The 65690-nt window shown below is 45.5% G+C and overlaps 8 protein-coding genes across 10 annotated transcripts; 4 read left to right on the forward strand and 4 right to left on the reverse strand.

Moving 5' to 3' along the window:
• Positions 1–3968: 3968 nt before the first annotated feature.
• LOC127765566 (50S ribosomal protein L10, chloroplastic-like) lies at positions 3969–4796 on the reverse strand. The gene has a single exon (XM_052290486.1). The coding sequence runs from the start codon at positions 4748–4750 to the stop codon at positions 4088–4090; it is 663 nt and encodes a 220-aa protein (XP_052146446.1). The 5' UTR covers positions 4751–4796; the 3' UTR covers positions 3969–4087.
• A 1215-nt stretch (positions 4797–6011) lies between these two features.
• LOC127767321 (uncharacterized protein YKR070W) lies at positions 6012–10975 on the reverse strand. The gene is made up of 11 exons (XM_052292611.1): positions 10573–10975; positions 10078–10113; positions 9096–9169; positions 8866–8906; positions 8670–8741; positions 8387–8588; positions 8079–8174; positions 7743–7810; positions 7464–7665; positions 7058–7141; positions 6012–6420 (listed from the first exon to the last, which is right to left on the reverse strand). The coding sequence occupies exons 1-11, from the start codon at positions 10805–10807 to the stop codon at positions 6361–6363; spliced, it is 1170 nt and encodes a 389-aa protein (XP_052148571.1). The 5' UTR covers positions 10808–10975; the 3' UTR covers positions 6012–6360.
• Positions 10976–11044: 69 nt separating this feature from the next.
• On the forward strand, positions 11045–21285 carry LOC127765198 (uncharacterized). Its single transcript, XM_052290044.1, has 13 exons — positions 11045–11310; positions 11392–11542; positions 11635–11680; positions 12061–12120; positions 12606–12642; positions 13355–13434; positions 13512–13603; positions 13700–13760; positions 13896–13947; positions 16517–17419; positions 17963–18112; positions 18227–18281; positions 19320–21285. Exons 1-13 carry the CDS (start codon positions 11142–11144, stop codon positions 20872–20874), a joined length of 3411 nt encoding a protein of 1136 aa, XP_052146004.1. The 5' UTR covers positions 11045–11141; the 3' UTR covers positions 20875–21285.
• LOC127767320 (cysteine-rich repeat secretory protein 38-like) lies at positions 16093–18676 on the forward strand. 2 transcript variants are annotated; one of them, XM_052292610.1, is made up of 3 exons: positions 16093–17419; positions 18053–18112; positions 18227–18676. In XM_052292610.1, the coding sequence occupies exons 1-3, from the start codon at positions 16435–16437 to the stop codon at positions 18307–18309; spliced, it is 1128 nt and encodes a 375-aa protein (XP_052148570.1). In that variant the 5' UTR covers positions 16093–16434; the 3' UTR covers positions 18310–18676. The 2 variants fall into 2 exon arrangements, with proteins under 2 accessions (XP_052148570.1, XP_052148569.1); XM_052292609.1 differs by having other exon boundaries at positions 16096–17419; positions 17963–18112.
• A 56-nt stretch (positions 21286–21341) lies between the features above and the next one.
• Positions 21342–36247, reverse strand: LOC127767319 (pentatricopeptide repeat-containing protein At5g02830, chloroplastic). Its single transcript, XM_052292608.1, has 12 exons — positions 35665–36247; positions 34421–34508; positions 33979–34183; positions 33203–33310; positions 32786–32950; positions 32149–32703; positions 31459–31524; positions 31283–31363; positions 23080–23177; positions 22531–22732; positions 22202–22262; positions 21342–22119 (listed from the first exon to the last, which is right to left on the reverse strand). Exons 1-12 carry the CDS (start codon positions 36182–36184, stop codon positions 21809–21811), a joined length of 2460 nt encoding a protein of 819 aa, XP_052148568.1. The 5' UTR covers positions 36185–36247; the 3' UTR covers positions 21342–21808.
• A 480-nt stretch (positions 36248–36727) lies between these two features.
• LOC127769070 (uncharacterized) lies at positions 36728–39793 on the forward strand. Its single transcript, XM_052294775.1, has 2 exons — positions 36728–37060; positions 39364–39793. Exons 1-2 carry the CDS (start codon positions 36952–36954, stop codon positions 39630–39632), a joined length of 378 nt encoding a protein of 125 aa, XP_052150735.1. The 5' UTR covers positions 36728–36951; the 3' UTR covers positions 39633–39793.
• Positions 39794–56882: 17089 nt separating this feature from the next.
• On the forward strand, positions 56883–60203 carry LOC127767452 (L-ascorbate peroxidase 1, cytosolic). The gene is made up of 9 exons (XM_052292797.1): positions 56883–57086; positions 57182–57356; positions 57451–57516; positions 58853–58901; positions 59235–59320; positions 59407–59486; positions 59582–59684; positions 59801–59859; positions 59946–60203. Exons 1-9 carry the CDS (start codon positions 56968–56970, stop codon positions 59959–59961), a joined length of 753 nt encoding a protein of 250 aa, XP_052148757.1. The 5' UTR covers positions 56883–56967; the 3' UTR covers positions 59962–60203.
• A 1041-nt stretch (positions 60204–61244) lies between these two features.
• On the reverse strand, positions 61245–63977 carry LOC127767449 (mitogen-activated protein kinase 5). 2 transcript variants are annotated; one of them, XM_052292794.1, is made up of 6 exons: positions 63588–63970; positions 63144–63273; positions 62892–63029; positions 62429–62761; positions 62161–62344; positions 61245–61630 (listed from the first exon to the last, which is right to left on the reverse strand). In XM_052292794.1, the coding sequence occupies exons 1-6, from the start codon at positions 63737–63739 to the stop codon at positions 61458–61460; spliced, it is 1110 nt and encodes a 369-aa protein (XP_052148754.1). In that variant the 5' UTR covers positions 63740–63970; the 3' UTR covers positions 61245–61457. The 2 variants fall into 2 exon arrangements, with proteins under 2 accessions (XP_052148754.1, XP_052148753.1); XM_052292793.1 differs by having other exon boundaries at positions 62161–62761; positions 63588–63977.
• Positions 63978–65690: the final 1713 nt, after the last annotated feature.

Below are 65690 nucleotides of genomic sequence, written 5' to 3' on the forward strand. Positions count from 1 at the left end.
TCCAATAACCAAGATACACGCTGAAATCTGCGATCTTGATAATTGGAGTAATTAGAGTATTACTAATTCGTTATGAGCACTAGGATTACCCGGTAATTTTTGGAGCTATAATTAGCCACTGAATCAAGCGATCGAGAGACAAAATTAAAGCAGGTGAATGAAATGAAATGTAAGTAGGGCACATGCAGATGCAGGGAACGGAGGGACCGATCGAATGCTACTCGTGCTTTTGTGGAGAGCGAGATGGTATCAGGATCAAACCACAAGGCTGCTGGCGACGGGCTCCAGCTTTCGCTTATCCCCCCCGGACGGCTGGCTGTGGCCGAGACGGCCTGCTTTTTTTTTTGGGCGACTCCCGCGTCTGAACCGCCTTTGCATCTTTCACCCCCACCCTCCGCGCGCTTTCCTTGTGTGGCCGCGGTCCGAGCCTTTTGCCGCCGTGCGCGCTCGCCGTGCCACGCGTATTAGTGTAGTCGTATTAGCGAGGGCGTCGTGTCGCGTCGCGCGCGCTCGCTTGCTCGATCGCGCGTAATAATTTTTTTTTAGAGAAACCGAAACTTTATATAACTGATCCAGCTAAATCGCTGGTCACCAGTCGTTCCATCCCAGGCGGGCAGCCTGTCCAGGAGGAAGCGTCCTGAAAGGTTACAACCCAAAGCAGCTAATTCATGCGCTACCTTATTACAGTTTCGTGGGCAGTAACTAACAGAGAAAGAATGAAAACAGCTAGCCCACATGCTTGATCTCAAGGATTACTCCACCCATCACTGATAAGTTGAAAGAGTTGCTCTGGAGTGCATTGCACAGCATCAGGGAATCTGTTTCCAGTTCAACTCGCGCCATACCCTTCTCCTTTGCCGTTTTGATAGCCACAGCACTGGCAAAAAGTTCAGCATGGAAGGCATCAATCAGATGATCTGCTGCTCCTGCTCCCGGCTGAACAACGACTCCAATCGCGCGTAATAATTTGGTTGATCGCTTCGGCGAGATGATGAGCTGTAGCCCTAGCTGATTCGCACCGGCCCGGCGCTTCACGTGGCCGCGGGGCCATCCTGAGGCGGTGGTTTCCTCGTTGCGGCGGGAGGGAGAGCGCTGGAGAGGAAGACGAATTGTGTATCACACCTTTGCCTAAAGGGGACTTAGGGCGCGTTTTTAATTGCTAACTCGATTTTAGAGGATTATAAGGTCGTTTTGACGTGGAATTTGATCTAGAGCTATAGTGCTGCATCCGATCGTTGGCCTCAAGGAAATAATAATAATAATAAATCTAGGCTGCTTCTTCTCTGGACAGATGAAGCTATGCTTGGCCTGACATCCGTATCTATCTATTTCAGTATGGTTCGGTCTTTGGAGTCCATTTTTTCGTCTGATATGCACCAGTCGACTGTCTCAGTGTCCTCTATTCGATTTTTCTGTCTCATTGTTCGATTTCTCCCTACACTGAAGCTGCTCTTAGTTCTTATTTTTCGTTAGCACACTTTTTAAACGGTTAAATAATGTATTTACCGTGAAAACTTTATATAAAAAATGTTTTGAAAAACCAAAAAAATATTTTTATGTTTTTAATAATTAATACCAATTAATCATATGCTAATTATATTTCTCGTTTCGCGTGCCACTAATCCGGTAAAACCATAATAAAAAAGATGCACCCTTAGCTTTCTGTGTATTTAGGATTAGTACTAATTAGTGCACGTGTGCTATTAAGGCACACTTTCATATAAAAAGTTTTCAAATAAAAATCTACATTTGGAAGTTCCATATAATTTGAGCTAAAAGTCGTATGATTTTGAATTGAAGTTGAAAGTTTTATATGAGAATGCTACTAAGAAGGAGAAAAATATGTACACTGAAAATGTACGTGCGCTAATTAGCGATCCCCTTTGGTCCTTTTCTGAGAGCGGCGCTTATGTTGTTACTGATGATACATTAGTGGTACACGGAAGATGATCTCTGGCTTACTTTCCTCTGTTTTTGAGATACTGACATATAGACCCGCTGGATAGAGGGTTCACATGTCAAAGAAAAGTAAGTTACAGAGTCTCAATCCGGTGGTACACTGGTACGCGCTTGGAGATTGTCCAACGAGACAAACGGACCGTCCGATCAAGCGAGCAGCTGTGATCGAAGCCGTCTGCTCACCTTGCCAGCGGCCAAACGGGCATATTGAAGGAGCAGAGATATCGAACACGTTTAAGAAAAGGGAAAAAAAGTAGGACTATTGAGTTCGTGAAACACCAACGAGTAGGAAGAACCTGGACCAGGAAGTGTCATGTGCTCATGCTAGGTCGCCGGTGCCATCACACAAAGCAGCTGTGCAAGAATCTGCTCCTTTTCAAGAGTGTTTGGCAACTTGCTAACATTCCTTCATCAGTCAAGTGGTAAACCCCGCATCGAAGTTAGGTGAAAAAACAGGTGTGAGCTTTCGAAGCCAATCAGGCGCTCACATGGTGGTGCCCAGCTTTATCAACACAAGAACAGAATCAGGCTTACATTATCTTACATATAATAGTAATATTCACATAAAGTAAATTTAGACCTAATTAAGGAACGTAAAATGCATCACCAAATTCGAAAGGACCAACACAGCAACAGTTCGCTCATGAAGGGAAAACCTGTTTAGGTTTATCTGTTTGGAGATACAGCACTGCAGGAATAAAGTAGTGCATGCAAGGCATTAATATGTTTGGACCCACAAAGTAAAGAAAATATTCATCAGTGTCACTGAGATGAAATGATGTGTTGAATACAACTCTGATGTTAGTTAGATGTCAAAAGAATTGCACCATTTTTTTAGACCTCAAGCAAATGCACATTTGCACCATGGAAATCCCCTCCAGTTATATAATGAGGCTGTAGCAGTGTATTTACTTTTACACATCAATCAGGACTAAATTTACTGTACAAGAAGGTTTGTTATTATACATCATGGAATAACTATGATTTCAAATTGTGTCTAAGCATGCCATTGCAAACAAATTTCAAATTAATGTAAAAGCTTAAAGACAAACAAGATCATGTTGCTGAGTTCCATCGAAGAATTCAGAGATTGAGGAAAGCACTTATCCAGATGATACTTTATTTCACAACCGCTTGGTGGCAGTGCACGTATTCCACTTTAGCTTGCAATAGATCCTAAGCAGCCAAATCACAATATGTTGCTAGAGACATATGTATCTTTTATAACCAAACAACACGATCTTCAGGAATGGACCAAAGAAATGGTTTCCCATACCAAAGCAATTTCACATCCGTAAGACTGCAACTTGGTCCTAACAAGCTTTCCTCTATATTCTCAAGAGCCTCTCACATCCTTATCCATTGGGCGAATGATATTGGCATATTGACATGCCTGGTAGTCACTCCTGCAAGACTACAACTATCACTCAAGTACAATAACCTAGGACAATACCATGACTGTCAGAAGAAATCAGTATCAAACAAATAAGTGACCATGTGATCATCAATTTTTGCCAATTCTATTCTTGATCCACTGCGCGTTCAGACAGAAATGATACAAATTAGGTATGTGGTGAGCTGGTGACCAACAGTAAGTTTCAGAAGCTAATTCAGAAGAATTTCCAACTCTAATTAGTGTTATTCTGTTACTAAAAGATGAATTAATCATTTAATTTTGTTCACTTCAAGGAGGTTTGCTCTTAACAAAAAGAGCACAGTTAAGTTCATGATTTTAAAACATCTCATCATACTGCTTTGAACAACTTTGTTGTAAACCTGGATACACTGATTGATGGTACAACTACACAAGCACTAGTAGTTATTGACCATTCTAATTGTGCATTGCCATTGCCCCTCAACCTACTAAACTTTGATCTCTGTAGTCTCTACAGGTAAAATTAAATTATCAAAACACTAGTTGTGGAACAAGCATTCCCTCTAAGTACGCAACGTAATCCTAATAACATCAGAACTCGGTAATCTTATGTAATCAGACCAGTAGGCATGCGTTGTAAGAGGTAAAACTTTTGTGATTCAATTCAAACGTGAGGCAGTAAAAGTACAGGAATTCTACAAGAAATGAGTGAGATGAGAGAAACGAAGCCACAAAACCATCTCTCAACAGCCATCAGGCGGCGCCGACCTCCTGCTCGAGCTTGCGCACGTACGCCGAGAGCACGGAGACGACGTCCCTGGCCGGCGCCTGCAGCGTGGTGACGACGGAGGTCGCGGGCCCCTGCAGCGCGCCGAGCAGCTTGGCGTACACCTCGGCGCGGCTGGGCATTGTCTCGAGCGCCTTGAAGTCCCCGGGGGCGTAGAACTTGCCCTCGAACACCGCGCCGACGAAGTCGTTGGTCTCCTCGAGGCGCTCCTCCTTCTGGAAGGCGCGGTAGGGCTTGAGCGCGGCGGGGACCTCCTCGGTGTGGACGAACAGCCACGCGTTCATCCCCTTCATGCACGGCTTGAGCGCCTCCCACGGCGTGCCCTCGATGGCCTTCCCCACCAGCGTGTTCTTCGCCACCAGCAGCCGGCAGGTCTCCGGGAGGGTGTCGCGGATGCCCTGCAGCTGCTTCACCGTGAGGCCCTCGTAGCGGATCCCGGCGAGGAGGTAGCAGCCCTCCAGCTGCTCGCGGACGGCGGCCACCGTGTCCTCCTTGCGGCCTCGGGTGATGGCCGCGCGGATGGTGGAGCGGCGGAGCGGGCGGGGGCGGGGGCGGGGTGCGAGGGTCTGGAACGCCGGGAGGGGCTTCGCGGTGGGGAGGGTGGTGCGGAGGAAGGAGGAGGTCTCCATCTTCGGAGGCCGGGAGCTATGGCGGGCTGGGAGAAAGAGTGGAGTGGGAGAGCTTATCTGTGGGGAAGATGAGGCGGGGGGCTCACTGGATTATGTGGGACCGTATCGTCAGTGCCTGAGAAGATGGTGAACTCAGCTCGGTCAGCTGCACAGAAAGAAGCTTCCGTGGAGATTGACCTTTGCTTGAGGATTTATAGCCGTTCGATCTTGATCCATGAGCGGTTGAAAATAAGATTAAGAGTTCCAAATAAAAAAAAATAGAGGCATAGAGCAAACGCGTATGTGTGGTATTCATAGACGTCAATTTAAACCATACTGAGTGAAGTCGTGTACCAACAACTCCAATCTTCACTGCCTTGTTCAACACAGCATACATCACTATTGTTTTCTTGAGTTCAAAAACTCTTGATATGTACAGTAAAACATAACATACATCGGTGTACTGAATTATTCAACACAATAGATATCACTATATAAGAAAATGACAGCGATTAGGCGCCCGATCAGCGGTAGAAAAATCGGGTGCTCGCCGCCTCCCGCACGCTCCCACCCCTTATGCGTTGTCCCCCCACGTGCCCCACCACACGTGTCGTTACAACAAATCACCCGCACATTAAGGAAATGCTTTATTAAGGAAATCCGTTTCAATATTTTTTGTTCCACCAACAATGTTTTAGCAAGTGTACTCGTGATGTTTCATTATGTATGATCAAATGTTGCAATGATTTGAAACACCCTTTGCTATTTGCTGAAAAATTGTTTTTATATAGGATGAAACAACGCCTGATTTTTTTTGGAAATCGTTGTTTCATATGTTGTAACAAAATGTTTCACGATGTGATTTGGTTGTGTTTCAGCTTTTTTAAAAATATTGAAACATTTTCGATCTACTTAGTGAAACAATGCCTGATTTTTGTAAAAAATCGAGTGCCCGATTTGTAGGTGCATCACACTATATATATATATGGATAATTCAAACTTTTTTTTACAGGTAAGAAAACCATGCGAATCTCTTGTACGACGATCAAAATGGATATAAACATTGCAAGGATGTCAGGTGGCAAGGATATAAACTGCGACGATCAAGCAACAGCAGCTGCTCTGATGCTGTAAACACGGAGTTGTTCCGGATTCAGCATGCTCAACGCAATTTCACAGAAAACCAAACATCCGATGCTTACCATTCTCTCCATAACTCGTGTGCACTTCAAGCCATCCCTAACATGAAATGATGGTTTTGATAATGGAAGTGTATAGTTCATATAATAATGTCATTGGTAGTACTGAAATCCAAGAAATAAGATGCAGGGAAACAAGAACGTCTGGTACAGGGTGAAATTCACTTTTAGCTCTGCTGCAGCTCTGCTGCCCTGAAACCCTGACGATTCTACATATATAATGTCCGGCCTATCTCTCAGCCAGGAAAAAAAAAATACTATAGCGCATCAGCATATTTTCTGATGTCCCAACTTAAACAAGTGGAATGAATCAGAGATGGAACTCCGGCTAACAATTGCTCCAGAATTGCTAGACAAAACAATGGTGTGGCACAAAATGCATGCCAAATAACAATGAAGGGAGCATGGATACTCAGAACAAGTGTCACTCTGTCACTGTATACATTCCTTTTCCAAAATACAGTTAATGGCATCCTCAACAGTATCAACAACCTGCATGACATAGCAAGTGTAAATAAAACAGCATGCAGACTAATAAACATAATGGCATGAGGCCACAACAATGGATTGTCAATGTTTCTGATTAATAAAACTGCAAGCAGTTTAAAACTGCATCGGCAGACAGCAGAAGAAGCTTTTGGTAGATGACAGCCAATCGGTAACAAGGATGTGCCGGGACTACAGTTCAAGACCCACAAAACACCCACAAAAGCGCATGTATTAGATTAACAAAACAATTATTTCTTTGCAAGCATGAGAACAATGTATGGATTGGTACGAACATCATGTTTAATGAAGAAAAAAATTGTGATTTGATAGGGCTAGCAAGATAATAATCAAGCATCAGTGCATCACTCGAACAAAAAAGATATACGATACCCAACCCCCTTGAGAACTAAAGTAACCACTCCTAATCTCCTATAGATTGTGCCAAAGTAGGTAAAAGTAAGGTAAAACTGCAAAAGAATTGAGTTCCAGAGTAAGATGAGCAAATTCCTATGGTTTTTCAGATCTAATCTGATACTATAATCACTTTATACATCCATGTTCTTGACAGACGTGTTGTCATGTATCAGATGGCTTGACAGTTAACATTTATACGGTAAATCACTAATAAGACATAACATACCAAATCAGCAGGATACTGTGGATCATTATCCTTTCCCCTAAATACGCCAGTCCTTGTAAGAACAGGTGACCAAGGGGGTCCAGCCTGCAAAATGTCACTCAATGTCAGAAACTTTTCCAGGAGGAAAGAAGCTACAGTTTCATCGCTTACGATTGTTTAAGTTGTTAGAACTTAGAACTACGCAAAAGCAAAGGACCAAAGTGGATGGCAGTTATTTAACAAGGTATATTACATGATATATTAATCTGTCGGATTCATGCTAATCATTCAATTTCATAAATATATACACGTATTAGAAAAAATCATTGAAGGCCATGCCCAAAACTACACAATTGCATCACCCATCAACTGTTGTATGCAGCGATTTTCTTAGAAAGAAAAACAATCGGTTCTATCATAGGCTAACCTTCAAAGCTCCATTTATATCAACTTTAGGATTATCCCCAACCATGTAGATAGTAGAGAACCGATGTTCTTCTACTTCTTTTGTTGGCAGTGAACTTGGATGCATGCAAATAGCAAGTTTTTCAAGTATGTTTGCCGCATTCTTGAACACAAATGGGTTAGGCTTCCCATATGATATGTACTTCAGCCGATGATCATTAACTCTGCAAATTTAAGTTGGCAGAACATGAATAAATATTCAACATATATATGCCTACAAGTCCAATGTATAAAAACTTACTGATTGAAGATGCTTTCCAGTGCTATCCTGAAAGCACCCATTCCAAGACGTTCAGAAGGAAATGCTGCCTGCCATAGGTGGCCATAAGTTACTATTCGACTAATGGTTATCTTATACATGTATGCACTAAAACTGTACTCCCTCCATCCCAAAAAAAGGTTACCTAGTACTAGGACGTGACACATCCTAGTATATCCAGATTCGTTGTACTAGAATGTGTCATGTTGTAGTACGAGGTTAAGTTTTTTTGGGACGGAGGGAGTATGTCAAAATAAGAGAACTTGTCTGTCTGCAACAAGTTCATATAATCGATTCATTCTTGGTGCATTATATTACCTGATATTCAAGATCATCAGATGCAAAATACAAAGGTGGTTGATCTCCTCTTCCACTTCCAGGAAGTCCACCAGTTGATAAGATGTCACAAAGTACCTTTCAGATTAAGATAAAAAAAAATCTTGACTTACTGAACTCATGTATGCCAGACACTTCAACTAAAGGAGAACCATATGCATGATATGCTTGCTCACAGAATGTTTATAAAAGAGGGTGTTTATAACTCATGCATTTACTATTTTATACAAAGTTAAAAATAGTGGCACAAGAAGATTTCTTTTGAAATAACGGAACATGGAGAGGGTTACCTGTAGGTCTCTTCCCCAATCGACAGGGTCACTTACAACAAAAACTCCTTTAACTCTCTCTTCAAAAACATCATATGATGGGTGCACTTTTTCTGACATCAAGTTTATATTGTCTGGTTGCTGCACTATCCATTTCTTGAAAGGAGCTAAGGGGTCAATGTCTCCAAAATATGATGAATACTCATCTATAGATAGAACTTTTCTGCAAGTAAAAGAGAACGAGTCTTTTAAAATATACACAATATATTTGACCTGCAGCCATAACAGAAACATCAAAGATTACCTAAATCCATAGTCAACCATCACTGCTGCAGGCTCTCCTTTTCCAACAGCGATAATAAGGTCATTTTCAAAGCTGCAGTAACATGAAAAGGTGTGGTTCCATTCAGGTTCTGGCATGTTCATTTCAAAAACAGAGTTACAGAGACAGTCTACAGATAGAACTTTTAAGGCTAATATATACTTTAATGGTAATATACCGGTTCACCAGCTCTTTATAAGGAGAAGAACCATGCACAACCTGCACCATCACAAATTTTCAGTTTGCACAGATAGAAAATTAACACATTTACAGGCTGTGTGGACTTATCTCTATCATATTAAAAAATGGAATTGCATGATTTTATAATTTTTATATTAGTTATCAGTTGAAGGTCCGCTGCCATGCTTGATTGTGCCAAATAATGAGTCAAAAGGATTATAGAATTACCTGTGCTGGAGAGATATTAACTCCTAAAAGCTCACTTAGCTCTTGTGCTCTTTTGTGCTCCGGAACACCACCACCTGAAAAGTGGGAGCATCAGATTGCCATGCTGTACAAACCCTTAGTTGTAGTGACCATGTAACTGATGTGGAAAACTAGCAGTTCAAATAGATTTCAGATATCTCCAAGCATTTAACATTTTAAACCATTAAATCATTCGCTCTGGCACTGCAGTCCAATTGCTAACAAGGTCTTCATGCAAGCCAAGGTAACCACATAGTATAAAACAATAATATATGTTGATCAGTGCAACATACTGAACACAACTAATTTTGCTTCCATTACAGTAAGAGCACCCGCAATGGTAAAGTAGGGTGCTCTCTATAAAACATGTACATCTCAGCAATAGACTAGATTAATAGTAAACCACCTCAATAGTATGTCTACATAGGTATCTATAGCTCTCTCATGCATTGCCTCGTTTTTTTCTATAGACTATCTCTAAGCTAGTAGATAGCTTTGCTCTCTCTCTTCATTTAATATCTTCCAAGTAGGAAAATATGCTGACATGGATCTCTTGTAGATAGCTTATAGATAACTATTGTGGGTGCCCTAAGAAAATAAGGCACATACATTATTTAAGAAAAGATCCTGAGCACAATAGGGAAACAAGCCTACTGCCTGAGTACCTGACTATTGGTCTAAAATAATGGGTTCAACCTATCACTATGTCGAAATTAATATAAGATCATCACAGAAAAAACATGATGTTCATCAGACATACTCCCTCCGTTTCACAATGTAAGTCATTCTAGCATTTCCCACATTCATATTGATATTAATGAATCTAGATAGCATTTCCCACATTCATATTGATATTAATGAATCTAGACATATATATATGTCTAGATTCATTAATATCAATATGAATGTGGGAAATGCTAGAATGATTTACATTGTGAAACGGAGGAAGTAATAAATTACTTACCGTTTGTTAAAAACAGAAACGGAATCTTCAGGGTACCTGAAAAAGAGGAATGAATGGTGATATGTAAGCTTTAAACACCAGATGCTATAGACCCAACTGAGTAACATTTTTTACAGCACGAATATCCATTATGGGTCATTTGATTCAAATACGACACATTGGTTGCATCAGCGGAACAACTCTTATATAATAAATAAAAATGACCCACGATTGAACGCTCTTAAGAAAAAGGAAAAATAATGCCTTGTATAGTAAAAACTTGCATGGTCTACAGCTCTAAGCATCAGATATGACATAATCTGTGAGAGCAATGCACAAAACAAGGCTGATGCTTAGTGCCTTCGACTTGCTCGACAATATTCCCCAAAGACACGAATTCTGTAATCACGTCCTAAAACTCAGCAATACAAGTACAACGAAACGCTCAATCCTGAGTTCTGATGCCTACAAGCTGCTTCATAAAATGCAGTATAGTTTGGGAAGAGTGAGATTTACCATCTTCGGAGTAGAGCCGGCGGATAGCCTGCGGCGAGCCTCCGATAGGGCTGCGGCCACGCAGGATGACACCGTCGATGTCGAAGGCGATGCCGAACGACGGCCTCGCCGGCGCCGTCCCGGAGTGGGACAGGCGGCGGGCGGGATCCGACGGGTGGCGCCGCCGCCGCGCTACCTGCAGCTCCGCCCGCGACCTCGCCGACGCGCGGGCCAGCGCCGCGCGGAAGCCCTTCATTCCGCCGCCTCCTCTCCTCTCTACTCCACTGCTCTCTCCCCTTCGCCTCCGGCGAACGCGAGGCCCAAGTCCAAGCCAACTCCGCCGCCGCCTCCGCTTCCCAGCGGCGACGAGGTGTCCACGAGTGCGCGTGCGGGGCGAGTTCTAGACTATCGCTTCCACCCTCACTGACATGTGGGCCACGCCCCTCGCGCGGGGGGAACCCGCACCCGCACAGCCGCGCGCTTTCGGCTCCAAACCTTTTGCGAGGCTCGAGTTCTCGGCGCGGCCACAGCCGCAGAACCACACCTAGGCCGCTCGAAGACCCACGTAGCTTCCATCCAAGCTTACCGCCATGGCCGCGCGCGCGCCGCTCCCCGTACCGCACGCGGCCGCCACCAGCCCGCGACCGGCTGCGGCGTCGAGCCTCCTCCGCGCGAGGGGCCCGTGCGCCTCCCTCCTCTACCCGCGCCGCCTCCGCTTCTCCGTTGCGCCGGTGGCCGCCGCCAAGCCCGAGGCCGTCGGTAAGCCTCCCGGCCCCGCTCCTCCTTCCTCCCCTCGCGTGCATGGTGCTGAACCGCTGATATGCGCGATGATATTTGCAGGGAGGGCCGGGGAGGCAGCTGCGGCGCCGGTGGAAGGGCTCGCGAAATCCCTGCAGGGGGTGGAGGTGTTCGATCTGAGCGGAAAGGCGGTGCCCGTTGTTGATCTGTGGAAGGACAGGAAGGCCATCGTTGCGTTCGCCCGCCATTTTGGGTGCGATTGCCACTCTGCCGTTTTTTCCCAATTATTTGTCCTGCTTTGGACGATTGAGTGAGTTTGAGACGATTGATGCTGGTTGTTTGCAGATGCGTGCTGTGCCGTAAGAGGGCCGATCTTCTCGCGGCTAAGCAGGTTAGTTTAGTGGCCGATTCCTCCCTGCAAATTTCGAGGAACAAAGGAAATACATCAAATGCTCAAAGTGATGCATTCTTCTAAAAAAAAGGGTTACTCAATCTACCAGGTTCCATTTACAAAAACATAAAATGTTTTCATTTCAGATGCTATGAATTATACCTGCTAAGTTGATGTTTCAGTCTCTTCATGGAATCCATGCAACTGTACCTTGTCTAGTGGTAGTTTGACAATGCATAAAGCTTTTATAATCTAATTAATGTGAAATCATATGAAATCTGTTGCAAATTCATTAGTTTCTGTAGCTTTCGAGCTTTTCATAATATTATGTTGAACTCTTTTTCGTCCATCTAATCTTTAGTTTCACCACTTACATTCAGGATGCAATGGAGGCTGCAGTGGTTGCTCTTGTTTTAATCGGACCAGGTACTGTTGAACAGGTATTGCTCTACGCCTCTATGGCGAAAGCATATCATCGTTTCTTTCTGCGGTTTGATAGAAAAAGTTGGTGATTTTACAAAATATAAGGAAAACATGTGCTTTCCTCTACGCCTGAAGTAAGTATGATTGTGCTATTTAACCTCCATGTATGTATTGTTTGTGACCTATTTCATAGGGAAAATGTAGTTGTGAATAATAGATGATGTGCTGTTTGATTTATGAGCAAGTTTGGTATGCAGTTGTCTTTGTTGGCCTGTTTCTTTTATATTAGTTTGGTTGTCATTCTAATATAGGGTGATCCTGTAGTTACTTTCAAGTTGAATTACTCCTGTGCAAAGCAAGCTTAGGTGTTCCATGAGGTGTGGTACAACCTCTAAATAATAAACATACTTAAAATTGTGATTATTTATGTTTAGTTAGTTATTTAATGGATTCCATTCAAGCATGTCAGTGGTTAATGAAATTTGCTTATTTCTTAATCCAGGCAAAGGCATTTTATGACCAAACCAAATTCAAAGGAGGTAATCTTCTTGAATCATCTCTACTTCAGTCCCTATGACATCTATGTCTACAACAATGAATAACAAGCAAGTATACACATGAAATAAAATGTTAAGAAAAATATTGAATAAATTGTGAGTACCTCATATTTGTGATATTATTGATTGAATTTATTCTACTCCAGTCCTTGTGACTTCTGTCTATATCAATGGATAACATGCAAGTATACACATGAAATAAAATGTTAAGAAAAACATTGACTGTGAGTACCTCATATTTATGATACTATTGATTTTAGTGTATATTCATTCTCTGGTATCCTAAAAGTTGTTCAATTAGGCCTAGAAGTGTATACACTTATTTTGTGCAATTTTATTTTTAAAGTTCAGAGTCATCCATGTTGCATGCAATTGCAAATGAAATCGCATTACATAGTTCCTGAGATATTGGCATGTTTAGTTACGGTTGGATTATCTGTAACTCAAAATTTGTATGTTGCCAAATGCCAGTTGCTATAAGGTAAGGTCAGTCGATGTAACATTTTGTTTCCTAGTGGTTGTTCAGATCGCATTTTCCCACCTTTCTAGAAAATGTAAATTGTCTACATCCCTCAGTTTCCTTGAAGTTTCCTTGAAGTTATTTGAATCTGTTAAATGTGGATTCTGATTGACATTTTGTTGCAACACTGCAACTATTATAGCTTGTATAACCATGTGTGACTATGCAATGCAGAAGTATACGCTGATCCAAGTCACTCATCATATAATGCCCTTGAATTTGCATTTGGGCTGTTCTCAACGTTTACTCCATCGGTAACTCCTACTGGATAAATTTCCCATCTTGTGTAGTTTCTGCTCCTCGACAAATACATAAACAGCTGTATCCACAGGCCGGTTTGAAGATTATACAGTTGTACATGGAAGGATACAGGCAGGATTGGGAACTGTCGTTCGAGAAGACCACCAGAACGAAAGGTGGATGGTAAGTTGCTTGGGTATTTCTTCTGTTTCTCTTTTGAGTATTGACCTGTTGTGGCCAGAATTCAGATCGAGTAATAGAGTTTTTATCTTTTTTTAGGTATCAAGGGGGCCTACTTGTTGCAGGGCCAGGCATCGACACTATTTTGTATATCCACAAGGTTAATTAGCAAGCCGGCCTAGTTTTCCTATTAGTGATTTTAGAATCCTAGTGTTCTTGAATCCTCATTTTTACAGCCTACAATATGATGGTTACAAACCACTGACTGTGGCTTTATGTTTGAACCTTTTAACAGGACAAAGAAGCAGGAGATGACCCTGACATGGATGATGTCTTGAAAGCTTGCTGTTCCTAGATCACTAGTATCCTATATCATTTCTGTTAACCTCCAGACCTTGAAGACACATGTAAATATTTTGCCAAGTTAAAGTATGTTATGTACATCATCAGCCTGTAAAATTCCATGGGCTTCCAGCTCCCACAGCGTTTTGTACACTGCTCACGGTCCTCCGTGCAGCCACGCGCCCACACTGACAAGCTATTTTACAGAAACCTACACCTACAGAATTTTAAATAGACCCTCCCACCACCTGACACATTGTTGTTATTTTTCGAAACAATCTTTGGTTCTTAGGTGAAATACAATACAAGAAGACAAAATTTGTTTTTACGGATAGCTTTGTAAACATAAAAAAACAAAGGATGGTTCCACAAAATAACCTTGTCTTAACCAAGTCCAAACCCTCCCCTCCCCTATTATCCCCATGCCCGCCTGGTGATCAACGCCTGTTTTCCCCCATCCCGGCATTGCCACCATTGTTGTTTTATCCATACCTTCCCTACTCCAAACATTGGTGCCGGTCGTCGCCCTTCCACCCAATCTACTCGCTGTTAGGTAGCACCCCTTGTCCCCTTCCCCCTAAACCCACCGTAAACACACACACATCTAGCTAACGAGCGGGCTACAGAATTTGTTCATCCATGAAGTGTTAGACCCTGTGTTGGTGAAAAAGATCTACCACGAGCTTCCGGTGTTGGCGCCGGCGACACCCCATCCTTGCCTCCTGTTGCCCCTATCCTACTACCATGGTCCTCATCGCACTTGTCATGTTCCTCCCGTGGGTCGGTGAGTGAGTATATTATGTAGAACAAGGTGTTTACAATCGTGACGCATGAGATGCGTACAAGTCCTGGAGACCCGCACATCTTCGTTAGTGACATGTGGATATAGGTGGGATGATGTACCCATCAGTACCATGAGATCAACCAACATAAAACACCAAGCTTAATTTAGCTCCTTTTTTTTTCCAAAATTTTAGCTCCAATTTTTCACCACTAGCTACTTGACGAGACACCCACTGGGCTACCACATGCTGTTTTTCCTTCTTTCTTTCTCTCCTTTTTTTTTTTTGCGATTACTAACTGCATGCTGTTACTTTTCCTCTCCAGATCAGTAGCAGTCTAGCAGAGGCAGTGAACGCATCGCGGGGAGCCTGGGAAGGCACCGGTACATACCCTCGTGCCGGGGGCCGGGGCCCGGGATTCTCAACCGCGTGCAGAACAGCCACTCCGCGTCGGCGTTGTCTCGTCGCCGCGGCAGGCTCCCTCTCTCCATGCCCGCGTACTAGTCCGCGCCTCCGCTAGCGAAAGGCCCACGGCCACGGCGTGACGTACGATCTTCTCACAGCTTTAAGCCGAAACAGAGGAGGCACGACGTCGTGAGTGGGTGGGCAGTTGATAAGTAAGGTGCATGTGGATGCATCAGATCCCATTCTTGCAAGGTTGCCAGGGAGAGAATAATGGGGAGACGACTCTGCATCGCACGTCGAATATCGGACGCCTGATGTTTTTACCTCAATCACACCACCTACGTATGTAGCATGACAAAAAAAATCGTTCCGTCAAACGTTCTAGTTAACTAATGAGTGAAACATCAAATTATATATGGTGAAACAAAAAAATTAGCAACTGAAACATTTAAAAAGTTTATGAAACATGATGAAAATACACGTTGAAACATATCGCTATCACATATGAAACAACTAGTGTTAATGGATTGAAACATATGTTTTTCTTTCATCAAAACATAATCATGCAATATCTTGTTGTGTAAAGATTTAATTACAAAGAATACAACGGTGTGATCAGATCGTAGTTTGGATAATTAGTTTGAAAGAAAAATTGTTTTGAAACTAGCTAAAATGCATGCATGCATGCATGAGGTGGAGAGAGAAGAGAGAGACTAGTAATAGTTAGTATTGTGAATTATGTGAAACACGCTGAAGACACATATTGAAACATATCTCTATCACATATGAAACAAAAAATGTTCATGGATTAAAACATATGATTATTTTTTATCAGAATATAATAATGCGACATCTTATTGTAAAGATTTAATTACAACAAATACAACGGTGTGATCAGATTGTAGATTGGATAAGTAATTTTAGAGAAAATTCGTTTTGAATATCGTTAAAGGTGCATGTTTGGAGATAGAGATACAGGTTGGATAGGTGCATATGAGACTCCCCGTCCGATTTTTCTTGTTGGTTTGGGCGTTCGATGAGAAGCATTTTCCGAAAAATGGCGAGGTGCCTGGGTAGCGAGGAAGAGGAAACACGAGCAGCTACGCGGAAACTTCCCGGCAAGTGACCGGGAAGTAGAAATAGTCCGGTGCAGCTACCGGTCCCCAATCAACTGCTATGTATATCCCAAAGTTCTAATATCTGCAATGCGTATAGAATCGGTGGACGAACCTCGCCATTCCAATTCGGGCAATGGTAGTTTGATGACTGTGCGAGACCGGTCGTAAAGCAGTAGACGATGATAATATGTGTCACTCGATCGATCAGCTGCTCGACTCAGCCCTACAAATACTGCGCAAATCAGTTAGCTTGCCGTGTGTTCGCTCAGTGCTCCACTCCACTTGTGTCATCTCGGCGATGGCGGCCGCAGCAGCACTCAACCGTCTCCTCCCTCTCGTCCTCCTAGCCGCCGTCGTCGGGAGGCACGGGGCCTCCGGGGACGGTGGCTTCCCCATCGTCTTCACCGAGACCAAGTGCACGCCGGCGCCGACGTGGTCCCGCGCGAACGACAGCGCGTACCGCGCCAACGTCCGGGCGCTCCTCGGCGGGCTCCCGTCCGCCGCCGCGCCGACGGGCTTCGCGTCGACCCACCGGTCCGGCGGCGCCGGCCGCGACCGCGCGTTCGCCCGCGGCATCTGCTTCGGCGACCCGCCCCCCGCGCTGTCCCCGCAGTACTGCCTCCGCTGCCTGTCCGTCGCCGCCAAGGAGCTCGCCGACGGCTGCCCCGCCAACCGCCGCGCCGCCGTCTGGACCGACGGCTGCTTCGCGTCGTTCGCCGACACCAGCGCCTTGTCGCCCGACGAGGCGGCCTTCCACTACAAGATCGCGGTCGGGGCCCTCGTGGAGGACGACGAGAGCTCCGCCCGCTTCACCGCCACGCTCGCCGCCCTGGCCGAGCGCCTGGCGCCGCGCGCCGCCGCCAACGCCTCGCGCATGCTGGCCACCGCCACGGTGGACGTTCCTCGCGTGGTCGCCGGCAGCTCGAGGACGGTGCAGGTGCACTCGCTGGCGCAGTGCATGCCAGACCGGCCGGCGGCGAGCTGCGCCCGGTGCGTGCAGGAGTCGGCGCGGGAGCTGGGCAAGTGCTGCTGGAACATGCAGAGTGGTGGCGTGGCCACGGTGATCGGCTACAACTGCCATCTGCGGCTGGATGTGTCCGTTCCGATGACGCCGTCCGTGGCAGAACCTCAATCTATCCCTGCCCCTACCGTGAGCGTGAGAACTACTGGAGGTACCCGTTCTTCTTGGAAGTGGATTTTGATCCTCGAGGAGATATCCCTCATTGTTTACATGTCACTTAAATGGTTATGAAAAAATTAAAAAAAATGAGAAGATGTATTAACATGTGATATATCACTCCATAAACATGCAAGTAAAAAATTCAACTTCTACATCTCGTAACGAAAAAAACAAAATTGACTCTAAATATACGTTAACTAACTGCGGTTCAATTTGTTTTTTCATACGAGATGTAGAAGTTGAATTTGAACTTGCATGTTTGTGGAGTGTTATATCACATGTTAATACACATTCTCTATTTTTTCAAATTTTTTCTTAACCATTTAAGTGACATGCAAAGAACGATTTCCCGTTCTTCTAACTCGTTGTTCGTCATTTGTTCCAAGTTTAGGTTTGTGTTCATAGATACATTTAAATTTGAATCTTCACAGTTTATACAAAATTAGGAGAAACAATGGGAAAAAAAAGAAAAAGAAGTTACAATAATACTCCTATATGACAAGAACCTGTCGATTTTGTTTATCAATGGCTGCAGGCAATTTGACCGCAGCAGACATCGTGAGTGCGACTGCCTTCGTCATAGTGATGATCTTCCTGGTCAATTTATTAGTTTGTTTGATGACAGACGCCTTGAACAATTACTGGATTCGTTCTGCCAAGGAAGAAGAAGCATCACCACCAGCTGGCAAGTTTTCTCTCCTGTTTACTATTATTTTTCCTGTTTAGTCTAGTAACAAATTAACTAATTGCTGGTTGATTGTTTTGATCGTAAAATATGTGTTGCAAATTGACAATGCAGGTCATGTACGAGGAAATGTTGCTGCTGTGAAGGCAGCGCAGATCGTGCCAACTCAGTACGCAGATCAGAGGATTGCTGTCTGAGTTCTATACGCCGGCTAGTGTAGAAGCTTGGCCACTGCATTGGCCATTAATTTCCTGGGTGTTATATATGTGTCATGTGAACCCACTCTACCTAAGTATTTACAGCTAGATATATAGCTTGATCTGGCTAAATTGGCTCAGTGGCCAATTAATTAAGTGTGTACTCTTTATTGTCTCGTCCGAACACAACTACTTGTATGTCCAGTTGAAAACAGTACGTGGCCATCGTGCGTTGCACCAAGGTATATATTGTTGGGTATTTTGTTTTCTCTCCACGCTTGTATATATTGGAGTTATATCACAAGCTAGTGTGTATCTCACCTTGCAAATTTGATGTTATCTGAAGCCACAGAATTTGAAATAACAACAATGCAACTATATGAGGCATTTCATAAGAAAAAGCTGCTCTTATTAAAATTTATTCATTCCCCAAAGAATAATCCACAAATATTACATATATACAGCTGTGCTTTTGATATGTTTTCTGTGAGATATGTATTTGCCAATTATCCCCATATCTCTTTGAGCGTGTGCCATGACGCACATTCGCATGTGCGTGAGCGTGGCACTAATGTGTGTCTGTATGTATATCCGTGTCTTCCGTGTAATTGAGAAAAAAAATAAATCAACTTATTTTTAAAAGGGTCAACACACCATCCCCATATCCATGTTTTTGAAAATCTTTGGTGGACTTTCCTAATGTTTTTTCACAGCGATTTAAGTTTGTAAAATTGTGCCATGTCTTCCCTCAAAAAAAAATCCCTCAAAAAAAAATTGTGCCATGTCAATGAAACGCTGACCGAGTCATCAGATATGGCTTATGTGCCTCATCGCTTGCCAAAGATTTATTATAAACTGTATGATAACAAAATAATTTGTGTATAAAAATTTTATATATAGGTTCTTAGCAACTTAAAAATCTATATAAAATAAAGTACGTTAAAAATGTCTTAAAATTAACTTCGAAATAAAGTTTGAAAATTCAAAATTTAGCTTCTAACACTTTTTAGGTGTACCGATGGGCTCAGAAGTTTCGGCTCACCTCACCACTTCACCAACCCATCTGGCCCGCTCACTACCGGCACAATCCTTCTCTTCCGGACTCTCCCCAACCACGCCGCAGCAACACGCGCCCAGACTCTAGTCGAGTTCAGCACTTCAGCCCCGCCGCCGTCTCCGCCGCTCAAAGCGCCCAAACCAAAATCCCCTAGATTTCCCCACGCCCCCGCCTCCAAATCTCTCGACATGTCGGAGAAGAAGCGCCGCGGCGGGGCAGGCGCGGGGGCCGCGTCGGGCTCCGCCTCCAAGAAGCCGCGGGTCTCCACGGCGGCGTCGTACGCCGAGTCGCTCCGCTCGAAGCTCCGCCCCGACGCCTCCATCCTCGCCACCCTCCGCTCCCTGGCCTCCGCCTGCTCCAAATCCAAGCCCGCGGGGTCGTCGTCGTCCGCCTCGAAGGCGCTCGCGGCCGAGGACGACCCGGCCGCCAGCTACATCGTGGTGGCCGACCAGGACTCCGCCTCCGTCACCTCCCGCATCAACCGCCTCGTGCTCGCCGCGGCGCGCAGCATCCTGTCCGGCCGGGGCTTCTCCTTCGCGGTGCCCTCCCGCGCCGCCTCCAACCAGGTCTACCTCCCGGACCTCGACCGCATCGTGCTCGTCCGCCGCGAGTCCGCCAGGCCCTTCGCCAACGTCGCCACCGCGCGGAAGGCCACCATCACCGCGCGCGTCCTCTCCCTGGTCCACGCCGTCCTCCGCAGGGGGATCCACGTCACCAAGCGTGACCTCTTCTACACCGACGTCAAGCTCTTCGGCGACCAGGCGCAGTCCGACGCCGTCCTCGACGACGTCTCCTGTATGCTCGGCTGCACCCGCTCCTCCCTCCACGTCGTCGCGTCCGAGAAGGGCGTCGTCGTCGGGCGCCTCACCTTCGCCGACGACGGCGACCGGATCGACTGCACGCGCATGGGCGTCGGCGGGAAGGCCATCCCGCCCAACATCGACAGGGTCTCAGGCATCGAGAGCGACGCTCTCTTCATCTTGCTGGTGGAGAAGGACGCCGCGTTCATGCGTCTCGCCGAGGACCGGTTCTACAACCGCTTCCCGTGCATCATCTTGACGGCGAAGGGGCAGCCGGATGTCGCCACACGGCTGTTCTTGCGGCGGCTTAAGGTGGAGCTGAAGCTGCCAGTGCTGGCATTGGTGGACTCCGACCCATATGGGCTGAAGATCTTGTCAGTGTACATGTGTGGTTCCAAGAACATGTCATATGACAGTGCCAACCTGACAACACCGGATATCAAGTGGCTCGGAGTGCGGCCAAGCGATCTGGACAAGTATCGGGTGCCGGAGCAGTGCCGGCTTCCGATGACTGATCACGATATCAAGGTGGGGAAGGAGCTGCTTGAGGAGGACTTTGTGAAGCAGAATGAAGGATGGGTGAAGGAGCTGGAGACGATGTTGCGGACGAGGCAGAAGGCTGAGATACAGGCTCTCAGTTCATTTGGTTTCCAGTATCTCACTGAGGTCTATCTACCTCTCAAGCTGCAGCAACAGGACTGGATTTGAGGACCCTTTCTATGCTAGATGAATAGGTGAATTTTCATGCATTTATTTGACTACTGCGCTGTGCACTAGATTTATTTATTTAAAATAAGGTATTTTTGAGAATCAGTATTCCCATGGGCCATGGCTAGTCGAAGTCAAAAGGTAGCTCCAAAATGTTCAGTCAAAATGCATGGTTAACTAATTTCTATGTTAGGTTAGGTTCTTTATGTTAGGTTCTTTAGGAAGTATTGCACACCCCTGACTGAGAGTTTGTAGGATCAAATTGATAAGGGTGACCAAGATTGCCTCGTAGTACCGTCAGATGTGGAAATCTTCTTCTAGCATTATGTATTTGAACAGCAGCTGCTGTGTGTATTCACTAATTTTTAAGAACATGGAAATGCTTACTTCAGCATGTATTCAGAGCAGGTATAGTGACAGGAAATTCAAATGTTACTGTGATATTACTCATGTATCCTGAGCATGTATTCAAAGCAATGTATTCCAGCATTTATGTGCCAACTCCATGTTTGGATCAATGTAGAATTGGAGCTGTTCACATGTGTAACTGAGCACATCATGGCATGTTTTTAAGAGGCACAACAATACAGCCATGGGCATCTTGGACATTTGTTTTGCAATCAGGTTTCAAATCTTGAGCGAACAAACTTGTTACAAATCTATATTAGGCAATGGTGCTCAAAATCCACACAGTGGAGTATTTCACTGTACTCGGTCAGCATGTTTTCAGTTTCCATGGAATTGCGGGGATTGCAAGTTTCCAGCAATAACCTAATAACTTTAATTCTGATGTTTTACCGTATCTGGATGGCCGTCCACAAATTCCTTCTTGTGAAACCGTGTTGGGTTGATGTCACTGAGTAGCACCAACCAACCTGTATATCTGTATACACTACCTTATCTTAGGATGACTCTGCAAAAGGTTGAGGAACTGTCACTGCACAGTCCTCACAGCTTTCCTCTTCAACCAATGATTCAGAGAGTTGATCGGGATCTTTATCATCCCCTGCGGTCTCCTGGAAAAATGTTTAGAAGCTAGATCTAAATGACTCCTAGAACGAGCTGGAACTGTGGGTTTGGACGAAGCCGGGCGACTTCCAGGTCCAATTAAAACCTCAAGACCCAACTCATCCGTCAGAACAGCAACTATTGCATGCTCGACCTCGACAACACTAGTCTCGGCCTTGGCGCTTGATGCCTTCCCATGACCAGTGATGATTACTACATCATCCTGAACTGCTCGTCCTATTCAAGGTAAGGGAATGTTTAAATGGATTCTATTAGATATTGGTTGTAATGCCCATAAACTGACAGAGCTGAACATTACCTAGTAGATACTTCTCTTTGATCTTCCGGAGAACTGAGAGAACTACAACGCGAGATTCAACCTGTGAAACATATAGTTGAGTTCATGAGTAAGGATGTATCATGTAATGGAGATGGTGTGGTAGAACTCAAGAGTCAAAACATGTCGCTGGGAATGAGATGTTCTCATGCAAAAATCAGCCATCATGCTCATGTGAGATGAGATAAGCAACAGTTTGTAAAGTCTGTGGGTTGGAAATTGCAAATTCTCTTGTAACTAATGTACAAAGGTAAGCAGATCTTTTTATGAGTTCTCTAAAAACAAAAACATCATATCCATAGTCAAATTACCTTTGAAAGCCCACGAACATCGACAGTTTGGTTTTGATCAACATCTTTCTGCAAGAATGTTGTCACTTTCTCAAGAACGAGCTTGAATGATTCTTTCCTCTGATCCAATTGGTAATATTCTCGATTTCCATTACCGCTAGACAAAACTCCTTCACACCATTCCACTATCAAATTCTTGAGGTAATAGTCATTTGCTTGATACCTGTCATGGGTCAACTGCAAATTTAACACGAGGACAAAACATAGAGAGATATACCCTGTGTAGTGATAGTACGAGTCTATCAGCCATTAGGTTGTCACATGTTTTCTACAAAGGAACAATAGGATTAGGAGCATCCAACACCTAGGCATGAGAGTTGCATTTGGATGTATTTATAGCGAAAGAACATCTATGCTCGAACTAGTGTTTTTTTTTTCTTATGTACAAAGTTAACCTTTTATGGAATCTTTGATGAATCACTGTCTTCTCAAACCAATAAGCAATAAGAGGTTTGTTGTTCTTAAAGAAGTGCCAAATAAACAATTTAAAGATGTTATAATCAGAATTACCCAGCCTTTCTCATTTCTTGATAGATTGCCAAACATTGCTGGACTTCCTGTAATGATCCATATTTATTGCGTGCTGTCAAAAGAGTCTTGTATGTGACCTGAAAAAGAAAACCTTGGAACTCAATAAACTGCTTGCCCGAGTAAACTTCGGAAGTGTTATGTCATCTAACAATAAAATATCCATTAAAAAATAAGCAAGTATGTTAGGTGGCTCTAGTAGCACTACTCGGGTCCTGGGTTCGACTTCCTGTGGGAGTGAATTTAGGCTGGGGTTAAAAAAAACCCCATCGTCTGTCCCACGCCAAAGCATAGGTCTAAGGCCTGACCCAGGTTGTTAGTCGTCCTCACACGGGCCACGGCGCCGCTGTGTAAAATGCCCGGGGGCTGTCTTACCCCTGTAGGTCGAGTTTTTTTTTTTTTTTAAAGGCAAGTATGCCATGTGTCATATCATCCGCCACCGTTTGGTCGCTCAAGCGATAGTCGGCGCATAAGCAGAAGCAGAAGAGGATTCTGAAGCAAATCGGCGTCGCAATTGTTGTCGTGTGGCACATTGAGGCACAGATGGGAGGAAAAAAATCAATGATAACATAACTTGATAAATGTCGATCCATGCAAATTGTTTTGTAACAAATACTACGACGAAAAGAGCGTCGTCGAGGAACAGCTAGCCTTGTGCTTGACAATGGCTCCGGCTTCATCCCTCTTCAGCTTGAACACACACTTAAGGGTGATCGCGCGGTGACCACGAGGGAGGTCAGCAAGCTCCCAGGTGCGGTTCTCCTCAACCGCGTCCATCTCCGACTGCATTGCGGCACGCCATGATGCGTGTCCCTCGGCCTCTGCGAAAGATCGAGGCTCACCGTCGTCACAGCAAGGAGCAACTGCGCCTCCAGGTCATGAGGCACTAGTCCCAGCACTGGCTGGTTGCCGAGAAGGTCCTCCATCGTACGGTACCGCAGCAGCTCGCCGTCGTGGTACACGTCGATGTGCTCCTCGTCGTGGGAGAGCGGAGTAGCGAACTCCACCGGGCTGTGCTCGACACGAGCTGGTGTCGGAGTGGACGTGCCCGGAGGGGTGGCTGTTGGTGCTGGAGTGCGCGGGGTCGCCGGCTGTGGTGGTGTCGGTGAAGAACTCGTTGCAGCCGAAGTCGTAGCTCGAGAGTGTGTCGCTGCCGGGGTCGGTGTAGGCTCGGGGACTGGGGTAGGCACGCTTGGTGAAGAGGAGCTGCCTACTCCCCCAGCTCCCTCGAAGTGGACGTACTCGACAGTGAAGTCGTCGTACGTCGGAGTCGAGCCGTCGTCCACCGCCTTGTCCCATGCCCACCCTCGCCCTTCGTCGAACACTACGTCGCGCGCCGTGCGCACACGCTGTGTCTCCGGGTCGAGAATGCGGTAGGCCTTCAAGCCCTCCGCGTAACCGATGAACACCCCTAGGGTGCTCCTGTCGTGGAGCTTGCCGATGTGGTCGAGCTCCCTTGGCGAACGCGAGGCAGCCGAAGACCCGCAGGTGGGAGACCGCCGGCTTGCGCCCATGCCAAGCCTCGTACGGTGTCCTACCGTCGAGGGCCTTGGTAGGCGAGCGGTTGAGGATGTAGACAGCCGCCACCACCGGCTCCCCCCAGAAGACGGCCGGCATCCCCCTCTGCTTGAGGAGAGCCCGAGCCATCACCAGAACCGTCTGGTTGCACTACTCGACGACGCCGTTCTGCTGCGGGCTGTACGGCGCGGAGTAGTGGCGCTGAATGCCCTCATCAACGCAGTACGACGCGAATTCGCCGCCGTTGTCGGTGCGCAGCACGCGCAACTTGCGGCCGCAGCAACCTGCCCGCGCCTGATGGCGTCTGCAGCCTCTCTCTTGCTGCCGAGAACCATCACCCACATGTAGCGAGAGAGGTCGTCGACGAGCAGCGGGAAGTAACGCCGTCCTCCTGGTGTGGCCGGTGTCACTGGGCCACACAAGTCCCCGTGCACGAGCTCGAGCTGCTCCTTAGCTCGGAAGATCGTCTGCTGGGGAAAGGGGAGCCGCCTCTGCTTCGTTAACACGCTGACGTCGCAGAGCTGCTCCACGTGGTCAAGGCACGGCAGGCCTCGCACCATCTCCTTGGCACCGAGCCGCTTCAGGGCCTCGAAGTGGAGGTGCTCGAAGCGCTCGTGCCACTACCATGCCTCGTCATCCCGACGAGCGGCGAGGCAAACCGGTTGTGCCACCAGCACGCTGAGGATGTAGAGTCGATTGGTGCCTCTGGTTACCTTGGCAAGAAGGCGAGGCAAACCGGTTGTGCCACCAGCACGCTGAGGTACTGCATCAACATGGGGGACCCATCGCCTACTTCAGCCGCGCATTCGCTCCACGCCACCACACCATGGCAGCCTACGAGCGGGAGCTGATCGGATTGGTCCAAGCCGTCCGGCATTGGCGGCCGTACCTCTGGGGTCGCCGTTTTGTCGTCAAGACCGATCACTTCAGCCTAAAGTATCTGCTGGACCAGCGGCTCGCCACGCTCCCGTAGCATCACTGGGTCGGCAAGCTGTTGGGCTTTGATTTCGAGGTCGTCTACAAGCCCGGGCGGCAGAACACGGTGGCCGACGCGCTCTCTCGCCGCGACGAGCCGGCGGTTTCCCTCTGTGCGATCACCACGCCGATGTTCGACTGGTTGCGGGAGCTACGCATAGCCAACTCCACGGATCCCGCCTTGGACGCCCTCCGTGACCAGATCCTTTCCGGCGACAAGACGACCCCTTGGGCGCTCATCGACAGCATCGTCACGTTCAAGCAGCGGTTGTACATCCCCCCGGCATCCGCCCTTCTTCAGACGGTCCTGTCAATGGTGCACGACGACAAGCACGAAGGCATACAGAAGACATGCATCGCCTGCGCCGCGAGTTCCATACGCCGGATGACCGCTGTGTGGTGCAGGAATTTGTCAAGGCCTGCGCCGTGTGCCAGCGAAACAAGACGGAGCATCTTCACCCCGCGGGCTTACTCCTGCCACTGCCGGTGCCGTCGGTCGTGTGGTCCGATGTGTCCATGGATTTCATCGAGGGCTTCCCTCGCGTCGAGGGCAAGTCCATGATCCTCACCGTCGTCGACCGGTTCTCCAAGTATGCGCACTTCATCACGCTGTCGCATGCCTTCTACACCGACATTGTACGTCTCCACGGCATCCCGACGTCGATCGTGTCAGACCGGGACTCGGTGTTCACCTCGGCGTTCTGGAAAGCCCTCTTCACAGCCACCGGCATCAAGCTGCACATGTCATCGGTGTTTCACCTCCAATCCGATGGTCAGTCGGAGGCCATCAACAAGGTGATTGCAATGTACCTCCGCTGCCTCGTCGGCGATCGCCCTCGGCAATGGGTTAAGTGGCTTCCGTGGACGGAATATGTGTACAATAATTCCTACCACTCGGCGCTGCGGGAGACACCTTTCCGCGTGGTCTGCGGCCGTGACCCGCCACAACTCCGGGAGTACGAACAAGGGGAGTTGCGTGTGGTCGCCATGGCACGCACACTGCAGGACTGGGCCGCGTTTGATGGAATAAGCCTTGTGGTCTTTGGTCCTTGTGGTCCTTCTCTTGCTTTTAGGTTGTTTTTCCCCTTTTAGGACAACATCCTTTCAATTTTGCTTTTAGCATCTTTTGGTTTTTCTTTTAGCATCCCTAGGACAGCATCTAGCATCTCCTTTATGCTTTATTCAGTTTGGATGCTCTCTAGGACAGCATCGCGTTCAAATTTTAGACTAGTGTGGGCAGCAATTAGCTAGCAGCCATCCAGCCAGCTATGGCTATATATATATGTATCCAACCTCCCTCGGGAAGGTATGGCTTTTGTGTTTTGTGAATGAAGAAAACCAGAAAATTGCCCCATCTCGAGTGCCATCCTCTTCTCAATGAGAGTAACCATTGAAATTCTAACAGCGTTCCTCGACAACATTCGCTACCGGTTGGAGCAGGCTCAGCAACATGCAAAGAGGTTCTACGACCACCACCATCGGGAGCTGCAATTTGCGGTGGGCGACTGGGTTTGGCTCCGTCTCCGTCATCGCGTTCCGGCGTCATTAGCAACTCCGGTGAAGGGCAAGCTCGGGCCACGCTACTATGGACTGGAGATCATCAACAAGGTGGCATATCGCCTCGCTCTGCCAGCCGGGGCGCGTTTGCATGATGTGTTCCACGTCGGCCTTCTCAAGCCGTTCGTGGGCTCGCCGCCGACTACGCCGCCAGCGCTACCTTCGACCCAGCACGGTGCAGTGTTGCCTGCGCCAGCCCAAGTGCTCAAGTCTCGTGTTGCTCGTGGTGTGCGTCAACTGCTCGTCCGTTGGGATGGTTTGTCGGCGTCTGCAACGTCTTGGGAGGATTTGGATGATTTCCGCACTCAGTATACTGTGTTCCAGCTCGAGGACGAGCTGTTTGTCGAGGAGGGGAGAGATGTTATGTGGGGCATTCCATACCGACGTCGAAACCGTGTGCAACAGCCGGAGTATGCGCCATGAGGGAATGGATCAAGTTTGTTAAGATTAGTTTCAGTATTAGCGGATTAAGTTTGTTAGAGGATTAAGTTTGTTAGTCCCTTGTTAGTAACTGTTTGGTTTTCATTGTAAGGCAACATATGCCATTCGGTTTGAGGAATCAAGTAAGCAAGAAGTAATCCCATTTCCAGTTCGTTTGCAACCACGGCTCCGGGGCGGCGAGGCATGCGACCTCGTCTTCCCATCGAGCATAGCTATGCGCTGCGCCGTCTAGGGCCGGTGCCTAACAGTTTCTCCATCTCGTTCCTGTTTTGTTCATACCGCCGATGGATCTCCTCTTCCTGTTGTAGGGTAGGGCACTCTTTTATCAAACTCTTTTTCTGTTCCTGATGTTTCTTGTGTGCCTGATCTGACCATGCAGCATATGTCCGCTGGTCAACTTGCTGATCGTAACTATCGTGTGATTCTTGACCCTAATTTTTGTTATATTCAGGATCGTTGCACGGGTCAGTTGGTTGGTACTGGCCCTCGGCGCCGTGATTCACAGCGTCTCTGCGAGCTTGACTGGATTCATCTTCCTTCCACTGCGTCCGCCAGTCTTGTTGGCTCTGTTTTTGCTGCATCGTCCACCTCGTCCTTCGTTCAGTGGCATCATCGTCTGGGTCATATTTGTGGCTCTCGCTTGTCCACTATGATTCGCCGTGGTCTTTTAGGGCATGTTTCAGGTCATGAGTCTTTACATCAGTGCCAGGGATGTCGGTTAGGCAAGCAGATACAACTTCCCTATCATTCTAGTGAGTCTGTCTCAGTGTCCTTTTGATCTTGTTCATTCAGATCTATGGGGCCCTGCTCCCTTTGTTTCTACAGGGGGCATCGATATTATATAATTTTTATAGATGATTTTTCTCGTCACACATGGATTTACTTTATGAAACATCGTAGTGAGGTTTTATCCATCTATAAGACTTTTACTACTATGATTCGCACTCATTTTGACACATCTATCCATGTCTTTCGTGCTGACTCCGCAGGAGAATATCTTTCGGGAGCTCTATGGCATGTTCTCTATGAGTATGGCACTCTTGCTCAGTTTTCTTGTCCTGGTGCTCATGCTCAGAATGGCGTTGTTGAGCGCAAGCATCGTCATCTTCTTGAGACTGCTCGTGCTCTTTTGCTCGGTTCTTGTGTTCCTCCTCATTTTTGGGCTGAGGCTGTCTTTACTGCCAACTATTTGGTTAATATTCAGCCTTCATCAGCTCTTCATGGAGGGATTCCTTATGAGCATCTATGTAGCAAATTGCCTGATTATTTCGGCCTTCGTCTTTTTGGCTATGTGTGCTATGTGCTTCTTGCACCTCGTGAGCGCACCAAGTTGACCGCTCAGTCTGTTGAGTGTTTTTTTCTAGGATATAGTGCTAAGCATAAGGGAAATCGTTGCTAGGATCCTGTTGGTTGTCGGATGCGGATTTCTCGGGATGTTGTTTTTGACGAATCTCGTCCTTATTATCCTTGTCCTTCTTCAGACACCACTTCTGCATCTTTAGTTGACCCACTCTCCTTCTTGTTTTTACCTGATGCCTCTATTGCCAGTACACGCCCGGTACCTCCTCCGTCGGCACCTTCTGATGTGGTGCCTTCTTCCCAGGCGCCATAACCTTCTCATCTAGTGCCCTCTTCTCTGGTGCCTTCTCCTCGTGAGTCTTCTACATGTCCTTCTTTGGCACCTGACTATTTTGAGAAGCCACCAGTATGACTATTTTACGGTCAACGTGTTCAGCCTTCCACTCCTGATGCGCCTTCCTCTCCTGATGAGCCTGTCTCTCCAAATGTGCCATCTTCTCCGCTTGACGTATCTTCCTCTGAGGATTCTTCGCTGGATCATTTCTCAGACGTTGTGATCGTACTACTCGTCAGCGTCCTGATTTTTATTCTCCTTCTGCCTATTCTACCACGGCTCTTTCAGAACCTACCTCTTATCGTGATGCTATTCTTCATCAGGAGTCGCAGCTTGCTATGGCTGAGGAGATTGCTGCTCTTGAGCGCACTAGCATGTGGGATCTTGTTCCTCTTCCTGCGCATGTTTGTCCTATTACTTGTAAATGGGTCTATAAGGTTAAGACTCAATCTGATGGTTCTCTTGAGCGTTATAAGGCCCGTCTGGTTGCTCGTGGTTTTCAGCAAGAGCATGGTCGTGACTATGACGAGACCTTTGCGCATGTTGCTCATATGACTACTGTTCGCACTCTCTTTGCTGTGGCCTCTATCCGTGAGTGGTCCATCTCTCATCTTGATGTCAAGAATGCCTTTCTTAATGGTGAGTTGCATGAGGAGGTGTATATGCGTCCTCCACCTGGTTATTCTATTCCTGAGGGTATGGTTTGTTGTCTTCGTCGCTCACTTTATGGTCTTAAGCAAGCTCCCCGCGCTTGGTTTCAGCGCTTTGCCTCTGTGATCACTGCTGTTGGTTTTTCCCAGTAATCATGATCCCGCGCTTTTTGTTCACACTTCCGCTCGTGGTCGGACTCTTCTCCTTCTTTATGTTGATGATATGATCATTACGGGAGAAGATTCTGAGTATATAGCCTTTGTGAAGGCGTGTCTCGGTGAGCAGTTTCTGATGTCTGATCTTGGTCCTCTTCGTTACTTTCTTGGGATTGAGATTTTCTCTACGCCTGAGGGTTTCTAGCTGTCCCAAGAAAAGTACATCCATGATCTTCTTGATCGTGCTGCTCTCACTGATCATCGCACAGTTGAGACTCCCATGGAGCTTAATGTTCACCTTTGTGCCACCTATGATGAGCCTCTCTCTGATCCTACTCACTATCATCATATTGTGAGTAGTCTTGTTTATTTTGGTGTCACTCGTCCTGATATCTCCCACTCTGTGCATATCCTGAGTAAATTTGTTTCGGCTCCTACACAGCTTCACTATACTCGCGTGCTTCGTGTTCTGCGTTATCTTCGTGGGACTATAGCTCGTCGTTTGTTCTTTCCACGCTCTAGCTCTTTACAACTCCAGGCATATTGTGATGCTACCTGGGCCAGTGATTCCTCTGATCGTCGATCTCTTTCCGCCTTTTGTGTTTTTCTTGGTGGTTCTCTTATTTCTTGGAAAACTAAGAAGCAAACAACAGTTTCTCATTCGAGTGCAGAGGCTGAGTTGCATGCTATGGCTCTTGTGATAGCGGAGGTTACTTGGTTACGGTGGTTGCTTGAGGATTTTGGTGTTTCTGTTTCTATGCCGACTCCTCTTTTGTCTGATAGTACCGATGCTATCAGCATGGCTCGTGATCCGGTGAAGCATGAACTTAGTAAACATGTTGGTGTTGATACCTTTTATACACGAGCGCAGGTACAGGATGGTGTTGTTGCTCCTCGTTATGTGCCCTCAGAGATTCAGTTGGCTGATTTATTTACAAAGGCACAGACTGGAGCCCGGCATAGGTTTTATCTCTCCAAACTCAGTGTCCTTGATCCACCCTGAGTTTGAGGGGGGTGTTAGATGTATATGTATTCTTGTATTTCCCCATTGTGTAAGGGGCTTTTGTGCATATTTACCCACTCCTGTACCTGTATATATTTGGGCCTAGTGCCCATATAATGAACAGAAGTGCTATTCATAACAGGGTCAACGCTATAATTTTTAAATATTACGAAGCATGACATTTTTCTCATTTGAGAAAAAAAGGAGAGAGAAACATCAAAGTTTCTTTACCATACATTTTAAAAGACTTACCAAATTGGGTTTCAGTTGCTGTGCTTTCATTTCTTCAAACAAGTGCAATGCCAACTTCAAGTCTTTGTTTTCAACGCATGCCTGTAAGAGAAAAATATAGCATAAACTTACTTATCAAACTACAACATTTTTAACCTTAATTCGGTGAACTATGTTAATGTTAATTAACAACCAACCTTAATAGCAACAGTATATGCAGTGACATTAAGTTTCATTCCAACACGTTGCATTCTTCTGAGTGCCTGTGCCCAAACAAAAAGGAAGGTTAATATTATTGTTCAAAATATTACTACACTTAAAGGTAAAATCATCATAGTCCATGTTTAGCAAGCAAGGAATAAGCAACGTATTTTTTTAAGGGAAGCGACGCATTGTATTACCCACATAAAAGAGTGGTTTAATGCTAAGCCAGTTCTTATGATTCATATCTAGCTGCATTGGAGTTCTTTGAGGGCACATTGTAATTGTAGGATAAAACTTGACAACCATTGAAATGCGGCGCTATGGAATTCAATTTTAGACTGATAGGAAGTGATGGAGGCACCATAATATTATGAGCTGTACAGTAAATAGCATGCACTTGATCCATAGGTGGAGATAGGATTATTTGCAAACATACCCAAAAAAAATGAAGACTAGTGTTTAACTGTAAAAATATACTTTAAGGTCTTCCACATTGTCCACAAAATTAACTAATTTTCAATCTACAAGAGGCATAATCAGTTCTGTAGAATGGAAAAGGTCAATGTGGTATTAAAAGAGACCCTATTTTAGTTGCAGCAACCAGAGATATCAGGGAAAATGCCAAATCATCATGTAGTATGCACACAAAATATCAACTTCAAGCTTAGGCCTTTGGAAATTACCTGAATAGCTCCATCCCTGTTTTGAGATGACCCATAAATATCCATCAGAATAGACCAGCTAATAAGGTCAGGGCAAAGGCCATTTCGCCTCATTTCATTCATTACAGATTTTGCGCGTTCTCCATTTGTGCCACAGGCCTTCATTAGAATATTATATGTTGTAACTGTTGGTCTAAATGGAACCACTAACAGAGTACTGCTGTTACTTGTATGTTCTTCACAGTATGAGAAGTTGTCACCAAAACATCCTTTCTGTTCAGGGGATAGAGATATCTTGACTCCATATTCTTTCCAGTCATAGAACAAGCGGAAAGCTCTATCATACTGGCATGACTTAACACAACCAGTAAGGATAATATTGAAGCATGGAGCAGTAGGTTGACAACCATCCCTTGTCATTTCTTCAAGTATCTCTATGGCACGGTCAACTAAACCAGAATTTGCATAGGCGTTGATTAATGATGACCATGTGACTAGGTTAAGACGAACACCAGCTGATTGCATATCCTGTTTGATGTCGGAAGCCAGCTTCCACATTTTTGCATCTGCAAACACCTGGAATTTAAAAGAGAGAAGAATTCTGGAAACCATAAAAAGGCAGCAAAACTTATGGAAAACAATAACTGGAGCTCCATACCTTCATCATTGTACTGTATGTAAAAACATCTAACTTTAAAAGACCGTTCTGTTCCTTTTTCTTAATTTCCTCGTAAATTTCTTGAGCCAACTTATACTCCTTAGCGTTGCAGCATGTCTTCAGAAGAATGTTATATGATGTCAAATCAGGAGGGACGCCAAGATTCTGCATAAATGGAGTAAACAGGAGCATAAGGTCGCTGCACTGTAACCCAAGTTATCCCATTATAAATGAAGATAAAATATGAATGCACGATCAAATGCAGAACACACATGGACAGATAACAACAAGGAAGAACATGAGTTGGAAAATGGATGTGTAGTAGAAAAGGAATGATTATTGCAATGCAACATGTAATCGCTTAAAGCTAAAATGGCCTACCTATGGACAATGAGAAGAAGGTAGAAAATGCATTACTTGCATGTGCTTGTAGACTGAAAAGTTGTAGCTGAAGCTATGGGCATTCACATTCATAAGGCTGTTGAAGACATAGACATTTGGAGTAATCTTATCAGCAAGAAGCCCCTGCACAGAAGTCACAGACATGAGAGAAGGCTGAACCTCCCTACCTGAATTAGTGTAGCATTAGTCTACAAATAATTGGTGAAACAGTAATCTCTCTATTTTATTGGATATAGCCCTGTTAGGTAGTTAGATATTCCTTTTCCCTATTTTTTGTAATTTCTCCTTTTGGTTGTAATTCACAATTAGATGTAAGAGCCAAAAGGAAAAGGCAAGAAAAGAAATACATAGAAGCCATGTCTGACTTGTCTACCACCTCTAAGGAATATCTGATGATTGCCCACCAACAAGGGGCCTGTTCGGACGCCTGGACTGCGGCTGCGCCACAGCCAGCACGAACAGTGCCATAGGCACAAGGCAGCTGCAGCCAGCCAGCCAGCAGCTGCTGTACCCCCTTGTTTAACAGGCCCAAGATTTTGGGAGCACAGATGGTGTACTAATCACTCACTAACATCCTTAAAATAGAGATTATCTAATTGATTTACAAAAGGAGTTTCCAGATTGATAAATCACAATGGGACTAAAAGCAACTGTGATTCATGGTGGTTTGAAATGCTTTCACCTGGATGTTATTTACGGTGGTGTAAAATGTTTCCTCATAGATCTTCCACTTTTTCACTCTTACTTATGAAAGTAGAAACATAAAGTGTGATCTCAAAGAATATCTATACCTCAAATATAATTCGAGCCTGCACAGAAGAACCACAATGACCACATATGTCGATGATACTTCGGCATGCAAACATATTGATACCTCCAAACTGATCCTTGAGTGCTCCAAAGACTGTTAGAGCATGCTTTAACTCCTTTCTTTTCCCAAAAGCTTCCATTGTATTGCACAGCAAAAGTTGGGATTGAGGAAATATACGTGCATACCTATGTCCAAAATATATGCATCAGCAGGTAGCAGTATAGCCAAGAGAAAAGTTATAACTTGTCCCAAGAATTTCAAGGATGAAATCATCAGATAATATTAATGGTTTGCATAGATTTTAAAAGAACTCTTCAGGGGAAAGTGTCCCAGATATTAGAAACAACCTTGATGTGATCATTATTTGGTTAAATCACTAAAAGTCAACACGTGATGAAGAGGTATGTAGCAGGCAGGCTCACCTTATTGCCATATTTGGGTCACGCTTCTTGACAAATATTTTCAATACATCCATCGGATCCACAATGCCTTGAACAAAGAATCCACACTCTGAGCAAATCAAAGAACAAAAGAAAACCTTAAAAATGGTATTTTTCAGGTTCAAACCAAAATAACTACTACAGCACATTAACGTCCTAAACTTGATGTAGGAGGAATCCACAAACAAATTTAACATGAATAGTGTTGAGTATGAATTACTAGCAAGCAAGCTATACAGAAAACAAGATAAAAAAAATACTGTGTGTTGATAACATGTAAGTAAGAGCACTCCACCAGTAACTAATCATACTCACATGGTAGCATTATCGGATACACAACGACAATGCACAAAGCAACCAACGTCAAGAATTAAGGGTCACAGAATGTTTATACTCATGCATACCAGAGAGGTTACGCTACTACTAAGTTCATTACAAGTCCACGGAGCAATTAAAAACAGAGAAAGGTATATCAACACTATACTTAATCATATACATAAAAAATAGAATCATTAGAACTGAAGAAACAGTGAATGGTAACTAGTACTATATCATACTACAAATGACACTGATGGGAAATGTATAGTGCATGGGATTCATCAACAAAGGGAAACACAGTAAGACTTATACTAGTCTAACAGTTATATTCTCCTAGTAAGTAAAGTCATTTGCATTGCAGTGGTAGAAACAAAAAAAAAAACACTGTGTATTGCAGTGGGTAAACATCATGAACAAAAAGTTACTTAATGAGAGCACATGAGTATGTTATAATTAGCTGATCAACCATAAGTCACTGCACAGGACCTAATGCAGCAACTTAGCTAATGGTACAACTAAAATAAAACAAAACCAATCAAATCAAATAGATAAATGAACTGTGGAGTGTGATGTTTACATTTGGACCACAAGTCCACAACCACAACCTAACTACCTAAGTACTTAGATTTACATAGATATAGGAGTACATCATACTACAGTGCATTAGCTAACAAATTAACAGTAGGTTGGAATATGGATCAATGCATCTAGAACTAAATATACTAACTGGAGTTTATAGCGCCCAAACACACTTACAATTTCTAAACACTGATGAGGGTAGATAAGTTATTGGTATTGGTGAGTAGTACAATGGAGAACTAAATCGCGATTAATGGAGCACCAGTCCAAGCTAGGCACATCAATTAACTGAAACATGAACGAATGGAGGTTGGGTGCGACGACATTACGAGCTAGCGCCTCCACGGCCTCGACGAACTCCGTCATGCTGCGCTCAGCCAGCAGTAGCCGGCAGGCGGCCGCGACGGTGTCGTAGGCGTCAGCGTCGAGCATCACGGCGGCGCGGATCCCGACGCGGCCGGCGTCGCGGAGGAACTCGAGCACGTGGGGAAGCCCCTGGTCGCGGAGCGCCGCGGCGACGCCGCGCGAGAGGAGGCGCCGGCTGATGCGCCCCTCGAATCCAGCGTCCCCGGAGGCCGCGCGGAGGCCCTCGGCGGCGAGGAGGAACTCCCGGAGCCGCCCCGCGCCCACGAGGTTGGATGCGACGCGGGAGTAGTACTTGATGGCGGTGGGATCGCGCCCCACGTCGGAGAGGAGCGGGAGGGCGGCCTTGGCTTTGGGGCTCGGGCTGGGTCTGCACCTGGAGGGCGGACTGGATACCCCCGGTCGCAGGAGCGGCCGCCGCCGCCACCGCCGGCGTGGGGAGGGAGGCGGTGGCTGCGGCGAGGTGGAGGTCATGGCCAACGCCATGGCCGCGCGAGTGGGATTGGAGATGGAGGAGACCGTTTGAGTGGCGCGGATACGACTTGCAAGTGTAGGACTCGCGGAGGCGCGTCCTTTTTTCCGGATATTTTTTCGTTCGGATAGGAATCCGACGGTGGGTACAGGTGGGGTTGAAAACGGTCGGAATATGTAACATATCTTCGGAAATGACGTCTGATCGATCAGTAATTAATCATATTTTATAGTTTACTACTATATTCGGTATTATTATTCATATGATGCAGAAATAAATTAAAAAACAAAACCTATAGAAAGCCAATACACTTGTATCAAAACGGTGCTCGGTCGACCGTTTTCACTCTTCGGTGCAGGTGCACACTGGTGCAGCCGTGTTCGTAAACAATTGGACAGGCAGTGTCACGTCGTGGTGCGGTGCGGTGCGGGCGTACGGCCGTCTACCGGAGTCCGGCGCGGCGGTGGTCGATGCGGACTGGATCAGTGGCCCAACCGGGCGGCCCATCCACAATAACCGAAGGCGTGACGGCTCCACCCAAAATCGAGAGCCACACACACACAGTCCAGCGCCGCGGTCGCCTTCGTCCTCTCCTCTCCTCTGCGTCCACGCAACGGGAGGCGATTTTTGCATCGCGAAGCCTTCCCGGCGAGTCGCTCTCCCTCAGAGACCGCACGCCTCTGCCTCTCCCCAGCCACTACCCCTCCCCTCCCCTCTCCTCTCTTCCCCACGCAACCGGGGATAAAAAAAGGGGAGCTTGAACGGGACGAGGCATTCAGGCATGGATACTCTGCTGGGCTCCGGGAGATTCTTGGCGCGGCGGCCCCTGCTCGCGCTCGCCCCTCGCTGCTCGCGAGGATCCCCGGAGAAAGGCGGCGGCAGCGACAAAGGTATTAAAGCGAGTCCATGGTGGTTTACGTTGAATTGCTTGGTGTTTGTTGAAATGCCGATGTGGAGTAGCCTACTTACTAGAGTAAAGCTGCGATTAGCCCTTAGCGGTGGTTCTGTGCGCTTGTGTTTAGGAATACCGTAGTGTTAGCTCGGCTTCACATCAGATTACAATTGTCTGTTTTTACTCGTTCAGATATGATCTGCGTAGTGGATCACTCAAGCCGGGTAATCCAAGCACCCGATTCATTTGATTTGCTGAGACTTGAGCTGGATGTATAGTTCACTGCTTTATGTTGACTTCGAGGCTTCGAGCGCTAGTGATCGCTCTAATTCCTATGTGCACAGTACGCTCACAGGTCACAGCTGGGTTTTGAATAAAGAAAAATGCATGACGAAAACTATGCCGATCATGAATTATGAGTTGTCTATCATATGGGTGGGAAAAGGGAAATGCCGTGCTTTTACAGAGGTCTGATCACCTCTGCATTCAACCTCCTTGTGAAAATTGAGTGAGACAATGTGCGATCCTGTACTTATATCCCGACTTGGTCTGATCTGATAGTAGTCAGTTGCTGCTGCATCATTGCTATTTGGTGTGCGGCAACTTTGTTTTGACTGTGCTTGACACATTTGATTGCCAAATCCCTGCATGTGTAATTTATTTGTTTTTTTTTACGGAAGTGCTCTACCTTATAGTCATTTCATTAATAGAAATGAGGTTTACAGATTACATATTAGGTGTGGGAATTATCAGAGAGGGAAAAAACAAAAAGAAATGGGAGAGGGGAGAACAAACCAAAACAGAAAAAGGGAGAATTTACACATATATGTACATGAAGCTTTCTTCTAGGAAAGCCTTGAGCACCAGGATTGAATTTTTTGTTTATTTGTTTCATTGGTCCTTAGGCTCCAGAGCTGTATGGTGTCTGAGACCTGTTGAATAATGCATTGTAGACTGTCAAACTGTCTTTCGAACACCCGGTTGTTGCGTGCTTTCCATAGAGTACACGCGCAAGCAGCAAACCAAACTGGCTCAATTCCTTTCAATGTTTGATTTCGTTCCATAATTGCCTGGAGGAAGGCTGAGGTAGAATCTGAGCTGTTGGCTAGCTGTAGTAAAGTGTAATTTATTTGTAACTAGGTGTTTCTGCAATCAGGAATTTTACATTTGAGTTTGAGCTATCCTTTCTGCCCTTAATCCACATATAGATCGATGTTTATTCATAATTAACTAGTAAATATTGGGTATTGCCGTATTTGTCTATCCATCTGACTTAGTGGATATTGGGTAATGTGTTGTACATTTCTTTCTAGCAGGTAGATTGGAAGAGCAAATCCTATCATAGATAATGATAATATCCTATTGCTTAAGCCGATCCTGTGAAAAAAAAATGGCTATGTGACTTCAATAGTAGTGTCAAAAGAGAAAGAATGTTATAATTTGATGGTAGGCCACTGTTTTCACACAACCATTTGTTTTCAAAGGGCGCCGTGCACGTTAAGAGATCATCCATTTCTATTGATCAAATTGTATATAAATATGTTTTAATAAATTAAAACTCCAGGATAAACAAAAGGAAAGGAACACTAATTAAACTAGAGGGTCGGTTAGAGCACGTTTCATCCTGTTGGCCCTGTAAAGTTCCTTTGTGTTAGTCCTAAAAGCAAGGCAACCATATTATGAAAACTACGGTTCGCTGATTAGAACAAATCCAAACTGCCGAGCCTCCCAAGTATTCCCATGGAACATTTTGCACATCAGACCTTTGAATTGCTTACAGTAAAACAACTGTATTTTTTATTACCCCAATATACTCTAACATTATTATGGTAGTCCAACACGCTGCATCTTTGGCTGAAGGGGCACTGAAAGAGGATAAGAGCTTTGTTCCAGTAAAGACCAATGATAGTCTTCAAAATGAAAACTTTGTTTTCAAGACTTGTTCAAGTGTTTAGTTCTCTCAATAGTCAATGGTATCCTATCCATTTCTAAAAGAAATAGTCAATGTTATCTAGCAGAACTTTGTGTCTAAGACACCATATAGACTCCAAAGCAACAAAGTCACTTGAACAAGGGCTTTCATGAAGAACCATGTGGATTTATCTTGGGATCCTGTATTGTTGTGCTATCTTTTTGCTTTGTTCTATTTCTTAACTATGTATGGTTTGTATTGAAGTACAACTATTATGCAGTTAACAGGAACTAGTGTACAATTTTGCTTGTCAATTTGTAGGTAAGATTTATTCTAGAAACTATGTGTAGTTTATATTGGTATGTGCTAAGCATGTTCTGACTTGTCAGGTGACACATCATCCACTGACTGGGACAAAGCTTGGTCTACATTTAAGAAGAAAGGGAAGAAGACCCTATTTTCGGAGTTCTCACCAAACAAGTATGTGAGCTGGAACCCACGACGCAGCGAGTATCCATTATCAGAAGAGGTTGATCCAATCAGAAGAACTGAGAGGTCTAACCTAATGTTGTGGACAAGTCCGAAATTTACCTTGGTAATGGCGATTGTCATCGTCTCGACATTGCTAATCTATACAATAGTTGTTCCACCCAAGTAACTGAAGAAGTGACAGGCATGAGTTGAACTGTAAGAGAAACATTCTACTTGCATGTTTGTACTGTACATTTGTTTGTACTAGTATTAGACAACTATAGCGTTTCTATTGGCCTGTTGCTTTAATTGCATGCAGATGGACCATGATAGTGCATCCTTCACTTCTCTTTGTTGGTTTTCTTCACTTTGTGTTTCAATTGGCTCCTCTCTAGAAAATCTTTTTGTTAAGGAACTCCTCACTAGAATTTTATCACAGCCCAGAATTATGGGGAGGGACTAAGTAGAATATTATGTTGATCAGTATTCAGTTAGAATATATAAGCCACGCTACTGATGTGTGTTAGTATCAGAAAAAATCTCAGTTACTGTGTGATCGTTGGATAGTAAGTAGTTGTAAAAATGTTGTATGAATCAATGGTGTGTAGTATTTATTGTTGGGGTTGCTTGGGCAAGTGGGCATGTGCAAAATGTCTAGTGCTGTATGTAATACATACTGATTCAGCCCATAAGAAGCACGTTTTTCATTACAGCCAATTTGAAGTCAAAAAAGCCAGTTCATTAGCTTCGTATAATAGTAATTCCTAGATAAACAGGAATCTTGCTTAGATGTAAAGCTATTTAATTAACCTTCCCGTCCACTGAATAATTAGCGTCTGTCGCTTATATTGGAGGCATAGAAAAGAGTCTGTCAATATCTTATAGTTAAACGATTCGATGGAATGCGAATCTGAATAAACATGGTCAGGGCATCACATGTAATCTTGAAGACTTGGTCGTGACATCTTTATATTCAGCATCCGGGATTAAGTCCGACGATGGATTTGTCATCTTTGTGTATAATAAAAAGGATTTTTTTTCTTTTTTTATAATTGAACAATGCCCAAGTTTTATAGGTTGTGGCACTGTTTGTCCAGTGAATTCATTGTTCAGGGGCTCTCGATGGATTTTGTGTTGTCTGTACTGAACCTTCGGAGAATATTTTGTCCAGCGAATTCATTGTTTACATTTTCAGCAAAAGCCTGTACATTGCATGATTTAGTTACTATCATGATTACTGCAGTAACCTTTTTACTGCTGGTTTTATCAATTACTTTTTCTAGCCTGACATTGCCTTCGATTCCCGACAGTTCTGAACAGAAATTTGTCCATATATATCGAATGCGAAGACTTTTTCTCCCGATGTGAACAGAACAGGCTGGATTGGTCACGAGGTCAGTGTGGAATTCAAGTCAACTGCCACATCTGGACATCTAAAATAGCTTTCTTGTAGCATCTCTTGTCCATGATCTGCTGTATTTTAATTCTCTGATTGTCATTATTGTACAGTATTGTCTTCAGATTCTTCTTCTTTTATAGTGCTCTTTGTAATTGTGTCTGCGCAAATGCGATGCCCGTGCGGCCGTGCCTAACGGAGAGCCTCTCCAGAAATAATTTGAATGCTGATACAGAAACTCGATTTCAATTAGTAATCTCTATTTTCTTCTCCCACGGGCATGAATTCAATCCAGAATTCCAGACAATGATGTACTTTAAAATTGCAATCCAGCTGGAATGTTGAACCCTGAAGTCAGAACCTGGCCAGTTAGTGCCACAACCCAGGCAATATTCAGACAGTGATCCCTTGTACAAACAAGCCAACCCAGGGACACCGTTTTTTAAGATGAATATTGCTAACAAAACCTGCTTGCTGGTGAGCAATACGAGTGTTCTATTAAACTGGGCTAGTGTTCATCGAATGTCATTTGAAGGTAGCGTGTCCAGGAAGCATGCCAGATGATGTCATAAACCTGGGAGACACCACATACAAATCCTTTACCTAGGTGTACATTTTTTTAGTTTCAGATTTGCTCCTCGTAGTCCTATAAATTTTGTAAGTTGACCGCTGGAATTCTAGAAAGACTGGCTCTGAAAGGGGAACGAATCTTGATGGGCTTGGACGCAGATGGCTGTGGGTGGATGTCCCCTTAGGTTATCAGAATCCGCCCCCCTCTGAAAGGTGTAAAACTAACACGAAAAGAGTCGAGAAGAGTTCAAACTCTTCAAAATTCACCCGAAAGCTAGGCGCCTTGGTTCCCAAGGAAGCTTGCCTCCCACACTACCCAAGCCTCTATAAAAAGGCCAAGACTCAGTCTGCAACCGCCACACTACTCAAATCACACACACATCGCCGCTTGCTTCTGCTTCTTCTTCTTCCCTCCCCTGCAACCATCCTCCATCAGACGCAGCCCTGAGCAAGAGGCGGCAGCCACCACCAGCGGCGGCGGCGGCGGCGACAGCGACAATGGAGCGGCAGCAAGACACGAGGCGGCCACTGCCGCGCCGGGGCCAGGTCAAGGCCGGCATCTTCGCCAGCCTGTTCCGGTGCATCTTCCCCGGGGAGAAGGAGGCCAGCCAGAAGCTCAAAGAAGGCAACAGCGGCGGCGGCGGCGGCGGCGGCCGCCGCGTGGTTCCCCGTGGTTGATCGAGTCCGTGGGGAGGAGACGGAGGGGGGAGAGCATCTGAAATGCTGAAGAATCAGGAATTGGCGTCATTACCGACGATTCCGAACGGGAACACGCGCGCGTGCCGCGTCGCCGGTTCCCGAACCGGAATCTGCTATTGCTGAAAGGATAAAGAATTCAAGATTGGGATTGGGGGGGTTTGAGGACGGTGCAGCGGCGGTGGCCGCTTGCCGCCAGGTAGGTCGGTGTGTGCGTGCGTGGAGTTGAATGTCTGAATTTCCGTGCCTTTTTGGCGAGCGTACTGTGTATATGTTTCATGGATGGAGTCTGTAAATTGCGGAACCGATCAGAAATGCTACAGGTGTCCCTGATCTCGGTATATCCTGAGCATTGTACTGTAATTTGGGGGTGATTAAATTTCTGATTTGCGTCTGCAAATTTCTTGTTTCAGACTTTCGGTGTAGTTCTCTGCTTATCACTTTATTGGTTGTACATGCCACATTCGACTCTTGTTTCAGGCTTTCTCGTCTGCCACATTCGAATCTGAATCCTTCCCCAACGATACAGATGACGTCACTGCATAGCGCCAGCGCATCTATATGCTCAATTAGGAATTCAGACAGCGTAGTATCAAATGCCTTCTCCCGCAAGCTGTATCTGACTAACCATATACTCCCGCAAGGAGTTGTACAGTAAAAGTAAAACTACCCGATAAAAAGAAAAAAAAAAAAGCCCAAGAAAGTGGCGGTGCTTTTGCTCGGGCCCCACCGGCCAAACCCGGTACGGACTGTAACGATTAACAAATCGTCACGATTCGTTTCATCCATCCCTGCGGGCTGCGGCGCCGGAGGCCTCTGCTTTTTTTTTCGTGGCGTGAGGCGCTTTGGCACTCGTCCCACTCCGCACTCCGGAGCACGTTGATCATTTTTTTCTTATCTTTTTTATGATATTGGCCAATCTCGAGGGGAATAGTTGAGCAGTTGAGATGCTTGAGATCACTGCTTTCAGTAACCTTTTGGTCCAACAAAAAAAAGCAGAGCTCTTCCTCCTGTGGGTCTTGTTCTAGTACATGTCCATTTCTTAAGGAGGAATGCTATTTTTTCCCGCGTGGTAAATGAATGCATTCAGGGTTGGATACAATGAACAGGGAGGACTGAACACTATTGTCTCTGCCTGCCATCATTTCGTTGTTTTGCCATCATACCATTTACGATGTACTGGATCGCGTCGGCGTCACAATCCAACGGTGGGGGCCTCCACCACTTGGCCTTTCTTGGAGCGGAGGCTTATACCTTGAGAGAGAGAGAGAGAGAAACCGAGAGACTTCATGGCGAAGAAAGAAAACTTCACCCGTTGATTTCAGAAGTCCGTCTCCGTTCCGTTCAAAACAGAAGAATAAGTCCGTCTCCTGGGCTTGCTTACATAGACGACATGGGCACGGCATGACGGCAGTGCTGACGTCCACGTGTTTCTTTTTGGGTCCATGTCTCGGCCCACATCCAGCTGGGATCCATTGGCAGCTGCAAAATCCCGGATACCAGAGGTCCAGAGCATCATCACCATCAACAGCTCTCTCATGTACTAACGTGATTACTGGTTAATTCGTCTAGTAGATCTCCATCACTTGGAGTTCACAAAACTAAAGAATCGATCTCCATCTCGTGCAAAGCCAACCCAAAGTGCAAGGAACAGTTATTATCCACCGCATCGAACAGCCGATGATTAGCTGGCTTAGCCGGCCGCCGCACTCGTGAGTCGTGACCGACTTATCCGAACAAGTCCCAGTCTGGTCATGCGGCTCTAACCACAAGGGAGAAGATGACTAGAGTAGATGAGAGAGAGGGTACCTGAGAACACGTAGCACCCATCAACTCGTCTCGTCGTCCTCATCGGCTCATCGCTGCTGCTGGGTGCGTGCGATGTCACGGTCGGTCGCGGTGGGGGACGTGACGTCGCGCGCGTGAGCAAATCCGGCCTGCGGCCGGGAGCGCGACGTACGGAGACGTGCGTCAACTCGCACATGTGCAATGTATCAAAAGTGGAAAAGTCCCGAATCCGCGAATATACATACCCCGCACGGGGGGTCTAATGGGCGATCGATCGCCAGGGCAAGTGATCGGTCCCGCCCCTTGCTCCCTTCTCCCCTTTCTCCTCCCCTTCTTTTCCTATTACAGTAAAAAAATTTAAAAAAACAAAAAGTTAGATTTATGTATAAAAAATTTGAATTCAAATTCAAATTTGAATGGGGTATGTAAACTTTTGACTTATAAACTTTGGGTCTATAAACTTTAGGTGTATAAACTTTAGATGTATAGAAATACTATATATAGAAAATATTTGAATTCAAATTCAAATTTGAATCAGATATAATTCAAATTCAAATTTGAATTGGGTATATAAACTTTAGGTGTATAAACTTTAGATGTATAGAAATACTATATATGAAAAATATTTGAATTCAAATTCAAATTTGAATCGGATATAATTCAAATTCAAATTTAAATCGGATATATAAACTTTAGGTCTATAAACTTTAGATGTATAGAAATACTATATATAAAAAAATATTTGAATTCAAATTCAAAGTTAAATCGAATATATAAACTTTTGACTTATAAACTTTTGGTCTCTAAACTTTAGATGTGTAAACTTGAGATGTATAAACTTTAGGTGCATAAGTTTATTAAAATAGGAAAGTAATGCGGTGCCAAAAAATTGAGGTGTATAAACTTTAGGTGCATAAATTTATTAAAATAGGAAAGTAATGCGGTGCCAAAAAATGACCTGGTTTCTTTTTTTGGCACAATCCGGCCCAAGTGGGGTTGGCCGAGACCCAACAAATTAAGGTTACCCGAACCCCAACAGTTTTTTTTGGCACATCCACTCGCGGAGAGACCCAATCTCTCTAAAAAACTAGTCCAATAGGGGAAGGGTGGCTCTCCCTTAAGGTGGCTTTCTCCTCCCAAGCTAAGCAGGGTGGGATTATTCAGAGGCTTACACAGTCGCCGCCCGACTTTATCGTCTTTACCAACATGTAATAGTGTAGAATGTGCTCATCACCCAGTAGCATTTCCGCCCCGCACGAGTCCAGGACCAGGGACGTGGCGGCCGCGCGTGATGGGCTTCGGTGGAGGGGATCCGGCGGGGGATCGGAATCGTGCGAAATTTGGCCTCATCCCACCGGGAAAACTCCAGGCTGGAACAGAGAAAGTCGTGCCGGGCCACGTATGGGCGTTCAACCAACGAGGCCCACGGCACTGACAGGAGAAGTGGACATCTCACACACGTGCACACACAAGATCCAAGAAAACGTCGAGGATGCAACGATCAACTTTGATTAAATGTACGTGACTGGCGTCGTTACGTGGGGAAAAAAAAAAAGAAATTCTAGAAGTGATCGTGCCAGCCATGTTTAATCGTGCATACTTACTCGGGAAACATATTACTAGAGAGCCTCTCATCGGTAGTGATTTTTTCTTTTCTTTTGCCCATTTTCCTGTGACGGTCGATCCGGGCCGTTCATGCTTGATCGGGACGGTTGGGGAGAGCCAGAATCCACAACATATCCGCGGCGTGTGCCTGTGTGAGACGTAAGCGGCGGTTCGTCACCCAAATGACGCACGACGCAGCGTGAGCACTGGCAAACCGACCCACTTGCATCTCCGTTGATCCATTACAATGTTTCTCCGGCTAGCTTACACGCACCGAAACCGATCCACCACTATTTTTTTTTAATCAGCGACAGGGCATTGCATTAGTAAACTACAGAGTGGAGTACTAAATTCATCCCCTTGAAAACGAAGTATCACTTGAAAAAACGATATTTGGAGAGAGATGTTCCTATAAACTGTATTTTTTAAACTATTTTTAAGAAGAAATTATAAGCATATTGAAAATTTAACATGAAAACTTGAGGTTAAAACCCCACACAATGAATTATCACTAAGAGCAGTCCCAACCCATAATGTCTATAAGCAGTATCTATGGTGACATATCAATAAGACATCACAATAGAAACTACACTTCACAACCCATGATTTCTTAAAGTGGGTCATTAATAAATACATCATATCTCTTCTCTACTAATCATATTTATTCTTCATCTATTATGAAGACAATATTCTCTCAATGCAAAACTTGATAGTGTCTAGTGCATAGGTTCTTGTGTTGAAGCTGGATCTTGCATGAGACACAGTTTCTTCCTCTTTTCACTCTCTCTTAATTAATATAGTGCCACATAAATTAAAAATCCTACATAGTAATGTAGTTAATGCTATAGAAACCATCATACGTGGAGGGTTGGGTCTACCTAACAAATCCATGATGCAGCAGTTCTCGTCGACCAGTCACCGGTAGCCCCGGGACAAATCAAGGGATGACAAAGAAAGTGGTAGAGCCAGTAAATAATCGTCATTTGCCTCTCTATAAGATAATGATCACACACTCTGCTCTCAGCGCTCTCTCTCTCTCTCTCTCTCTCTCACGCACACACCACTCTCTCGCCCACTGTTTTTCTCTTGTGCAGGGAGCGAGCGAGCGGGCGACATGGACGGGGGCCAGGACCACGACGAGAGGAAGAAGAGCCACGGCAACCCATACCCCAGGAGGGGCGACATCAAGAGGAAGATCGTGCAGGATGTGTTCGGCAAGTCGTCGGATCCCCCGGCGACGAGTAAACCCGCCGGCGCCGGCAACGGAGATGGCGGGGACGATGCCGCCGCCGCCGGGAGCTACTACGGCCATTACTGATGCGAGTGCGTGGGACCGTGTGCGTATCAGTTGTAGAGAGGGAGCACGCGTGAGATGGTGTGTAGAGCTCGACCTGTTCGGTGTGTTAATTCCCAATAATTATTGATCAGATCAAACACCCGTGTGATGCTGTAATCTACTAATCTCGTGTGGTCACGTGTGTGGCCTGATCTAATGAATGAATCTAGCCATTGCTGTTGCAGGGGAATGGTCTTATCTGAGGTTCTTTTCCGGCTACTGCTTTTGCTTTTCTCGTGTCCACGGGTGGTATTAGCTTTCTTCTCACTGCTGTCCCCAATGGTGCAAGTTTTCGTTGATGCTGCCCTTTCATTTCTAATTTTCTATCCCTCTTTTTGGTTCAAAGTTCTTCATTTAAACTATGGTTTACCTTTTTGCTAAAATTTAGTTCTGTGTGCGGGAATTTAAACCAAATCATAAACCTATACAGGCTACGAAAATGCTACTAATATAATGTGTAAAAAGTGCTGTTTTTTTTTTTTGAGAATTTGTAAAAAATGCTGTTGATAGGTAATTTTGCTCAAAGAACAAAGAATAAGATCCATGGAGATCCGTTCGCTCGCTTTCAGGTAGCTAAAACCACTATCTGTTTGCGGCGATCTTATCCGTTCCACACTTCCACTCCCCCATCTTTTTTATCTTTTGTCTTGTGCCTCAGTCTGAATTCTTGATGACTTGTTCACTACTGATACATCTAAACCAACTTGCTTGACTACTCGCACGCGCCGGAGCTTCACGTGTTGCAGTACACTGCACAAATTCTTGGCCTGCTCACATAGACACGTACTCCATATTCCAGAGTCCAGACCAATAAATCAGAATTAGGGCGGAATCTAAGAATGCAAAATTAAGAACATCACAATATATTGAAGGCAAAATTTGCTACAGGACACTTAAATTTTATGTAATTTGCTAGCAGACATCGTAAAAACGTATTACGGCTGAAACACTCTAAAAAACTAGTAATTTGCTAAAGGACACTTTCAGCTCATTTGGAGAGAGAAATTATTCAAAAAGACAAGAGTACCCCTAGGATCAAAAATCTTTTTGCGCTGAGACTAGAACAAAGATGGAATATAATATATGCTACTGAAGTACTCAGGGAGATGACAAATTTAGATTTGCATAATTTCTAAATTTTTACTCTAAGCCATGTTTGAAGCATGTGGTCATAGGGGCATTCTCGTCTTTATTAAGAATTTATCAATCCAATTCAGCCGAAAGTATCCTCCAGCAAATTACCAGTCTTTTAAAGTGTCTTTCAGCCAGAACACGTTTTTACGATGTCTACCAGCAAATTACATAAAATTTGAGTGTCCTGTAGCAAAATTTTGCCTATATTGAATCCCACAGGTAATTAAAACTCACGTATTACTCAAAACACATGTTTAGATGGATCACATAAAAAATATAGGATTTTAATATTATATATTATTTAGATTGCGTGGGAATAGACAATGAAAGAGAATTACATGTAGATTGAGGTCTAGAATACATTCCAAATGAATCTTGTAGCTCAAAATCATACAAACCAAACAACATCGAATGATAAAGGCATAAAGGAATAGCTATGGGCGCGTTTGATTATTACTCCATATAATGGTTTCAACTTTACCTACTGACGACTCTTAAATGGATATAGTATTCACTACCTTGATTGAAAATTTTACACTTATGTTTAAATGTAATATTTTGATAATCTGTTATCTTCTAAGTTTTTTTTTGGAAAAAGATAATTGGTCACAGTTTTAAGACAAATAGCAAATATAACTGATGACGTTTATTTATAAATGGAGGTGATGTTTGTTTCTACTGTTTATAAGTTCAAGACATGTGACCTTTGTTAAAAAAAACTTTAAGGTAAACTTTTTACACTTTTAACAATCAAAAAGCAAGATCATGAGACCTTATCCTAGTTTTATTTTTTTCCAGTTTCATAATACTAATACTAGGTGGTGCATAATCGATTACTTCATTTGTACTATAAAAGCAAACTTAGCACACATCCTAATTGTAGGATATGACACATCTCATATTAGGTTTATTTTTTTATAGGAGTTGCTATATTCAGGACAGTAGAAGGAGTAACATAACTAAACCTTGCTAAAACTCAGTCCTAATTTGGTCGTCGACTATAGGGACGTGCTACTTTGGTGGACTTTGGAGAAAACCATGTAGCTGACGGCTGAATTGGACTGTCCCCGACAATTGTCTCGTTCAGAGTATGGAGTTCCTTTCTTGGACTGTCAAGAAGAAAAGATGGCCCATGACTAGAATTCTAGAAAGCCTCACCATTATCTGGCTTTTGGGCCAATTCGTCTAGCTAAGCCCATAAGATGGCAGGGGTCCTCAACTATAGCTCCAATCTGAATCATATCCCAATACCGCAATACCATATATCTCGACCATCAACCCTCAACTATTAAAATGAGTACGATTTGGCTTTCTATGTAGTTATGTAGTTTTGAAGAGTGCTTTCGCTAACGTGGTGCTTTCACTTAGTTTGACGGGCTAACTCAACGCATGTGTCCTGCATGACAATGACTCCTTTTTTTTCCTTCTCTTTCATCTCTCTCTCCTCACTCCTCCTCTCTTCACCGGTGACATGGGTAGGAGGCGTTGGCGCCGTTGCTCTGTCTCACTCCCTTCCGCCTCCCTCCACCCTACCTCGCTCCATTCCGGTCGCGGTCACCGCTTACCTCGTCGTCGTTGCCGCGACGGCCGTCCATATCACAGAGCGGGGACGAGGACCAGCGGCTGGGAACAAGCTACCTATCTTCTCCGGCACCTTCCATCATGCCATCGTAATCTCCGCCGCCGGAATCATCCCGCCGGCAACTGCGACACTATCCGCACAAGAGGTCGACGTCATCGCGGCGCCCAACTCGCTCCCTTCTTGCCGTGGCCGCCGCACACGATGCAAAGCGGTGATGAGGAACGGCGCCCACCACAACCCTTGCGAGCTGCTCACCGACAGCGACAACGATGCCTCCCCGTCCTGGACACCCTTCCTCGCCCACCGACAGTGATGGTGACACCTCCCTATGACCGACGCCCTTCCTCGCCCGCCCATGATGACCCCCTATCATCTCCGCCCATCGCGACCTCCCCTGCTTCGAGCTCCAGGCTCCACAGCGGAGGAAAGGAGGCGGTGGTCGACGACATAGACCGGAGGCGGCGGCAGCATGGCCGCGGAGCACATTGGCAGTGAGGGCCCCCGGAGAGTGCGGAGGCGAAGGCAGCGGACGGCTGGGCCTGCCGAAGCGCCACCGCTTCCATCGTGCCAACATCACTATCAAGCTCATCCGTCGTGAGCTAGCTTCTCGTTGTCGGCGTCGCGGTCCGAGGCTGTCGCCGAGGGAGGAGAAGGGAGAGGCACGCCGGCGCAGGGCAGGGAGAGGAAGGTGGAAGGAGAGAGAGAGAGAGGTGGTGCCGCCTAGCTCCTTGTAGCTGCTTCCTCCTTGTCCTCCCCTGTGTTCTCCGGCTCGCTACCGCCATTCCCTCGTCATCCCAACATTTGCTGCCAACCGACCACAAGCTTGGCGCCGCACTCTTCCACTTTGCCTCGGTGGCCAGCGCTGAGCAGACCCTTCCCCTTGCCTCACCTCCCCACCGCCACTCCGGGCCCACCCCACCGCTGCTGCCGCTCTAGTTCTCCCCGCAAACGGCCGAAGAGGAAGAGATGAGAAAGAGAAGGAGGAGGAGCAAGGGAATGAGAAAGAGATGATGACATATCGGTCCCACAATATTCGTGTTTGTGAATGACGAATGGGTCCCGCATTTAAAATTTATAATACTTTATGAGTGCCACATCAACGCCACGTAGGACAAAGACTGGGTCAATACCGCCACATAGTCATTACGTAACCGTTCTCCAATATAAGGTCGATATATCCGATATTGTGATTTAGAGATATGAATCAAATTTGCCACTAGTTAAGAGAGTCAAAGTTAACTTATTCCAACCCCCTAAAACATGCATGTAGCTGCATCGTGAGGCTCTGTGTAGTTCGCGAGACGAAAAGTTTTGGCATGTCACATTGCATATATGGACACACATTTGAAGTATTAAACGTAGTCTAATAACAAAACAAATTACAGATTTCGCATGTAAACTGCGAGATGAATTTATTAATCATAATTAATCCGTTTTTAGCAAATGTTTACTGTAGCATTATATTGTCAAATCATAGCGTAATTAGGCTTAAAAGATTTGTCTCGTAATTTACAAGCAATCTGTGTAATTATTTTTTTTTATATTTAATGCTCTATGTATGTGTCCAAATATTTGATATGTCATGTGACGGTGAAAATTTTTTGTTTGGGACTATACAGGGCCTGAATTCGCGTCGCCTTTGAGGTTCGAGCAAGGCAAACAAACTGCGAAACAAAGCTTAATCCAGATACCTCTGATGCCTGACAGAGATGCCCGACCATGGCTGGGAATATGCGATCTCGGGCGCAACAGTAGGCCCGTTGTACGTTGTCCTTCAGTTCAGTGCGGTGGATCAGAATTCAGAACACGGGAGCCGCAGCCCGCAGCTGCCCGCGTGATTTGCGTATAGTCCGCGTCACGCGCGTGGCCGTGCGAGTGTACGTACGAACTGCGACCGCGAGGGGTACTGCGAGTGGGCGTCAGGGGCATGGTGCGACAGCATATTTGACGTGGCCGGGTCACTTTCTCATGGCGCACTGTCATCCTCCCCAGTCCCCACTCCGCTGTCGCGTTTGATTTAGTTTGATTCTTTGAATGTTTGATGCGGTTGGTGCCGGTGCGGATGCATCCAAACCGGTTAGCCGAGGCGCAGGCGCGCAGCTCTCGCTCTCGTCTTCTTTTTTTTTTCGCCGCCCGAGGCGTGTACCAATCTCGCTTCGCCGCCGGCTAGGTGATCAATTGGTGATAGCCTGATAGGAAGATAAGGTCCTCGCCGTTGTCAATCCCTTTCCCTGATACCCTGGCTTTATTCTCATCTTTTTCAACTCCTTTTTTTCGGGGGGTTATTGTATTGTATGGCGGGTGTGCCACACATGTGTTAAGCTTCTCCGCTTAAACTAAAACTTGCGATCTAATATAAGCTTGCACCGTGTATATAATAGTACTGCTTAGTGGCAGACATGATTTATGCAATTGATATAGGAATCTAGTAACCATAAAAATACCCACTACTCAGTTAAAAACATGGCGAAAGGGCCATAACTCAAGTAATTCCACAAGTGCCTTGCCGGATCTGATATTTGTTGGAGTTTGATTGAGTTTTTAGTCTTGGCGTAAACAAGATTACATCTGCTTAATTGATCTCAACTCTGACCTACTTATGAAGCCATTGTTATTCTACTTGTGGTTCTTCCTCCCTTATTTCTTCCCGTTCTTTTTTTTGGTTTCTCTGTTTACAGCATAGGGAAGCAAGAGCGTCAGTTAGATCTACTTGAAATCGTCAGCATTCTCTGTTGATGTAAACCCTTCTGAAAATTGCAACGACACTAGTTGGAGACCGTCATATGAACCTCTTTCAGCGTCTATATCGATTGAGCGATTTAGGTTTATAATTTGGCGTAGATTCATTTTCTATTTGTATATCGATCATCGATCACACAAATAAATTTTATTCTTTTCTTTTCTTAACCGGGAAGGACATGGCGACGGTTTTGCCTTCTCCCTAATTATTTTCGGCAGTGGGCCGATAAAATCGATCAACAACATTGATCTTTTTGTTTGGAAAGATGGTATAGTATGAATCAAACCTTGGTTATGAAAATATTTTATAGAAAAATTCACTATATGATAAAAATCCCTTTAGGCCTGGTTTGGTTCCAACTTTTTCTTCAAACTTTTCCATCACATCAAAACTTTCCTACACACATAAACTTCCAACTTTGCTGTTACATTGTTCTAATTTCAACCAAACTTCCAATTTTGACGTGAACTAAACACACCTTTAGAATCTATCTTTTCCTTTGTTCTAAATAGACATGAACATTCCTAGGGCAACCACAATGTAGCAATAGGAGGAGATCTTAAGCCTCTAAAGTGATATTTATACATTGTGTAAGTAGTTCATATAATACTTCTTAGGAAAAAGTACGAATTACCCCCTGAACAATTGCGGTCGTCCGATTTACCCCCCCTAAACTTCAATATCAATTATTTTAAACCCTAAACTTTACAAACCAGATGAATTACCCCCCAGGCGATCCAAGGCAGTTTTAATCCTACGTGGATGCATACATTGCACTCTAGTCAGTAAAACAAATAAAAAATATATGGGACCCTACTTGTCAGCCAAAACAAATAAAAAATGGTGGGACCCACTTATCAACCCAGTCGGCGGAGACAAGCGGTGGGTAGCGCCGGTGGGCGTCGGCGCGGGGACGGCCGGTGGGCAGCGGTGCGCGGGGTCGAGCCGGTCGTCGGCGCGCACGGCGGCGCACAGGGATGGCCGGTGGGCAGTGGCGCGTGGGAGTGGGCTGACCGTCGGCGCACTCGGCGGCGCGCGGGGAGGGGGAACGGAGGTGGATGGGGAAGGGGAGGAAATGGAGGTGGAATGGGAGGTCGAAGGGGAGCGAGCTCAGCGCACGGCGGAGGACATGGTGGTGAGGCGGGCGCCGGCCTCCATCTCTGTTGGCCATCGCCGACTGCCCGGTCCGCCTTCGCCTCCTCCACTGGTGCGAAGCTCGCTCCCTAGCTGCTACTTCGGCAGCCGCCTTCCTCCCGCCGCAGCGCCGCACCCCGCGGCAGCCTCCCCCGACGCCGCCGGTCGCCGGCCGCCCGAGCTCGCCCCGCACCCCACCGCAGCCTCCTCGCCTGTCGCTTGCCGCTTCGCACCCGCCGCCGCCGCCGCCGCCTCCGTGCCCGCCTGCCTCCGGCCTCGGCTCCTTGCCCGCCACCTGCAGCCGCCTCTACCCGGCCCGCCGACCTCGCCTCCGCACCCGCCAGCCGCGGCCTTGGCTCCTCGCCCGCCTCCCGCCTCGGCTCCGCGCCTGCCAGTTGCCTCTGCTCGCTGACAGAGAGAGGGGGGAGGAGAGAAAAAAATATGCTTACATGTGGGCCCCACCTGTTTTTATTTGCTTTTGCTGACTGTGTCGCCACGTGTGTGCCACGTAGGCTGAAAACTGCTTCGAATGGAGTTAGGGTGGTAATTTATCCGGTTTTAAAAGTTTAGGGTGTCAAATGTCTAGTATTATAGTTTAGGGGGGTATATAGTACTTTTTCCTACTTTTTAGGATGACGAGCTATTCATATACATAATCCTTACCTACAAGAATAAAATAGGATTACTTTGTCTCCTCTCTTTCTCCTCTTCCGTCTCACATGCCATATAATTAAGCTGGAAAGAATATATTCTATACCACTGAGTTTGCTCGAGTTCAACATTTTACCATCGACATTGTCTCCTTCTATAATATACCCGCGACTTTATCAATTGTTCTACAATCGCCATTGGACTGGACACTATTTTCAAAATTACCTAAAATACCCTTATACACATACAAGGTTATCAATTGATTTATCCTATTAGAAGTTTCAAAAGAATATGAAAATTTTTATATGACCTCCTTACACAACATGAAAGTTTGTATAGAAGTTTCGAGTTTTTTACATTTATATATTTTTTTAAAAAATGTAACTCATTTGTTATATGATATATAAAATACATTTTATTAATTTTTTTTAATATAAATCATCTTTCATACACTACCTAAGATATTTTTGTGCTATTACCTCTCGTATAAACAAATTTTCTCTCATATACCACATAAAAATATATTTTTTTTCTAGAAACTAAATATACCAGAAAAAACTTGAAACTTATATACAAACTTCCATGTTGTGTAACAAGGCCATATAAAAAATTTCATATTTTTTTGAAACTTCTAATGAGATAAATCAATTGTTAATCTTGTTTGTCTCTAAGGGTATTTTGGGTATTTTTGAGAAGAAGGTCCAGCCCAATAGCGTATTGTAGAACAATTGATAAAGTCGTCGGTATATTATAGAAAAAGACAATGTCAATGGTAAATTATTGAAGTCGAACAAACTCAGTGGTATAGAATAGATTCTCTCGTTAAGTTGGCATTGAGCATGCTCAAAATGGGACTGGCAGCGCTCACCATCAACGTGGACGTCCTTGCATTTTTCAAAGCTCGTGATGTATACGTAAGTGAGAGAATATACATAGATAGAAAAAGGCAACACACCTGTAGTGCGGAATCTGACTTTAAGATTTTCGTTTTTTGGGGTGTGAAAGGTAACAAAAGGAAGCTATGCCATTCCACTTAAACGACCCATTCAATGGCTGCCGCCAGCTAAGGGTGTGTTTAATTGGAGAAAAGAAAATTTTTGGGTGTCACATCGGACGTTTGACCAGATGTCGGAAGGGGTTTTCGGACACGAATGAAAAAACTAATTTTAGAACTCGTCGGGAAACCACGAGACGAATCTTTTGAACCTAATTAAGCCGTCATTAGCACATGTGGGTTACTGTAGCATTTATGGCTAATCACGGACTAATTAGACTCAAAAGATTCGTCTCGTTATTTCCCATATAACTGTGCAATTAGATTTTCTTTTTATTTAAATTTAATACTCTATGTATGTGTCCAAAGATTCGATGTGATGTTTTTGGGAAAAACTTTTTGGGAACTAAAAGGCCCTGACTGAAATATAGACTCGAAATTTTTGGGACGCACCAGCTGACTGACTATGAGATCAAGCATGCAAAGTTTTTGGGACGCATGCAAAATTTCCATATGAGATCAAGCTCCCAAATGAGAAAAGGATCCAAGGGAAGACGCACATGGCACAAGAAGATGAAAAATTTGGACCAAACTACCGAAATGAGAAACGAATCAGCTCAGGTATTCCGGTGTACCCACGGCCCATCATCTCATCTGCCAGTCGTACCGTTCTTCCTTCGTTCACCATGGACAAAATAATAAAAAATGTACAGCACTTTCACCGTACCAAACACATGTGCTGCCTAGGGATGGCGATGGAGAGGTACGAGTAGTAAATGTTGGTTTGTTGCGTGGATCCCACCTTCCACGGGAGGAGTACATAGGCAGTACTCCCTCCGTCCTAACAAAAGGCAAACCCTAGTGTTTTCGTGTTTAATTTTTACTGTCCGTCTTATATAATTTTTTTTATAATTTATATTTTTATTATTGTTAGATGATAAAACATGATTAATATTTTATGTGTGACTTGTCTTTTTAATTTTTTTCATAAATTTTTCAAATAAGACGGATGGTCAAACGTTGGACACGGAAACAATGGCTTGTCTTTTTTTTTGGACGGAGGGAGTATTTTTTAAGTTACCTTCAAACTTCTATAAATTTCATCGCATCAAATATTTATACATATGCATTGAGTATTAAAAAAGAACGAAAAACACCAATTACACAGTTTACATGTAAATTGCAAGACGAATCTTTTAAGCCTAATTACACTATAATTTGACAATGTGATGCTAAAGTAAAACATTTACTAATGACAAATTAATTATACTCAATAAATTTATCTCGTAGTTTACAAACGGAATCTATAATTTATTTTGTTATTAGTTAACGTTTAATATCTCAAATGTGTCTTCATATACTTAAAAAAAAAAATACTTTTGGCACACGAACCAAATACGACCAGTAATTAATTACTGAAGGCAATAGTAGGATCGGAGGTGGGGGCACACTGCCCGAGAATAGCGGGCCCGGCGTTTTGCCGATCCAGCAATTTCAGGATCGGTTTCAACAGGATCACCAAACGCCGCGTGCCACGTGTTCAATCAGCCTGTGAGGCGTGAACCGACGCCGTTAACCCCGTATGAAAATGTCCATTATACCCATGTCACCTTCCCCCAAAGTTTTTGGCCCCCGTCTCCGGCGACCAATCAGGGCCGTCCAAATATGCAACGTCGGATCGCGTGATCTGGGATGGACGGCCAGGAGGCGCCCTACTGGAAGCTTCCATTGTCTCTTGTACTGCACCAGTGGCACCGTCCTCCAGTCCTCATCCTCCTCTCGGCCGGGGGCCCATATAAACCCCCAAGGGGAGCGTGGCTTCCATTCGCCCAAGCCTTTCGAGTCGTCTTCTCCCCTTCTTCTCCTCCTCCTCGATTCGGAGCTCCACCCGCAGCCATGGCGAAGAACTACCCCGTCGTGAGCGCCGAGTACCAGGAGGCCGTCGAGAAGGCCAGGCAGAAGCTGCGCGCCCTCATCGCCGAGAAGAGCTGCGCCCCTCTCATGCTCCGCCTCGCGTAAGCCCTCGCCCTCGCACTCGCTCGCTTCTAGGTTTTGTGTAGAGGCGGATTTCCGTGGACTGATCCGGTTTTTGTGGAGACGGATCGCGCAGGTGGCACTCGGCGGGGACGTTCGACGTGTCGTCGAAGACCGGGGGCCCGTTCGGGACGATGAAGACCCCGGCGGAGCTGTCGCACGCCGCCAACGCGGGGCTGGACATCGCGGTGCGGATGCTCGAGCCCATCAAGGAGGAGATACCCACCATCTCCTACGCCGATTTCTACCAGGTTCGCCGCGAGCCCCGGATAGATCTGGATGGACGGCCCCGATCTGGTCAAACGGACGTGGTTCTGATGTTTTTTCCCCGTTGTTTTTGCGCAGCTTGCCGGAGTTGTGGCCGTCGAGGTGTCCGGTGGACCTGCCGTCCCCTTCCACTCAGGAAGGGAGGTGAGATTTCCTATTACCTTTCAACTCTTGGGGTTTTTCTCAGGGTTCTAGTTAGGCCTTGATATGGCAGTGGTAAACTGGATGGCGTGTGGATTTGTTTGTGATGCCACGAGATTAGTCGTAATTTGTTAGTGCTCCATTGATGTGTGTGCTTTTCATTTGTGGGGACTGGGGGTTGGTGGTTCCTAGAGAGTAGACAAAGTGATCACCACTAATCTAAGGCCAGCAGTATAATAATATTTTAACAGTACGGACTTTTCTATATTATATACCCGGATAATACCGTCAAATTGGGTTTGTTCGTATTCTTGTTGGTGGGTCGGCGTTACTTGACATCCTCTAGATCTAGAGGTGGTTAAATATCCGTGACCTCATTTACATTTCCGTAAGGCCTTGTTTATTTACCATAAACATGCTAATTGTTATTTTTTAGTTATTGTTGGCTCATGTGTTTGTGTCAGTTGAGTCACATAGGATTCATTTTCATGCATGCTGTATGGTGTGAAGTTTGTTATCCATTCATGCACAAGGATATTATTTTTAAGGATGTCGCCTTATCCTTTTTCTTTGTAGTCTGGCTATTCTCAAAGTAGTCACTGATTTACCATGGTTGTTTGCGGCATTTCCCTGTTCAGGGTTTTGATAGTTACTGATCTTTCATTTTATCATTTTTATTTTTTACTCAGGATAGTAGTTCTCATCCTAATCGATGTCATACTCTAAACCATGACAAATAAACAATTATTTTCTGAATTAATGGAAGAAGCCTTGGGGACCGGGGTTGTTTCCGTTCTCTATGCATGATATAGTTTGATCTGTTGGATTGTGCCATGTAGGATATTTGTTGTGCTTTGTGAATATAAACTTAAGAAAGCATCCATTATTTACAAGTCTAGTTGGTTCAGATAAAGTATATTAGGGCCTCCCAACTTATTGCATTGATATAAAATGATAATTAGGGGTTCAATCTGAAGGCAGTTGGAAAGCTTAATGAAAAAACAGTGGGCCGATATATATCTATATGTTATGTTTTAGGAAACTTTAGAAAGGTGACTTGGTGCTTGTTTTAGGATATAATAACTGTTATGGATATATCTTTTTTTATAAATACGTAATGTTCAGTAATTATTATGCACCTTCAACAATATCACCGATGATAGTAATATATATCATATATGTAACATTATACAGTGCTTAAAATTTGCTTGTGCATATCTGGCTCATCTTTATATTTATTTCTAAAACGGAGAGATGATTAAGTGTTTTTTTATGTTCCATTTTATATTCATTGTGTTGTTAATTGAGATTGTTTTCATCCTTCCTTGACCTTTTGCAGGACAAACCTGCACCCCCACCTGAGGGCCGTCTTCCTGATGCTACCAAGGGTATGTTGCCAGTTTACACTACTAGTCTCTTCCAGGAACTATAGAAACATTCACCACTATTGCCATAAAAGAAACCCTTGCAAATAAGTCATCCTTTAAAATGTTTTTGTTTCTGCAATAGTTGAGGTGTTATTTCTGTGTAGCACATCTAAAATGCTTAGTTATGGTAGAAGTTTTTCCCACTGCACACTTGACAAATGATTCCTGTGTTGTTGTAGGCATGTTGTATTTTTCTGCATGCTTCATTTCTGATATGATCCTGCTTTGACCTTGTTCTAGTAAACCTCATGTAAAGCACCATTGCTTACACTTTGAGCTTGATTGCTTTACCAGGTTCTGACCACCTAAGGCAGGTCTTCAGTGCGCAGATGGGCTTGAGTGATCAGGACATTGTTGCCCTCTCTGGCGGTCACACCCTGGTTAGTTTGGCTATTAACCATTGTATGCCTCTGCAGTATGTAGGAGTACATGTTCTAATGTCGGATTTCTGTGCTTTGTTCTGCAGGGAAGGTGCCACAAGGAAAGATCTGGTTTTGAGGGACCTTGGACAAGAAACCCTCTGCAGTTTGACAACTCTTACTTCACGTAAGCGATGTTACGAGTGGTTGAATTTTGTTCTTATGCTGAACAAAGTTGGTAACAAAAATGTTGAACTCATCTCTCCGCGATGATTTTAATAGGGAGCTTCTGAGTGGTGACAAGGAGGGCCTTCTTCAGCTTCCTAGTGACAAAGCCCTGCTGAGTGACCCTGCCTTCCGCCCACTCGTCGAGAAATATGCTGCAGTATGTCTCCTATCAATCATCATCTTGTGTTCCACGTTTTGCATCTTGTGTTCCTCGTTTTGCAGAGATATGCCAGAACATGATACTGATTGTGTTTTTTTCCCCAATTCTGCTAGGATGAGAAGGCTTTCTTTGAAGACTACAAGGAGGCCCACCTCAAGCTCTCCGAACTGGGGTGAGTAATGGTTTGTCAATCCATTTATCGTGTTATCTTTCATGACAACAAGGTCATGGTAGCTAATTGTACTCTTGTGATTTCAGGTTCGCTGATGCTTAAGAGGTTTCTAGTCTACTACTGCTAGTACATTGCCCGTGGTACTCTTGTTTTGCATCTAGGCTAGGGCCAGTGTGAACCAGCAGACTACCACTGTGAGTCGCCTCTGTAATAAAATTTGTTCGGCCTATGGCCATCCTCAGTACGTTGTCAATGTCTCGGTGGGCTGTTATGCTCAACTGCAATGCTGCATCCACTGAAACCTCTTTCTAGATGTGTTGGTATGAAATGCGGTATTGCGTTCCCGATTTCCCCTGCTACTGTCTTGAACCTGCCGTGGTACAATCCTTGTTTGCTGCACTTCATTTTTAGTTCGTTCTAATTCCGCCTGGAATGACTTGAGTGCTTCACGGGCTGACTGCCTGACCGTGTTGCTGTACATGCCTACCCCATCAGTTCAAAAAAAAAAAAACAATCCTACCTACGAAATTCGTTTTTTATTGGGACAGGACATCGGCTGAGTTTAATTTCAAAATTTTTCAACAAACTTTCAACTTTTCCATCACATCAAAACTTTCCCTATACACGTAAACTTTAAATTTTTCTGTCAAATCGTTTCAATTTCTACTAAACTTCTAATTTTGACGTGAACTAAACCCACCCATCATTGGATGGACTTGGCAGAACATGGCTTGACCATTGAGATCGTTTTGGGGATTTTGTTCAGTCAGCTCTTCCATGGTGTCTATCAGAAGAGTTGGGGCCGTACAACGCAAATTATTTCCCAGATGGTGTTGATATCATCAATGATCATGGCAATTTGGCAAACCATTTCTTATTTCCCAGATGGGGTTGGTATAATAATTAATCATGGCAACCCCATTTGTTTGGTGCTAACTTGATGAAACATGAATGCCCTCAACCTCAACAGATGGGCTCCAGTCCGGCCGGCGCCGGCCAGCACTCGGTCAACACAAGATGGGCACGAGTGGGGCTCAAGGAAGTGTGGGGCGCAGCACAAGGAGCCAAGAGACAAGGAGTCATGTTGGTCCTTTCAGTTTCAGGCACAAAAGGACCGAAAGGAGCCAAGGATCGGACCCTTTCAAAGCTTTTTTGACCATTTCGTCCGACTTGCAAGGCAGGCCCAGAAACAAAAATAACCCAACTGTCTAGTGGTAATATCATTTGGGATCTGTTAGGATTTTCAGTTCGAAGAAACTGTCCTGATTCAGAGTTCAGACAAAATACGCCTTCAGTAGTTGGTCCTGCCGCCCCTCGTAGTTTCACTATCGAAAGGGATCGCTGCTGTCGTAATACGTTTGGTTTTGGCAATACAGAAATCAATCTGCTCGCAAAGTATAATATCATAATCCAAAGTTCCAAACCCTTTTATTCGAACATAGTACCATATATCATACAAAGCAGCCACAACTTGCAGAGAATGTGGGTTTCGAACATCAACAAACAAACAAATGCAATGTTCAGTCTACCCGGCTCTCAATCTTGATCATATGTACAAAGCAGGTATAGACGGGATCTCATTTCCATGGTGATTCAATCTAATACCGGAAGTTTGGGTTCATCTCGATCGCTTCGTTGAAGATCAGCTGCTTCATTTGGTCCTCGTTTAGAGCCTTCTGCTCGAAGTCGAAGGAGAAGGGCTCCAGGCAGATGGGCTCATCGGCGATGTCGTGCAATCTCTCTAGGTAAGGATGATCGAGCGCCTCCTCAACTGCATGTCAAGAACGATGTCAGTGAGATATAGTTCTTAAGCACAAATCTTCTGTCATCCTTCTAAACCACTCTGCTATTGTCTAGTGTTTCAAAACTAAGGTCTACTGAACTCTAACCGACAGAGGCTGCAAACGTGCTACCTATTCTACTTCTGCACTACTACACAGTAAAGTAACACAGTCTTTTATCGTCACTTGAGCAACATGCAAAATCGTTGGTAGCCCCAAAGACAGCTAAAAGACGGGTTCCCTTTAAAGTGACGAGATCAAGAGACCGACTGTTCACGGCAAGTAAACATAAAAATAGTTGGGGATGGGTCAAACACCGGCGGCTATATACGCCAGTCAAAGAAGCAGTGCGATAGAAAATACTAGTACTATACTAGCACACATGCAGTAGCATACTGAACAGGGTACTGTACACAGAACACACTCAGCTAGTAAATTAGTACTTGTAATTTTGGGTACTAATTTTAGTAGTTTAGAAGCAGAGCAGCAAGCACGAGTTGGGTTAGCCCTCTGCACGCACCTGTGATTCTCTGCAGCGGGTTGAAGGTGAGCATCCTCTCGATGAGGTCGAGCGCGGCGGGCTGCACCCGCGGGAACATGCTCGCGAACGTCCGGCGCGGGTACTGCGGCAGGTGCCTCATGTACTTCCTCGCGTCCTCGTTCCGTATGAACCCCAGCTCGTCGTCCGTCGGCGTCCCGATCACCTGATCATGGACCCAACACGATGAGACCCAAGAACAGGTAGCATAATTCAGCGTGTGAGTGTCTACGCTGATTAATTCACTCACCTCGGTGATGAGGCGCATCTGGTGCATGTGGTCCCTGCCGGGGAAGAGCGGCTGGCGGTTGATGAGCTCCATGAAGATGCAGCCGACGGACCAGACGTCGATGGCGGCGGAGTAGTCGGTGGAGTTGAGCAGCAGCTCCGGCGCGCGGTACCACCGGGTGACCACGTACTCCGTCATCATGTCGCTCTCCGACGACGGCCGCGCCAGCCCGAAGTCGCAGATCTTGAGGTCGCAGTTGGCGTTCAGCAGCAGGTTGCTCGGCTTCAGGTCGCGGTGGATCACGTTCGCTGAGTGGATGTACTTGAGCCCCCGCAGGATCTGGTACAGGAAATACTGCAACAACACGGCCGCAATCATACATACGTGACATGAGGAAGATCGAATTGATGTTTCTGCAGCTATCGATCGATTGTGTGATTGATCGATATATGAAAAAAAAATCATTCGCTCACAGTTCACTCACCTGGCAGTGCTCTTCTGACAGTTCTTGGTTGGAGCGGATGATGTGATGGAGGTCGGTGTCCATGAGCTCCGTGGCGATGTAGACGTCGTTGAACGCCTGAGGGATCGGCGGCGGGATCACATCCCTGATGCCTATGATCTGCGTGTTGTTGTAGCAGTTAGTGACAGATTACCAAATTCAGGTACACGCCGCTGCGTAATTAACCACGTAGTCTTCAGTTCCACTACTAGTTATAGCCTAATAGGAGCTTACGTTCTCGTGGTCGAGGTGCCTGAGGAGCTTGATCTCCCGGAGCGTGCGCTTGGCGTCCATGTCGTTGTTGAACGCGTTGGCGATCTTCTTTATCGCCACCATCTCCCTCGTCTCAAAGTTCATCACGGAGCTGTAGGCACCAGCACACGGAATTCAGAAGAGAAATTAGAAAAACAAAGCACCAAAAAGTACTCCGAATAGACATGCCAACCAGTCAACCACTACGCTGATAATAACTAACTAAAAACCTGCTCAGCTCAGCTGCAGAATCAAATTAATCATCCCTGCTCTAAAAACAGGGGATTAGTAATTGGTCCCAATTACTCCATCCTCTCAACCACTCATCGACGCGTATCAATCAACCAAAAGGAACTGACGAAGGATCGATTAACATGGCAAGAAATCTATGGCAGGCAGGGAAAAGAGGAATCGGCGTGTGCGTACCAGACGATCCCGTAGGCGCCGCGGCCAATGGGCATGATGGGCGGCTGGTACTTGTTCGTCACCTCGAACTTGTTCCCGAAGATGTCGTAGAGCAGGTACCGGCCGCCGTGCGTCATCGTCGGCCTGAACTCCGCCACCGGCGCCCCGTCCATCCCTAATCCCTCCTCCTCTTCTCTCGCCGCAAGCAGCCGAATTGACCAACCTAATTAACGACCTTATCTGACTCTCTCTCGATTCGCAGAGACAGCAAGGCGATGAGGGAGAGGAGACGAGAGGCGAAGGCAGCTATTAAAAAGGGAAGGGGGCGGCGGTTTGTGAATTGGCACAATTTGTGATCGCTGCTGCTGCTAGTGGCTCTCTCCCCGATCGAGCACGGAGTCCTCGGTCCGGATGAGGAAGGAAGGTGGCAAGAAAGGCAGCGAAGCCCCCGTAGACTCTGCACCACCCTGTACCCGTTTTCGCGCATGCGTTTCGTCGGCGGGTACAGCGGACGGCGAGGATGGGGGGAGCCCGTGGCGATCGGACGGCGGGGGAGGGCGTTTTCAACGGTCAAACGGCACATGCGGCAGCCACGCCACGCACCAACCGAGAAACTGATTGGCGACGCGGGGGGGTCACGGGCTCACGCGTGTCAGGGGGGGGGGGGGGGGGGGGGGGAAGAGATGCTAGTGGTGTACTGGGTGTGGTGCGTGGATTTCCGGGGTGGGCGATGGGGACGGACCGACGGAGGCGGACGAAGCCGGACGCGGTGCGGTCCGTCGGGTTGGGTTGGGGGCCGGCCGATCCCCCGGTGTTTAGCTGGTGGGTTATGGGTAAAAATGTTCGTGGAAATATCCGATCAACCGAACATCGTTTCCGTATAAGAGATGTCATATTTGATTGTATCTTTTTAGCTATTTATAATTTTTTATTTCTTTTATTTTTTTACATCAATACTAAATAGTTTAAATGATAAGTATAATTAATTACTAATCGATCGAGAGGGTCATTTTTTAAGGAGATGCTACCATTCCGACCGTTTTCACTCCCCGGTGATACGCCGTCCGTTTGCCGCGCGACTGCTTTGGTGCGGACGCGCGCGTTGGTGTCGTTTGATTGACCGGTCGCGTATGCGCCCGTGTGTCCACAGCGGGTTGAGAACCTGGCGTGATGCTGCGTGTCGCGTGAGCGTGACTCGTGCCGTGGAATAACCTTTCCGTCGGGTTGTGCAGGGTGTCGTGAGCGATTCGTTGCCCTGCTAGTACTTCAACGTGTAGTTTTCGCCGTTTTTATTGGAGTTGAGAATACCCTGAAAAAGGTTGGTAAGTCGTGAGTCGTGACCAAAGTAGTAACAACAGCATCAAGTATAACGCCTTTTAGGTTAAAGAAGGGAACGGCAAAAGTGGATGGAGAACTGACGTGTTAAGTAAAAACAAACTGACGCTTTACTGAAAGTTACCCACTGATTGTTATTGACTCGTGGCTCCTATTTAACCATAGAAACGAAACGGTCATAACGTAAGATTTCAGGTGGAAGCGAAGCACAACATCCTCCTTTCTTCCACAGTGAAAACGATCGATTTGATATCCACAGTGAGCGCTTGGTCCGTAAGACCGTAAACTCTGGACTTCCACGAGGAAATGAGTCGTCCCCGTCCAGTCCTCCACGGACCACGGCGACGCAACGCACGCCACGCACCCTTTTCCACTGAAGCTGCTGCGTAAGTTCAGAGGAACAAATTCAGAAGAAACACTAGGCAGTGTGGTAAGCAGATGATGTCATCAGGATCAAGTGCCAATAATAAAAACCAGAGAAAGCACAGTTTTAATTCACAGTCGATACGAAGCACCGAGGATGATACTTATCACTGGTAACTCTGTGAGGAGTTTGCGAGAGAAAGCGACAGGGCGGCTCGATGCAGATTTGTTTTTCAAGGAGTTGATGGTGCAGTGCCCCCAATTTGGCACTTCATTATCCCAAGTAATTAAGAAGAATAAGAGGGCTCGGTCGATGAGCAATCGTGTACTACTAACTAATTGATGTGTACTAGACTACTAATGGCCCAGCTGATTGGAACAAGGAGGGCTTAGAAACCGAGGTCACATGATTGCGAGCCGAGCCTT

This window comes from Oryza glaberrima, chromosome 3 (assembly GCF_000147395.1).
Source record: "Oryza glaberrima chromosome 3, OglaRS2, whole genome shotgun sequence".
In the NCBI taxonomy this organism is placed as follows: Eukaryota; Viridiplantae; Streptophyta; class Magnoliopsida; order Poales; family Poaceae; genus Oryza; species Oryza glaberrima.

Excerpts from the sequence above, each read along its gene's own strand:
- LOC127765566 (XM_052290486.1), bottom strand. The coding sequence starts at position 4,750 with ATGGAGACCTCCTCCTTCCTCCGCACCACCCTCCCCACCGCGAAGCCC.
- LOC127767321 (XM_052292611.1), bottom strand. The coding sequence starts at position 10,807 with ATGAAGGGCTTCCGCGCGGCGCTGGCCCGCGCGTCGGCGAGGTCGCGG. Across the intron at positions 8,175-8,386 it reads ATTGGGGAAGAGACCTACAG|GTACTTTGTGACATCTTATC; the intron begins GTAACCCTCTCC and ends TTAATCTGAAAG. Across the intron at positions 7,666-7,742 it reads CTGGAAAGCATCTTCAATCA|AGTTAATGATCATCGGCTGA; the intron begins GTAAGTTTTTAT and ends TTAAATTTGCAG.
- LOC127765198 (XM_052290044.1), top strand. The coding sequence starts at position 11,142 with ATGGCCGCGCGCGCGCCGCTCCCCGTACCGCACGCGGCCGCCACCAGC. Across the intron at positions 11,681-12,060 it reads ATCTTCTCGCGGCTAAGCAG|GATGCAATGGAGGCTGCAGT; the intron begins GTTAGTTTAGTG and ends ACTTACATTCAG. Across the intron at positions 18,113-18,226 it reads AGAAGCATCACCACCAGCTG|GTCATGTACGAGGAAATGTT; the intron begins GCAAGTTTTCTC and ends TTGACAATGCAG.
- LOC127767320 (XM_052292609.1), top strand. The coding sequence starts at position 16,435 with ATGTGTCACTCGATCGATCAGCTGCTCGACTCAGCCCTACAAATACTG. Across the intron at positions 17,420-17,962 it reads GAGCGTGAGAACTACTGGAG|GCAATTTGACCGCAGCAGAC; the intron begins GTACCCGTTCTT and ends CAATGGCTGCAG. Across the intron at positions 18,113-18,226 it reads AGAAGCATCACCACCAGCTG|GTCATGTACGAGGAAATGTT; the intron begins GCAAGTTTTCTC and ends TTGACAATGCAG.
- LOC127767319 (XM_052292608.1), bottom strand. The coding sequence starts at position 36,184 with ATGGCGTTGGCCATGACCTCCACCTCGCCGCAGCCACCGCCTCCCTCC. Across the intron at positions 34,509-35,664 it reads GGCCGTGGAGGCGCTAGCTC|AGTGTGGATTCTTTGTTCAA; the intron begins GTAATGTCGTCG and ends TGATTTGCTCAG. Across the intron at positions 32,951-33,202 it reads CAGTCTACAAGCACATGCAA|AATCTTGGCGTCCCTCCTGA; the intron begins GTAATGCATTTT and ends CCATTTATGCAG.
- LOC127769070 (XM_052294775.1), top strand. The coding sequence starts at position 36,952 with ATGGATACTCTGCTGGGCTCCGGGAGATTCTTGGCGCGGCGGCCCCTG. Across the intron at positions 37,061-39,363 it reads AGGCGGCGGCAGCGACAAAG|GTGACACATCATCCACTGAC; the intron begins GTATTAAAGCGA and ends CTGACTTGTCAG.
- LOC127767452 (XM_052292797.1), top strand. The coding sequence starts at position 56,968 with ATGGCGAAGAACTACCCCGTCGTGAGCGCCGAGTACCAGGAGGCCGTC. Across the intron at positions 57,517-58,852 it reads CCTTCCACTCAGGAAGGGAG|GACAAACCTGCACCCCCACC; the intron begins GTGAGATTTCCT and ends GACCTTTTGCAG. Across the intron at positions 59,321-59,406 it reads TCTCTGGCGGTCACACCCTG|GGAAGGTGCCACAAGGAAAG; the intron begins GTTAGTTTGGCT and ends TTTGTTCTGCAG.
- LOC127767449 (XM_052292793.1), bottom strand. The coding sequence starts at position 63,739 with ATGGACGGGGCGCCGGTGGCGGAGTTCAGGCCGACGATGACGCACGGC. Across the intron at positions 62,762-62,891 it reads TGTCAGAAGAGCACTGCCAG|TATTTCCTGTACCAGATCCT; the intron begins GTGAGTGAACTG and ends GTGTTGTTGCAG. Across the intron at positions 61,631-62,160 it reads CCCGCTGCAGAGAATCACAG|TTGAGGAGGCGCTCGATCAT; the intron begins GTGCGTGCAGAG and ends CTTGACATGCAG.